General features: G+C 28.0%; 3 long non-coding RNA genes and 4 pseudogenes across 6 annotated transcripts; 1 reads left to right on the top strand and 6 right to left on the bottom strand.

Annotated features, from left to right (window-relative positions):
- Positions 1 to 1,835: 1,835 nt before the first annotated feature.
- LOC149516615 (uncharacterized) lies at positions 1,836 to 10,856 on the bottom strand. Of its 2 annotated transcripts, XR_016345869.1 has the most exons (3): positions 10,224 to 10,856; positions 9,476 to 10,014; positions 1,836 to 6,996 (listed from the first exon to the last, which is right to left on the bottom strand). It is a non-coding gene; the product is annotated as an uncharacterized LOC149516615 (long non-coding RNA). The 2 variants fall into 2 exon arrangements; XR_016345868.1 differs by having other exon boundaries at positions 9,476 to 10,856.
- A 621-nt stretch (positions 10,857 to 11,477) lies between these two features.
- LOC149516616 (uncharacterized) lies at positions 11,478 to 13,642 on the bottom strand. Its single transcript, XR_016345984.1, has 3 exons — positions 13,276 to 13,642; positions 12,768 to 13,144; positions 11,478 to 12,579 (listed from the first exon to the last, which is right to left on the bottom strand). It is a non-coding gene; the product is annotated as an uncharacterized LOC149516616 (long non-coding RNA).
- Positions 13,643 to 20,844: 7,202 nt separating this feature from the next.
- Positions 20,845 to 22,510, bottom strand: LOC111293109 (AAA-ATPase At3g28610 pseudogene; annotated as a pseudogene). The gene has a single exon (XR_016345870.1). The product of XR_016345870.1 is annotated as an AAA-ATPase At3g28610 pseudogene (transcript).
- Positions 22,511 to 26,919: 4,409 nt separating this feature from the next.
- Positions 26,920 to 28,146, top strand: LOC111302428 (vesicle-associated protein 2-2-like; annotated as a pseudogene).
- A 3,871-nt stretch (positions 28,147 to 32,017) lies between these two features.
- On the bottom strand, positions 32,018 to 33,144 carry LOC111293408 (AAA-ATPase At3g28580 pseudogene; annotated as a pseudogene).
- A 10,020-nt stretch (positions 33,145 to 43,164) lies between these two features.
- Positions 43,165 to 45,818, bottom strand: LOC111292484 (AAA-ATPase ASD, mitochondrial pseudogene; annotated as a pseudogene). The gene has a single exon (XR_016345985.1). The product of XR_016345985.1 is annotated as an AAA-ATPase ASD, mitochondrial pseudogene (transcript).
- A 6,254-nt stretch (positions 45,819 to 52,072) lies between these two features.
- On the bottom strand, positions 52,073 to 53,317 carry LOC149516617 (uncharacterized). The gene is made up of 2 exons (XR_016345986.1): positions 52,782 to 53,317; positions 52,073 to 52,636 (listed from the first exon to the last, which is right to left on the bottom strand). It is a non-coding gene; the product is annotated as an uncharacterized LOC149516617 (long non-coding RNA).
- Between the last annotated feature and the right edge of the window lie 3,042 nt (positions 53,318 to 56,359).

Consider the following 56,359-nt stretch of genomic DNA (forward strand, 5'->3'; position numbering starts at 1 on the left):
TATATATATATATATATATATATATATAATTTAAAATTTCATTTAGATAAATGGTGAGATTGATTACAATGAGATTAAAAACAATAATAAAAATTATTGTGATTACGATTGAAAAAAATAAATTGTTATAATTACAATTAAAAAAAATTTAATAAAAAATTTATGCTAACTTAATCTCATTGAAGTTAGTGTTTTAATTCAACTAATGATACAATAAACTTAATCACATCACACTAGAAATGCGGTGGAATTCATACGAAGATTAAAAAATTTATTTACAATCACATGGCCAAGTGAGCTGGTCAAACGTTGAGAACAATATTCTCTTTTTACCATTTTTTTTTTAAATTAGTTGATTATGTAAAATAGAACTAGCTAACTCCAAGGGGGTTGGCTGAAATTCATATTCTTTTATCTTAACAATGGGATAGACTACGAATTTAAAAGAATTTATACGTAATATTTTTTTAATTAAATAAATAAAAAGGTAAGAGTAAACTTAAGGATTGATTAAGAATTAAAAAAAAAAAAAAAAAAGAGAAATTTATCCTTATTTTGTCTCTATCTATCTCTTTTTAAAGTCTAGGTCATTGATGAGATGTCTCCTTGCATCCCATCAAAGACCATTGATAGAAGATTGTCCAATACTTTTGGAACTTTATTAATTCTAATTTCTTGGAAATTTCCATTTTTTTTTGTGGAAAATACATGTGGAGAAAACTAAAAACAGGTTAGCATAACACCGGAAACTATATGCCAAAAGATATGTCATATCAAACTATAGAAAAATGTGGGCACGTGGTACAAGGCTGGTGTTCCGGCTATTAAATTAAGTCCCTTAGGATTTTTTTTTTTTTGTTCTTGCTCTTGCCTTGCTTGTCCTTTGAATACTTTTTTTTTCTCCCTTTGATTACAAGTATTAATTCTCTTGGAAAATCATGCTTAAGTCCAATCTTTTCTAAACAACCCCAATGGAAAAATCCCATTGAATACAGTCCTTGTTCAAATTATTATAGGCCAGTTACAGCATTTTGCAATGCAAAGGTATTATCATGATCTTTTATATTTGAGTTTGCCAGATATATTAAATTCTCGTTACTGAAATTACGAATCAAACACTATCAATTATTCTCCATTCATCATAAAAAAAAAAAATAGAAATTATGAACACGAATATACACCAAACAAAGTGTTTTTTTTTTTTTTTTTACTTATATAAATATATATATATATATTAAATCTTTTGTATTTTCCAAACCTTGTTTTCTCCTGATCAACTATTTTAATTTTCTACCCTTATGATCCAAAGCATATAAACATAAACTATAAATACACGGAAGATTTGAACACAAGTTAAGAAAGGAAGCTGTCCAACGTAGGAATTGGATTGATCATCCAATTCGAATCTCTGTCCCCCCTTCAATTTAATGCCTCTTCATATGCACCAATAAAAAATAATGCTCTCCGGTGCTTATATTTGGTAATTAAGAAGAGATATATAGAACATATACAATAGAGGTAAATAGTAATCCTATATCAAGTTTGTGTATATTTTCCTTTCTTCAAAACTGTAATAGAACCAAAAGGTATACTAACTTATTACTTCTATTTTTATATAAAAGACGTCGCAAATTGAGGATATGATAGAAAATTATAAATGTTAGAATTTGAATATCAAATCTGTTTAATATTATTTTTTAAAAATAATTATATAAATCAATTGAATTAAATCTTAGATTTAACTTAGAGTATAATTGTATGAGATGCCCATATAAATATTTCTATGGGTATTGAGCATTTTCAATGATTAGTGCATGTATATTTTTTCTGAAAAATAAGCTCAAAAAATATATTATTATTGATATGCAACAACATTAATCATATATAACAAAGTAGTTGCATACCTTGAATAAGTTTGGAAGCAGATGCAAGGAGAAAATCTAGCAAAGAAGTTGCAAGGTTTCTTGTCGCTGAAGGATGACACTGCGCCAAGATTAAGAGATAATAAGGGCTAGCCAGTGTCAACCCTCCTGCGACAAGAGACCTCCAGCTCCTCTTTTATCTCTCTTGTTTTGCTCTTCTCCCTCTCTTGCATTCTTTGCCCTCTCCCACCACAGCTATATATACAGCAAAAGACTTGACTAATTAATTTGTTTCATTCTAGAATATTAATTTTCTAATAATTCACTGCATTAGTCAGTGATTTAAGGCAAAAGCAAAACATGTTTTCAATGAAGAATCTACGAAAGAGGGTGAAGGTCCCATACTCAAATATTCAACCAAGTTGAGCACTTATTCATCCCACATGGGAAACTGGCTAGTAATTTACTTCCATGTATAAATAATTAAATATTTCTTAGTTGAAATTTATCACTCAGCTAGAAATTTCGTCAATGTTTCATTTCATTAAAGCAAACAAGAAAATGAAAAATGAAAAAGAGTTGGCTTTATCTATCTTGTTTCCCCATTAATTCTTTGAAAATGAAATCTTGCTCAATTTTCATTATATTTGAATGATCGCCTGTAAACCAATTAAGCACTGAATTTGGGTAGGTGGAGTTGGTAAAAACCATGTTGCTTGCAGAAAAAAGCAATTAAAATTACGTAGACCTGACAATTTAAAATACGATATGAATATAATACGAAAATAAGACAAGAAGATAACACAAGTTAGAATTTTAATAATAACTATATAAAGTCTAACAAAACAGAAAAATTTGTATTTCAAGTTTTCGTATACACATGAATTGTCATATGCAATTTTCGTATAATAAATGATACAAATACACAAATTTAAATATTTTATATAATAAAAATATACAAATCACCAAATCTACTAACATGCATACATGTTAATATATGTTATATATCAGCCATGAAGGTTGGAACTTAATTTGCTCAAAAATTTTCATGTTTTAATAGAGGCGCCAATGCTATATCATTCAGAGATCATTTTATAGAGATGATGGTTGTGTTTTCATATATAAATAAATATATATATATAATTTACGTCTAAATTGGAGTAAATTGGGTTCAAAAGATTGGGGCATCACAGAGTTTGTCTTTTTAAAAGGTGTTATAATTTTTTTTTTTTTACAATTCACCAATAGAACTCATCCATAGAAGAACCCCATTTTCATAAGGGTATCTTCCTGTCTCCTTAATGAAAAAGCTGAATTTCCAAAAATTTGATTCTTTTCTCATCAAGGATTCTTCAATTATAGTTTTCCCACCTTTGGATATGGATGATTGAACCTTGATGAAATTTCAACACCTTATTAGTTAAATTTAAAACTCCATTTTGTAGGAAGGATGAAAATAATAATAATAATAATAATAATAATAATAATAATAATAATAATAATAATAATAATAATCTGATGATTGAGCTACAAATAGCATGTATTGCTGTGAATCACGATCACTGTTCAATTAAAAAACTTTGTAGATAGAGAAATAGGAACTATAGTATACAGTTTGCATCTACTATTAGATCAATTTAACAAGAGATTTGGCAAAACAATTAGTTAGAATCCCAAAATTTTAGTCAAGTACAAGAAAACACATAAAAGATTAGAAATTAAAACTTTTAATTCAAAGGTTTCATTTAAGAAGTTTATGGGAAACCATAGAGCCTACACCTCTAACTAGCTAGCTTCATATTGCCATAGGAATGCAGAAATCAGAATTTGTTGAAAAAAGGAAATTTGTGTTATGCATACTAACAGAAAGATGAAATATCAACCAAAAGAATCCATAAAATAAAATAAAAAATGAATGAATTAAACTATAATATTCAAGTCTCAACTGATCTCAAATATGACTCAACTCAAGAAACTGCAAACTCAATACTGCAGAAATTAAGTTTGTTGGAGATCAAAGATCAACTCTCGGCAGATAAAGCAAGCAAGAAAGAAAGCCTGATAACATTAGAGATTACCTAGAATCCTGACGCAGGGAGATGATGCGTATCTCAAAACAGTGCCTGTACTCTCCATATTCCATCCAGATTCCAGAGTGAAGAAATAAAGTAATGAGATACACACCATCTCCCTTGCGACAGGATTCCAATGCAACCCATTCAAACCAGCTAAATTTGGTATCCACTACTTTTTTCACAATCTGAGATATATGGTCTTGACATTTCTGAGAAATGAAGAACCTTTATATAGCTAGACAGACAAATTTGTGCACACGTGCATGTGAACGAAAGACTGGGTTACTTACTCTTAAATTGTCCTTTTATTCAACTTTTATAAAGAAAGTTTGAAAAATTCTTAGTCCATATAACACGATCAAAGTCGTTCTGCGCTGTAGGGACCATGAAAATAATGTATGGTTAAAAGACTAGGGCTGAAGCTGCTCTAATCAAAGTCAACGCACCAATGAAAAGTAAACTGATGCGGTCATGGAGGGGAAAACCAGTTGCAGCATAATTTGGTTTCAGGAAATATTGATTAGTTTCAGCTGATCGCGTCAATCAATGAGAATGAAGTGAAACCGAGAGAATTGTGGTTTCAAATTTGCTTTAGCTCTTAAATGTTACAATGAAAGCAATGTTTACAATATCTCCAATTAGCAAAGTATGAACGAATGAATACGAAATTTAACTCAATTGATTCCTATAACAATTTTTAAATTATGACACTCAATAGTTTTGAGATTCAAATTCCAATACCAGCAATCATTTTTTCTATTATCAAGTTACAACGTTTTCTGTAAATATATATATATAAGCTAGTGTCTAATTTGTTAGTTTTGGCTCACAGCAGTACTATACCTACCAATCTCCTCTTGTATGTGCCATTTTGACAGTGAACAAGTTCCATTCTTACATATATATTTTTTTGAAAAGTAAAATATTTATTAATAAGAATAAGGTACCTTAGAACCAGGCTACAAAATTAGAAGGTCTATGCACTCCCGTCTTAACGAGGGAATCCACGAAATGATTAGCTTTTCGAAAGTTTCATTCTTATATGATCAATCAATTTGACTGACGAATCATCATATTCTTAGTTAAAACTTCATTGACAAAAATTACTTGGATGACTAGCCTACCTTGGGTTCAGATATCGGTAAGCCAAAGACTTAAAATAAAATTTTTTCATCTTTCACCTCTTGGTCCAGCGATTAAAAAGGTTTTACAAAAACATAAAAGTCGAATCAAAATTTTTTTTCTTTTTTTCCCTTGTAAAAGTTATGCTCTCCCTAAACTAAAATAAAAAAAAAAAAAAAGATTTTCTCCTGTCTCTGTCATCCTAATTATAATTCTATTTGTGTTCAAATTGTATATTCATTCATCAACGTGATAAAAGAGCAAGAGATGAACAAATCAATTAAAACAGCTTGCATCAGCATAATGACAAACATATACCAAAATATAATATTGCATCTACTCCAATATGTACAGCTCTCATCGACAAAAAAAACATGTGCCGCAGAAAATGAAAGTCAAAGTCTATTAGTCACCTTAAGTTATTAAATGTTCACACTTGAAAAAGAAACTAAAGACTGAACAGAAGATGGGAAAATGAAAATTTCTTAGAGGAACTTAGATTAATTTGGTTGGATTGTGATATTAATAATAATAATAATAATAATAATAATAATGGTGAGATTAGATGGTATAATACGCAAATGCAATCATGATAATGAAATTAGTCATTTTTACACTAAAGCAGTTGATTGCCTTTGTAGGGTAACTACACCATGGGATGATATCTAAATACACTCAAGTGTGGTTGGCCTCTCAAAAAAGCCAGCGCGGTATAATTCAAACTGGCCCTTAGTCATTTAGGTTTGCATATATATATATAAAGATCAATTTATACAATGAAAAACTAAGAATATTTTACATATTTCTTTAATCATTAATTTCAATAAATTTAAAGTATAAAAGAGATAAATAAAAATAAAGAAAAAATAATTTAATTTTATCTCTAGGATATATTAAAATCAATGATTAAAAATATTTTTTAAAATTTTTAATTTTACATTATATAAGTAGATTCCTCCTCATTTATAGATATATATATATATATATATATACCAGCTTCAGAAGCACATTCAGAAAGGAAGGGTTCATACATTTTTGTTCATATCTCTTTTATTTGCCAATCTTTAGAATGAATGCCAGTTATAAAAGCCTAGTCATTTCAGGGGTTCTATATTAGCTACCACTTTATCAGCTTGTTGAAGCCCGCAAAACAAGGCTAATTACAATTAAGGTAATCAAAAGGGAATTAATTAAGATAAGGTACTATTTGCTTGATGGCACTGAATTTATTCTTTAATTCGGCAATACCTATGGGTATGAATAAAAAATTATATCATATATGTTTTCCATGTCATTATATCATTGCAATTCCTAGGATATATGCTTTACTGGCATTGTCTCTAACCAAGAAGAAACCTTAAGAATTAATTTATTTTTTAATTTGGCCTCCTGTTACCCTGTCACATTGACAAAAGCTTTTCTTGCTATTAAGAACATAATGATTCAGGTCATTTTCTCATAAAGCAAAAGAAAAAGTCTCTTAACAATTTTTTATAATTTTTTCAATCAATCATTGTAAAAGAATGCATTTCTTAGTGCTATATTCTATTATGCTCTACTGGCTTTGTCTCTAACCATGAAGCTGGCAAATTTAAAAATGGCAGTGGGAGATTCTTAAATTCTTACCAGATACCATGATACGAACAGCATTTAAAAAAAACAAAATTATAATTCCCTGTGAGCACCTGTGCCGCTCGCCACCCAACTACCATGCATCATCACCCAAAAAAATAAAGAGAGCGGCTAACTTACCTCTGTCTCAACTATTGGAAGCCATTGATGCAGATGAAGAAAGTTGAGGGTTCAATCAAGACCAGAAAGCCTGCTGCTTGATTCAGCTATAGACATTACTGTAAGTGTCACCTCTCCCCCAACATCATTTTTCTTTCCTCCAATATCGGCTCAATTTTCCAACATATTTTAGAGAAGAACATATTCTGGCCAAAATGAAAAACATTAATTATCATATATGCAAAAGGAATTGAGAGTAGCTGATACTTTGCTTCTTCCCACAAGTATTGAAAAGACATAATCTTGTAACGTGTAAGAGAACAGTTTCAGCCGCATCTTATGATATATGGTACATTTGATATTCAATAACCGCAAACCTTTTATTTTTTTTTTTTTTTGAAATTTGGTAGTCACTTTAAATTTTAATTTTTTTTATTTATAAAATTTAAAATTAAAATTTTATTTTAAAAAATCAAATTTTTTATTATTTGGATCAACAAACATTAGTGATTTATCTATGTACTATTGTCAATGAATTCAGAGAACACAGCTAGAGGTTAGAGTCTAAGAGAAATTGTTTATGATCAAAAGATACTACAATCTTATCCAATCATGTTCGCCATCACATGCTATATGGCTTCTAAAATTGACCTGAATAGTTAACTTTCCACCGGGTAGTGAAAATCATGCATATAAAATAATGAATAATTAAACATATATAGGTTTTAGCCCTTCAATAATCCATCTCTCCATCATCCCTGTCATGAATAGCTCCACACCTATATGAGTAGACAAGCATGTACATTTCTAGACCAAGTGCATATATATATATATATATGTATATGCATAGAGAGAGAGAGAGAGAGAGAGAGAGAGAGAGAATTTCTTTCTCAAAACAGGTGCTTGAGTTTGCCTCGCTTTAATCGTTATAAGTTTTATCTGTAGTTAAGAACTTTTGGGATATAGGATTCTCTCATTGAAGGACCTAAGTGGAATGTGGGGTAGTGGACAGGCGACAACAAAAGGTTTTGGTAAATATAACCATCTAAGGAGGGTCCTTGACTAATCAACATTGGCTTGGGCCGATGGTGTTTGGGGCTGCTTTCCGTACAATGCCAAGCACAATAAGGTGAAGCCATCTGTACTCCCTTCAGGTTCCAGGTCCTTTTTACCCATTATATCTGTCCTTTTGCTTGGTGTTCCTTGAACGTAGCCACCTTTTGCCTGAACTATATGCATATCTAAGTGATGCATTTGAGGACGGCCCACAGGAAATAATAATGTAAAATGCGGCTAGAAGTATGGCGTGTCTATGTACCTTTCAGCTGAAGACTAGTTACTCATCATTTGATTTCATCTAAAAAATATACAACTTTACTTGAGTAGGAAAAAGATAGACTTCTATAGGAGTCTCTTATAGTACTGTTCTGATTTCAGCTTGAAATGAACAAGGCCTTGATGTTACTATAGTATAATATTATAACTGTTAAACGTTATATCTGATCATTTTTATTAACAATTATCACTTGATGGGATCCTATAATAATTAATATATATATGATAACTAGACTGCCCATGGACTTGTCAAACATGTGTCAAAGAATCAAAGAAGAAAATACAGTTAAAACGGTTCATGGGAAGAGGCTCTAAAAAACTGAAGAAGCAAAGAAGATGTTCAGAGAATAATGAACCACTTTGGCTTGTTAAAGCCAACTGATCATGTTGAAATGAACAAGTGAAAATCAGATGATTAAAAGAAATGTTTTGAAGCGAATCTAATAAACCCTTTTAAGCCATATTTGATACATAAGATGATGGTTATGATAAAATAATTATTTTCTTATATCATATATCATTTGCATCTAAATAAATAAATAAGATTGTAAAGAGGATTTTCTTAGCATAATATGATTCAATCTTCCCAAAATGATTATTTTTAATTCATATAGTTGAATTTACATGTTGTATTATATTTTTAAAAATTATATTAATAATTTAAATTATTTACATTTTAAGAAAGGATAATTTTGATTAATAAATAAAATTATCTTAATCCAATCTTTACACACATTAAATGTAAGATAAGATGATATTATTTAATCTAATTATATTCATAATATAATCCTATTATATCCGATCATAATCTTGTGCACAAAATACATTTAGTTGTTTATATTTTAGAGAGCTAATAAGGAGGAGAACTAATAAGGAGGGGAAGGAGCATAGGAAGAGAACGTTTACATTGCTCATATATGTTTTTGATACATTGTTAATATTTTAATCAGTGATTTGGAGAGCGTATTTCAATAGAAGAATTATGATTGGGTTGTTTCATGATCTCTCCCTTTAAGTGACAATTTTTTTGGAATTTCTTTTCCAAATTTCAGAAAAAGATGGTACTTTTTCTTTAATCCACTTCTCCCATCTCTTATTCCAAACCCAAATTTAACAGATTATACTCACAAAGCAGTTAGTTGTTCTCTAGGAAAAGAAAAATGGAGCACTATCTGATGTAAATCACAGTCACAAACCATTTTATACCAAACTGCTTCATTCAAGCTATAACTTGCAAACAGAGAGACACACATGAAATGTAAATCAAAAACCTGGTACCAAAGAGAAAGCAAAAGAGAGAACTGGATAAAATTAGTAGAGTATTTCCATATGATCAAGGTACTTCCATACCTTTGATAAAATTTGGGGCGGAATCTGATGTTGCTGCTTTGCTGATATCTTATTCTTGCCATGTCATTGTAGAAAATCTGTATATGTATATACTGATCATATATATACATATAAGCCTCAACATAAAAGAAAATCAATAAAATCAACATAAATATATATATATATATGTTAGTAAGAACAAACAATATTAAAAATCAAGATTCTTCTATAACTTGTTGTCTCAGATCGATCAAACTGATCAAAACTAAGCAATCAGCCTCCACCCATAGCAACTTAATGCCTTAATTGTTCCGGGTTAGGGTTTCAAGAAAAAAATATAGAGAAGAGAGAGAGATCAACACACTGTCATTGCGATCAAGGGCTAAGGTGATCCAGGGGCTAGTTAAATAAAGTAAGAGATCGTTCAGATTAAAACTTGGGTTGGACTGGGTTTAGCGGATTGGTGTAACTTGGTATGCCTAGAAAATCGGTATATAGAAAAGGATCGCTTTTGCATTCAGACTTCAAACAAACAACCCTTTGGTCTCTACTCGCCAACTCTGAAAAAAAAAAAAAAGCAAAAACAGTTATGAAGATGATCTTGACTGAGGATATGGGAGGGAAGTTTGTCAGAGGAAGATGGCGCCTATAATCTTCTTCTTCTTACAAGCACTATTACCATAGGTATAGGCGCTATCTCTCCTGCGACAAACTCCACTATAACCTCACTGCTTTCTGAGGCTTTTCAATGATCCATATTCATCCTTACCGCTGATCTCCCTTGGAATTTTATGCCTGCAAGAAATAAGATTGGAGGTGGTTTGTGGGTAGAGATCATATATAGATATATAAAGAGATAAGAGAAAGAGTTGGATTTGGATTTGAAGGGGAGGGCTATGGAACTACGCATGAAATTTCAAAGCTAAAAACATGATTGACAAAGGTAAAATCAAGAAATAGAGATCAATAGCACTTAACAAAAATCTCTGACAAATAAAAAGCTGACAACAAGCTTTTTGAGATGCTTTTTCAAATTGCATTGAGGTTTACAGCTATGGGTCCATATAATGTTTTGTTTTTTATTGTTTACTGTACATAAGGTTTTTTTTTTTTTTTAACCTTCAAGAGAGAAAAGCAAGTCAATTAAAGGAAAAGAAAACTAAATTGGAAATTGAGAAGATGAATCTGGCCCTTTTCTCTTTACAGTATATGTTAATGTACAGCATTATCTTTGCTCCTTTCACAATCACATGTGTCACATGGTTCAAAGGCATACGTGCCTTTGATTGAACATTTTTCTTATACATGTTTGAATGACTAAAAGATTATATTGAGACAATCATATACATCAATCCACATATATATATATATAGCAAGTTTGGTCTCTTTGTGGGAAGAACTACATCAATCAATGAGGTATTATTTGTATTAATTCAAAGATCTTATGATTTTATCTCACAAAAAGATGATTCATAAATATAGATTTAAGTATTTATTTATTTATTATAGCAAATCTTGAAAATATCCTAATGTGAGATTGGGTGACACAAACTCCATTCACATTCTCGTCAAACCCAACACAAAACACATACAAAATTAAGATCACATTAAATATTGAGATTCTAGAGGTAGCTCATAATGTATAGTACTTAGCTCAAGTCGACTATAACCGTTTTAATATTATTTGTAAAAATTTATATCCAATTTGTGAGTTATTATTCGTTTTGATTTAAAAATCTCATGATTTTATTACATAAAAAATGCTTTACAAATATAAATTTAAATATATACTTATATATCATCATAAATTTTCAAAACATCGTAACATAAGAGTAAGATATCACACCTTACAAAAAAAGTATGCAATACTAAAGCTTCATTTGAATATGACCACACCTGTAATGAGACACGAGCAAAAGGCACCCAAATAATTTAAAATTTATTAATTTTATAAATATTAAATAATTTTTAATCTAACATTTTTTATATTTATTTTTTATTTTTAAAATATATAATTCACCGTCACATTATTTTTATATTTAAATACATATCTCATCATCAATTTTAATCTCATTACAATAAAAATCAACTTTACTTTCATCACTGTTTTTAATTTCAAGAAAACTGTTTTGACTACCCATCTAAATTAACCGAATTTATAAACCACTATAATAAGAAATGTTATACGGAGATAAAGAGGAATAACTATTGGTGGTTTCAAATAAATTTGGACCACAAGTAGAGGGAGGTTCAATTATAAGAACAGATAAGGTACCTAGGTTTCTCTGTTTTTTGTCCTTTTCATTTGTTTTCCTTTTTCTCTTCCCACCACTTGAGAATCAATCCTTTTCCGCTAGAAAGATACCAGGCTAAGATTCATGATCACAAGAAAAACTGGCATGCCGTTGGCTCACGTAAATACCAATGATCGATTGACTAGTTGATGACTCTTTATAGTATATGTAACAGGACCACAGAGTGAGTATATAACAGTAAAAAAAAAAAAAGAGTGGCATCAACCCCCTCAACAACATTTAATTGGTGGGGCAACCCAATGGGCTAACAGCACGAAAGGTACTAGATAAAAAGTCATCAAAAAACAATTCCGGGAAATGAAAAAGGAAATTGAAACTAAGCTTGTAGTAACCAAGACATGATAATTTCTCAGCTTCGAGGAGTACGAAACAATAGCTAGACATATATAGATGTGTGTGTGTTTTTTTAGATTGTGATTTTTGTGGATAGAATTTTCTTGCCAGCTAATGTACTGAATTCAGGCCCTTTAGCAAAGAAAATCAACTTATTAACATGATAATTTAGCACTATGACATGTCAATTTAGGTTGGATACATTTATAAAGTTGATGTCGGCTGAACAAAAACACTGTATCGGTCCCTACTCTCATAGCAGGTTTTTTTATCATGTTCCTGGCCATTAACCCTATAAGATGGTGACAGCTTTTTCTCGTCTATGCAATTTGGATGGAAAATAATTGGAGAAGAAACTTTAATGCAATATGATGATGCTCTCTCGACCCCACAGGGTGATGTCATTCCAGATGCAATATGTTCTCATGTTCTGAGTTTGGTTTGTACTACTGTACGGACTTTATATATCATCTTTACCTGAAAAAACCCAGGAAATTTTTTAACTGTTTCTTCTTCAAAATCCCAGTTTTTGACTATTGGAAACAATTTCAAAGAGTAGCTTTAACTGAAATTTAGCCAAGAGGCTTAGGATGCTTGTCAAAGATAGAGCAATTTGGTGAGAAGTATTGCTGTAAAAATTAGAAATGAAAGCTAGCTTTGCATACCTGTGAAGAACTATGGATAAGCAAAGAAATTGCAGTGTATATCTTTCACAAGGCGACGGCACTTTGCTGGGTTCTGAGGATGGGATAGTTGGTATCTGGCATCCTACCCCTTATAGTCTTGAAAATACGTTGAATTATGGTCTTGAGAGAGTTTGGACAATCAGGTTCAGGTATGATGAAGGTGTTGGTATTTTAGAATATTGGTGTTGACTCTGATGCAATCAATGCAGCTTGATTCGTCGAAATATTGATGTTACAGTGAAAAACCTCCACTGGGCTGACGATTTGGTGGGAATTTGCCATTTGTACAATATCTTTCTACTGCAAATTTATAGCAATATCATCAAAAGAGCTGGTTTAACTGAGATAAATATAGCCTGCAGGATTAGGAAAACATATAAACAAGAAAGACAAAGGAGATGAATGATCCATACAGATCGCAATTTGTGTAAGAAAAATTTTATATATATATATATATATATTGCAAAGAAATGGAAGATTTGCATACCTGTTAGGCACTAAAGGAAAACATGAAGAAGATGAGCAAAGAAGTTGCAGGGTATCTTGTCACAAGGCGACGGCACTAATTTTCTGGGTTGCTTTGCCTTGCCATGCCATGGGAAACTAGCTATAAGCAAGGAAGCAACCAAATAAAAAAGCCAGTGCCATCGCTCCTGCGACAAGACTCCCCCAACCTCTTCTTTTTTGGATTTCTTGCTTGTGCTTTTCTCTGCATATTCTCAATGGTTTTTCCATGCTTCATATCTGTTCTTATAGGCCTGAACTGGAGACTTAAATTCCCATTTCAATGCATGGAAATTGCATTTGGGAGAGAGGATTGCTCTAATGTGCTGGCAAATGAAAGAAAAGTCTTCCAAGACTTAGTTAATTAATCACTAAAATGCGTTCAAAATTGTTGAAAGTCTCATTTAAACGTACTAAGCTCACCAAACTTATAAAATTTCCCCTTTTTTATTTTAGAAAATGAGAAAACAACACTACCTTTAACTCTCTATTTATTTAATTATAATTTTTATCATTTCACATTTCTTTAAAAAATAAATAAATATATGTTTCACTCTTGACCACCTAATTTATTCTTTCCCGTTTCATATTTCAAATTGTTTAATATGATATGTTTAAATATATTTCTCATAAATGAAGACAAATTCAAAGTGATAATCTCTTAATTAAACAAAGTTTTTGAAAATTCATGAGAAAACACTGACCTTTTCAATATCCAACTTATAAATAAAAAAAAAATGTTTACATATGGAATGAGATTTAAATTTAAAATATATTGAATTTCATTTTTTAAATATAATAAAATAAATCGATTAAATTAAATTTTAAATTGAAGATATTTTCTTTCATTCATATGCACGGAAAGCTTTTTTTTTCCCCAACTCATGTGCTAAGTATTATAAGCATGCTAGTGGCTTTGGACCAAACGTTACTATTCCTTCCACCACGTGCATTATACCACTAGTAACGACATTTTTAATTTGCGATTGTCAGTAGTGTATTCAACGTCGCAAAAGGATTAAAAATTTGTCGGGAAAACCTACATTGGTGTAATGTTTCAATCTATTTGTAAAATTAATTCGTCGATTCTATGTAATTCTAAATTTATAATATTACATATTTTAAAAATTTCAGACACATCATTGATCTTTACAAAAAGTAGAAAAGAAAACTTGAGATTGGAGAAAAATATTATTTGCTAGTAATTAATTCTTGGTTGAAAAAAATGTGATTAAGTGGGCCTTTTTACATGATGAAAAATTATGCTTTTTGCTCATGCATGCTGGATAATGAATAAGCACCGAACTTTTAGCTGAATTTTAAAATTTAAATTGTATAAATTAATTTAATTAAACTTCAAATTTATCATATAATATTTTTATTATTTTATTAACAACATTTTTTTTTATTTTATTGTCAGTACTATATCATGATCATATTCTTCACAACTTTCACGAATTTCATACCCAAAGACAAGGTTGGGTTTTGCTTTTTCTTTTATTTTATTTTCTAGATTAGCAGCCAGCTTCTGCAGGCTTTTCAACAAATTAAGATATGTTGCTAGAATTGGTGAAGATAATACCTTCAACTTCCAGGAAGGTGAAGAGGACTCCAAATGTATCTAGAAGTAAAAGAATTTTGTGACAAGAAAATATATATGATTAGAAATGAAAAATATAACTAACATCAAATATCTTAACAATAAAGATATTTATAAATCGAATCGATACTTTAAAATTTTAATTTTTAATTCGATCTATTAATTTATATTTTATTTGTATACACGAGTTTATGATAATTTATATTTCATATCTAAGATTCGATTTATAAATATTTTTATTATATTTAATTACTATTTAAAGGTTTTAGATATAAGATCTTGAACTTCTAAAATAATGATTTTAGATCCCAACCTTTCACAAATACAAAGAGAAAAAAATTATCATGATAAATATGGATTGAAATTTTGGATCCTCCAAATTGTACAGTGAAGAAGATGGAAAAAAAGTACACGAAAATTTAGGAGCATTTAAAGGCTGTGGGGTTTATGTAAATAGTGTCTTTCACCGTATATTTTTGTTGATGGATCAAAAAGAAGCCGCAATAATAGACTTTTCAAAGCTTTATAAAAATATACTACGTGCATGAAATATCAATTTAAAGAGGTACCAAAGTTTTCAAAGGCAGAAAACGTTTGGGAAGAAGCCAAAATTTTAGTGCTTAATCGGCCCCTTCCCTCCACTACTACTTCCCATGTTTGTCAGAATAAAGTCTGGCATACAGTTTCAGGTATATTAAAATACATATGGACTTGAATCGTTTTGTTGTTTAGTTGTTGATTTTAGCCCCCATTCCCAAGGAAAAGAAGGTCTAGTTTGTTTGTATAGTGTAAATCCTTTGAATTATGTATATTTAAAGGTCAAATTAATTGTTTAAATTTAAAAATATTTTGAACTTTTGAGAGAATTTGAATAAAAGATTAAAATTTATTAAATATGTTTAAATATAATTTTTAGATTCCTTAAATTACGAAGTGAATCTTGAACAAAAAAATTAATTTTTGAGCTGGGCCCAACCTAATTTGAATAAAAAATATATAATTAAAATATTATAATTATATAAATATATATATATGTAAATTTTTATTTTTGTATTTTATTTATAAAAAAGAATTTTTTAATTTTTTATTATATAAATTTAATTTAATGAATGAGTTTAGAATTTATTTTTTTATTTTAAATCAGGTTTGAAAAAATTTTAAAATCTAAAATATCATATCGAATCAAATTTGAATAAATATATAAGTTATTAATATCAAACATAAATCATATGTAATTCATGAACACCTCTAATTACAATTAGGTGAAGATTTTATAATAAAAATTACTACTTAAAAAAAAATAAAAATTTATAAAGATAATTTGGAGATAACAAAGTTATACATCCCTTAATATATCCCTTTAAAACTCCATTTTCTTTTCGTTTTATTTTTTTCAATTAGTTAGGATTATGAAAATAATTATAGCTATAAATTTCGTAGCACTTGTTGATTTAATGATTAAAATTCATGATTGTTTTTAATTTTGTATTTAAATCATTAGATTAATTAATTTTTTTGGTTAAAGGATTAAAAAAAGTCTTTAAACAAAAATTTAGTACTCATCTAAATCTTTATTATTTATTGTAAATAATTAAGACCTCGAACATTTATTTTCATCAATTGAGTCTTTATTAGATGAAAATTAATTAATTATTAATACTCATTTTCATCTAATCAATTGCTCAATTGAGGTAAAAATAAAAATTTAAGAGTTTAATTATGTGAAATAAATATTTAATAATTCAATTGAATTGAAATTTAAAATTTAATTGAAATTTAAAATTTAATTGATTATAATAAAATATCCTGAATTTAAATAATTATGAAATTTTTGTTAAAATTTTTTTAAATCATTTTACCATTTTTTATCTTTATGCATTTTCACCCTCTTATCAAATAAACCAAAAGGAACTAATAAAACTAGGTTTCAACTAAATAATATGATCCATAAATGGCCCAGTTCATCTCAACTTATCATATTGAATGTAAACCTGACAATCTAAAATATGATACAATGATATAATACAAATACGATAAGAATATAAAATAAAAAAAATGATATAACTTAAAATTTTTAATAATGATTATATCTAGGTTTAATAAAAATATATATATTTTATATTTTTATATCGTCATAAATTATGACACGTAATTTTTACATAAAATATAATATAAATATATAAATTTTAATATTTTACACAATATAAATATACAAATCGTCAAATTTAATTAAATGTAATATGAGAAAGAGTAAAATTTGACGATAAAGACGTGCTCCTTAATGGAAGGTCCCCTTTCCTCTCCAAATGCCAAACAACATAAATTAGTGTGAAGATTGAAGAGACTGTCATGCCCCATCTTTTGATACAATCAAGAGTAGGAGGATGAGAGAAAAAGTGAACTTTTTTGGAGGGATTTGATTACTTCTCGAATTAAAAGCTAAAAGCAAATAAAATAAATGCAATTAAATAAATAAAGCATATGTCATGTGCAAGAATGAATTTTATTAAACTTAGAAACTTGAATAAAATGGATCATTTAAAAAAAAAAAGAAAATAAATAAAATATTGCAAGACGATAAAATATATTGGACGAAAAACTCCAAAATCTTTTGACGCTTAACCCCAAAAAAAAAAAAAAAAAAAAAAAACTTTCTTTCCCTCCAACTTGTTTTGCAGACAAAGTACTTGACCAATAATGATACATATAATTAATTTACTGTTAGGTTTTATATTATTCAACATTTTTAATGTAAATTGAATTTTTTTTTAATAAAACAAATAAAAGAAGAAGAAGACAATCTAAGTTAAATTTGGTGTGTTAATAGGTGGATGGAGTGGGACTAATTATAGGTTCCTTCCTGTAAAGTGCCAAAAATATTAATTTTCCAACTTCCACTTCAAGCTCTATATTCTCCGACACTAAGACAAAAGTAAGTAACAGTTCCATGTTATTTGGTTAGGTGATTTTTTTTTTTATAAAAAAATATTGTAATTTGAAGATAAAAAAATATTATGTTAAAATTTAAAATTATTAAATATTATATTTTAAAAATAATAAATTAATTAAATTAAATTTAAAAAAAAATTTCTTCAATTTTAAAATACCATTTATTAGTGAATGTGTAATGATAGAAGGATTTAGGTTTAGTATAGTGGACTTCAGTATATAAAAAAAAATATATAGTGGACTTAAGAGTCAATGGACTTTTTTGTTATTATTGAAAATGTCAGGTTTCTAGAGACACCATGGAATTTTCAGCCCAAACTATTGGAAAATAGATTAATGTTGCATCATATCAATAAATTTTTGTAAAGGCTATTTTTGGCTCGACCTATGCCTAAATTTGACAACTTCTTTGTTTGCTTTGGCTAAAACTAAGTGTTTTTTATTTGAAAAAATTTTGAAAACTGTTCTAATATATGTCAGTGTAATTTTTTAATTTTATAAATAAAATAAAAAATAAATATATTTTTTATTTTTATTTAATTATTTATTTTAAATATTCTTTAAAGACTATATATTTTAAAAAGTGTGTCACCTTATTAATTTTGTGAAATTTAAAATTTTTATTGATAATGAAAGAAACAATTTTTTTTTATACAAATAAGAATTATGCATAAATTATTGAGACAAATATTCATATATTGGCAAAAACATGTTTTATTTAGTTTTTCATTATAAAAATGTTTAACATCTAAATAATTAATTAATTACCAAAATATGTTTGGTTCAAGTGATAAAGGGAATTTACTTCTTTTGCTGTTGTTGGGGGCTTATGAGAAGATAATTTATAATGAATTTATTAGATTCATTGTAGATAAGCATATTTGGATCAACTCAAAAAAATATATTGAATAAAACCTAAAAATCCTTTGCTATTAAATAAAAAAAATCAATTAATTTTAAGTACTTTACCAAATAGGTACTTTTTTATTGAACTCTTTCACCTAAATTGTAGATTTAATCTCTTTTCCTTTTTGTTGTAATTTAAAAAGTAAAAAAAAAAATTAAGTGGAAAATGTGTAAACTAGACATGATGGTTTTTTATTATTATTATTGTAATTTGAAAAGTTAAAATAAAAAAAGAAAAGAAAAGAAATTTTAAGTGGAAAATGTGTAGACTAAACATGATGGTTACTTATAAGTTACAACCTAGCAATTTCCTAAATAGATTTTGGCCAAGTCCCCAAATAGAAAAAAAAAAAAAAAAAAAAAAAACACATGGTTTATTTCAGTTTTCTTCTGCTCTAGATTTTTGGGAAGCTTGGCATGAAATTTCAATGATTATGACAGAAAGGGAATTCCATGTCAATTTATTAAATTAACCCTAAATCAATCAATATTTTAAGTGAAAAATGGAGCCAATTCATAGAACTTCTAGAAATACAACAAAACAATTTGGCCTCGTTCAACACCAACATTTCTCTTTAATTCATATCTTTTCCAATTTGACAAGACATCATGAGTATTGGTTGATTTTCAAACTTTTTTTTTTTGCCCATTGTTGATTTTCTAAGTTGTAAGCCGCCTAATTAATCCATCATTTTTTTGTTGTTGTCGATGTTTTATTGGTACCATATCGATATGCATGTATAAAATTCATACATTTAAGTTTATATTTTGTTTCACCTTTTTTGGTCAATCCATCAATTCATATCAACCTGTATCGATCATTTTGATTTGTACTTATCATATTTGTTAGTAGAAGATTTTATTTTTGTATTTTTTTAAATTTTTTCACTTGTTTTTAATTAATAAAAACAATATAGGCTCATTAAATTACATTATTTAATAATAACTTGCTATATTTTTTTAATATTTTTATATTTATTTCGTTTGAGATTTAACAATTTTAGATATTGAATAGTTATAATAGACATAAAACTATGTATAATCGAAGTATATTCGTAATATATTTTATAAATAAAATATTAATTATTCAATTCTTTTTGGAACATTTTTTTTAGCACACGACTTTCAAAGAAGAAAGATCGAGGAAAGGGAACTAGATTTTGAGGTAATGGCTGATTCATGGGGCTGACGAGAGCATACATGATTTGTAACCATTGTCTAAAGTCAGAATTAGCCGCCATCTACTTGTCTCCAATAAAATAATCATAATAGCAAGGAAAACAATCTTTTTCATGTAGAATTTGTCAGATAGTTTTGTTTAGGATTTTCTGAAGCATCCTAATATATATAAATGGTAAGTGAGATTTATGAAATTATTGTGTCTTACTGGGCATGTTAGAATGGGTTAGGCCCTTATTTTAATCTTGGATTGGATAGAGACATAAGCATTAATGGTTAATGCCCAGATAACTTAGGCCCAAAACATGGGATCCAAATAAAATTTTGGCCCAATTGAACTTGAAATGTCGAGTCAAAAGTAGAACTTCAAGAATCAGGATTTTTTTTTTTAAAAGAATTTGGAATTTAATTTTATATTAATCGAAGTGGCATCCAGATTCAAATTTAGTAGCATTTTTTTCTATCCTCGTACTGTGGCCAATCATGTTGTTTTAATAAAACTCAATAAACTTGAATTAAGAGACTAATAGGATTTTTCTATAACATGAAAATAATATAAGAAAAAATATTACGATTTAAAATTGATAAAAATAAAAAATATGTTTCGTATTTGATATGTTTATATAAATTATAATACAATAATTTTTATATTTTATAAGTGATTGATACAAATGGGACGCAAATCAAACCATCTCTTTTGCATAGAACTTTAATTCTATCTGTAAAGCTTTTAGAATCATATTTAACTTGCCTTTTCACCGGCACGAATTCCACTGTTTGTTAAATTACAAAAGATCAACATATTGGAAAAGTTCATATTTGTTTTCACTTGAAGCTTGGATATGTTTATGGTGATTTTTAGGCCTACCCAGAATGAAATATATGCAAGAACAAGAGAAGATGGTTAAAATTTTCAAGTAGTGGGAAAATTCAGTACCATCGGTAATCTACTAAAATATTCATAGCTGCAGTGCAGTTCAAAAGCAAAAGCTACACTGAAAGATTACATTGTAATCAAGGTTGGAATCATCAACTAAGACTGGAACAGCCATCTTTTCTTAATCAAACTAGTACAAAATTTCTTGGTTCTTCCTTCTTTTTGGACTTCGAGTTTTTTTTGCATTTCAGCTTTCAACTTTGCATCTTCTGTGGCATGCTCAAGAGCTTGAATCAGGCTGTCAAAACAAGGATCTGGGTCTTTCTTCTCATGCTTTGGCATTAAATTCTCTGCTACATCAGCTGGAGTCATGTCTGTTTCCTTCAACAAAGCGCCAATCTTTCCAAACAAGTCATGTGAATCGAGATCCAAATAATTCCTGGCCAGAGTCTTGAATGCTTCAAAACTGCAATATGAAAGTTCAATGTGCAAATCCATTCGCCCTCGGCGAATTAGAGCTGGATCAAGTTTGTTAACATGATTAGTAGTGAACAAAAAGATCCTGCCAGTTCCACTAGCTGACCAAGCACCATCAATAAAATTCAAAAGTCCAGAAAGCGTAACTTTACTGGTCTTTTCATTTTCAGATTCCTTCTTCTTTTTATGATTCGGACCAAGCCCCAAATTTTCACTGCTTTTTGCTCTTTCCTTATCTCTCTGACCAGTTACATCCAGGGAGCAATCAAAATCTTCAATCACAATTATCGACTTAGTTGATGTTTCAGTCAATAGCTTCCTAAGCTCAGTGTTGTTTTTAACAGTTGTCAACTCAAGATCATAGATATCATAATTCAAAAGATTAGCCATGGCAGCAATCATAGTGGACTTACCAGTTCCAGGTGGACCAAAACGGAGATAACCTCGTTTCCATGGCTTCCCAAGCTTGGTGTAATAATCTTTTCCTTTACTAAATGTCAACAGGTCATTGATGATTTCTTCCTTCTTCTTAGGATCCATTGCTAATGTCTGAAATGTAGCCGGGTTCTCAAATGCTATGTCACTCCACAAATTCTTCTTATAAGAACTCCATTGCTCACTAGGATTGTTGGTATAAAGCCTTCTCTGCTTATTCCTGGCCTTAATGGCCTTGCCTTCTTCCAGAACATAATCCAGGTATGGCCCTGTTATTAAATCACGGTGACGTCTATGGAAGATGAGCTTGTAATACTTGTCCTCAGAACTAGCAGAACAGGAAGGGTCTAAAACCCACCAGACCTTGACCCCATCAAATTCATCAGAGACCTTACTGCCATCTCTTGTCAAGACAAGAGCTTTGCTATTTTTTATCAGGCTAACTTTAAGCTGTGCAGCTTTGGTGGTTGATCTGGCCCCAACATATGTTTCAATTGCACTGTAGGCTTGGTTGCTCCAGTAACCTGAGTACTCAGGAAATGTAATCTGGATATATGGAGAGAAAAAACTAACCAACTTATCACAAAAGTTTTGCACTAAAGAAAACTGTTGAAGGGTGGCCAAAACAAAACTGTTCAAGAGTGACTCTGAGTTGGTAAGGAAAAAACTGTTGTAGTGTAGCTAAAGCAAACATCAAGCCAACAATGCTTGATCCTATTTGAGCCCATGACTCTCCGATCATCATCTTTCTTTTCTCCTATCAGGGACACTATGGGGCCGGAAACACTTGACTCTTTGGCTAAGTTGTGTTATATATATATAGTTAAAAAAAAAAAAATCAACTTGAATTTGTGTTTGTGTCCTTAGGCCATAGGGAAAATTCACAGGAACTTCATCTGCTTTTCCCAACTTTTGTTCACTCCAATTTCTATTCTGGGCTTTTTGAAAGCTATCAAATGCTTTTATCTTTTATACAGAAAATGGGACGGTTTAGCTTTTGGGGATTGAGTAGAGTTGGTATCGAGGCGGGGCCGGTCCGATTTTTGCTTTCCCCACCTCCGACCCTAAGCCTTAGTGCTTTTACCTGATACTCGACTCATCCCCGTTCGGAGGTTTTAGTGGAAAAACCCGACCCCAACCCGTTACAAATATTATTTACCCGAATAAAATCCGACCCGACCCAACACGAATTCAGTTTATTATCAATTTAAATTTTCACATGAAATAGCATTTGTAACAGACAAACACATTTAGACCATGGAGCATAATTTAATGTGGATTTACAGTCAAATTCTAACTATAAAAATAGTCAAATTTAAATTTTCAAATGCTATAACAAACAAACACATTTAGACCATGAAGCATAATTTAATATGAATTTATAGTCAAATTCTAACTATAAAAATAGGCTGCAATTAAAGATACAATTATATATTCATCCAATTACAAGAGGCATCAAGTAAACACCTACAAGACCTCACAACAGCTTTCAGTTCAAACATAACAGCTTCCAACTCAATCACAATAGCTTTCAGCTAAAAAAATGTTGTCACTAAGACACTTCTGGAAATATTAATATCTGATAAAAGTTTTTCTATCCAATCTTCTAAAAAACACCTTCTCTGCAATAAACTAACTATTTTGAGAATATTATTATTAAAAATGTTATATTATTCTTAAAAAATATAGAAATAAATGAAGCTCATCTTAAACATTATCAAAAGGAGAATGCACACCATTTATTGTCCACTAAATAACAAAAATGCATGATCAATTTTTAGATTACCAATAAATAATGAGAAAAAGGCTAAAACAGTAAAGCTGGATGTGATACACTATACAATATTCACCTAGTTCATTGGCATGACCAATAGCAATAGAAGTGTCATGTACCTTTTGTCCAGATCACAATAAATCATTTCATAATCACTAAGCTCCATATCATCATTCTCCTCTAACCACACTAATCCTATAAAATAAAACAATAAGATGAATAAATAAATCTCATAAAATAATATATTTAAAAACAATAACATAAAAAATGAATTAGTCAAAAAGGATAATATTATTTACCAAACTAGTTATCTTTTCCTCAATCTCACTCTCATCAATATTTTCATATAAAGACTTTTCTTCTAATGAAATTGACCTTACAAATGAAATAATAAAATATTAACAAATAATATATAACAACAAAATATAATAACTAACAATATGTTAAAATAAAAAATAAAATTGCATAATATGCATTACTGTACCTTCTTTTTCAGCCCATAACCAATTTTGACAACATGTTAAAGCTTTCATAGTTGATGGATGAAGTCTATTGCATTATACACTCACCAACCTTTCTCCAGTATTAAAAGTAGACTCTGAAGCAATAGTAAAAATTGGTATGGCATAAATATCTCTAACAATAAGTTGTAAGATCGAAAATTGAGGTCCAGTTAGTTTCCACCAATTAAATATATCAAAATTTCCTTTTTTTGGTATGACTTTTTCATCCAAGTAATGATCTAACTCTGATTTTATTTTTTATTTCTTTTTTTTTTCTTGAAACAAAATCAACATAATCTCCCAAATTTCTCAATTCAGTAGCACCAACACAATCTAAAGATGAAAAGCTTGAAATAGAAGGTCCTTCTTCCTTTTTCAAAGCCAATTTCTCCCCATACTTCTTAAGCAAATCTCGATATATTTGCACAATCTTTCAATTTCAAATTCAGCATTTTCTCCATAAATCTTTTCAAAGTAATACTCCAACAACTCTGTTTTGTACCTTGGATCTAAAATTATGGCAACACCCATTATACCATGCACATAATTTCAATATTTTTCAAATTTGCCTAACATGCTCACAGCCATACATGAAATAATTATATTGGAATGCATAATCCATTCATTCAATACCAATATGATTTTGTAAATATTAGGAAAATAAAGATTTACAGTAGCATATTTTGTGCCAAAAAACCCTTCAATGATATCATAAAACAATTTCAACTTCTCACAAACCTCAGTTGCAATGATTCAATCATTTTCAGTGGGTAAATATTTATATAAAGGATCATCATGTAATTGTACACAACGAGAAAAAATATCTTTATAAAACAAAGCTGTTCGAAACATCAAGTAAGTAGAGTTCCATTGTGTTTTGACATCAACACACAATTTTTTTAAAGTTGGAATACGCAATTGACATACTGCCTCTTCAAATTTTTCCCACCTATTTGGTGTAGCACCCCAAAAAAGGACACTATCACGAATTCTTTCAATTTCATCTCCAATCATACTCAATCCATCTTTCACAATCAAATGCAAAATGTGTGCACAACAACGCATATGAAAAAAAGCCCCATTAAGCAAAAGTGTATCACAACCAATTCTATCAATTAACAACTCAATAACACCATCATTCACACTACAATTATCCATTGTAATAGATGAAAATTTTCTATCAATATTTCAATCTAAGAAACATTTCATCAAACTTGAAGCAATTACCTCTTTCGTATGTGGAGTTGGCACATATTCAAACCTAATTAAACAATCAATTATTTACACTAATTTAATAATTAATTCAACAATAATAATTACTTAATAAAAAATAAATACTATCAAAATAAAACAATTTAATAAAATATACATGATGATACATTTTTGTAAGTTTCATTGATTATCAATGTGATGAGCAGCGACAGCCATATATCCTCTTTTTTGGTGATTAGCAGTCCACATATCAGTGGTAATAGCAATTTTCCCTTCATTAGCTTCTAATTTGGATATTGTTTTTGCCTTTTCTTCTTTGAAAATCTTTAAAATATCATTCTTTATAGTATTTCGAGAAGGCATAGCAAACAAAGGTTGGAGACTGTAAGAATACTTTCTAAATTGTACATGATCAACCATTGATAAGGGATATTCGTGCATGATTATCATGTTGGCAAGCTCCCTCCTTGTGACATTTTAATCAAAGGAAAAGTTTTTTAGTGTTACTTTTCCATCTACCTTCTTTTGATTTGCTAACAGCACTGGTTGACGAATATCCATTTGCAATCACTTGCTGCACCTTTTTGAATGATCACGCAAATGACTTGTTCCATTCTTAAAAGCACCACCAAGTTTTTTCTTACAATAATTGCATATTGCCTTCCATTCATTATTGATCTTCTCTTTTTAAAAATGTTTCCATACTTCTGATTTTAGCTTACTTGAGTTATACCCATTATCATCAACTTCAGCACCATCGTTAGTCACACTTAGTAGTGGAGTTTTATTTTCATCAGATGTTGGAATGAGAGTTTGTTGAATTTGTTATTGATGTGAGGTAGAAGTAAGAGGTGTTAGGAAACATGAATTATCTCCCAAATTAGACATTTTACCTTCATTCATAAAAAAGAAAAATTAGAGTTAATTCTACTGAAACAATTGAAAAACAAACTTAGAATCTAAGTAACAAAAAAATTAGAAAAGTTCATTCCATAAATAAAAAGTAAAAGATAATCCTACCATGTACAACTTAGCATGCACCTTTAGGTTGTTCACTTAGCATGCAACTTTAGCCAAATAAAGAGGCTAATTAACATATAAAACAAGTTAAAATATCTTCATTTGTCTTCACTAATGTAAGAGAATCAGATTTCTACAAGCAGGATATTTTCAAAGAGCATAAATGTTTTAGGATTGTATATTGATATATGTGCATATAATGAATGAATTTCAAAGTTTAAGTGGCCTTATAATGGCTCGTAACTAATGATGTAAGAAAATTAAGATAGTTTTAGTAGATATGAGGTCACCTGATCAAGGGACCCTACACATTTCAATGATTTTGCTATCTAGGATAGGGCAAGAATTGGGATAAGCTGATAAGGGTAAATTTTCTGGCCTTTCAGGTGCTTTATATTTAGGACATGTTCCTTTGAAATAGCTGGTATCTATTGCATCTGATAATTCATGATTAATTTTTTAAGAGTACAAATTTATTGAGGAAACAAAAATTACATACTTGACAAAACTGATAGCCTTAATCCTTAGGACAGTCTCATATTGTGCTACCTAGCTAGACAAGTGAATCAAAGCTAGTGATGCAACTTAGAAATAAAATATAGTACTGAATTTCTCATATTATGGTCTCTATCATTTTTTTTACTCTCTTGTGCTATGCTATATATTCTTATCTTTTTTTTTTCCATTTAGTTACCATGCAAGCTCAGCGTGAAGCCCCTCCTGATATGATATATAAAGATAAGTTCTTAATTCAAAGCACAGTTATCTTAGTAAAAGCAACCAATGAAGACATTATGTCTGCCGCAATAAGTGATTTTTTTGTTTTTCTTGTGCTTAATTGATAATAATAGTAAGTGACTTTTGCTCATTGTTTTGCTTGACAGTTTGTCAAAGACAGTGGAAGATATATTAAAGAGAACAAGCTTAAATCAATTGCAAAAGATCCAGTATTCAATGAATCAAGGAATAGATTATGATGTTTCAATTGCAAAAGAGCCAATATTCAATAAAGTTGGGATTATTGCACCACTGCAAATGGTTAGATCTACTTTGTCTATTTTTTTAGCCCTTAAAGTCAAGTTATACATATATGTACTTGTATGTGTGATTGTATTATCTTTTAAAAGAAAATACATATTTTTTTTAATCTAAAAGTGAACTTGAAGAGATTTTTTGTTTGAATATGAGATTTAAACATATACTTTAAGTCCATTGACGAATTTTGTACCTAATACCTCTAAGAAAATTAATAAATTATCAATGTTCTCTTCACTGCATCAGGTTGCCAAGGTTGAGGAGTCAAAGATGATAAAACCTATAAAGGATATGAAATGAAAGCCAAGGAAGATATGTTCTATGCGGAGGATTTAAAGCCAATGAAGGATGCAGAGCTAAGCTGAAAAATGATGTTAATATTAAGGACTTAAAATTAATAAAAGACATTGAGCTGAAGAATGATGTTAATGTTAAGGACTTAAAATTAGCAAAGACAGTGAGCTAAAGCTAAAGAATAATAATTTCAATAGCAAGGAGTCAAATGTAGAATCAAAGTCAGTGAAAGATATTCTTGATACTAAGAAATTGAAGTCAATGAAGAAAAATGAGTTCAATGCATTGAATGATGGTGAGGTGAAAACATTGAAGACTACAGAGGAGATAAAGTTCGCTAAAGATGTGGAGAAAATGAAATCAAAACTAAATTACCTTGAATCTAAGCTAGCCGATGTAAGTTTATTTATATGACAAAGAATGATGCTTAATATTGACAGTTAAAAAATAAGGTTGAATTATATTTTGCCATCCTTAATTCACATCTGTTGTCATGTCATACTATAAAGTTTCAGTAACACCATAGGTAATTTCCTTTTCAAGCTAAAGCTACTATTTCAAAATTGACAGAGAAGAAGAGGTTAAGCACTTAAAAAATGAAGATCTCACAAGAAGGACTAGTAAGTTTTCTATCTATGCATTCTTTTTATAGGTCATTGTTATATGTTCCATATCACGTGTTCAGTCATGGACAATCCACATCAAGCGCCCTAAGACACTTGATAACAGAAGCAAGCTTAACAACCACACTTGCTTGCAACACTTGCAGATAATTCTTAATAAATTCCCCTAGTTTCGACTTAAGAATTTTAATTTTTTTCGAGTAACCTAAGACAGGTATCATGTTTTTACGCACACTACAACCATTCATTAAAGGGTATTCATTTAATATCATCAACAGTTAATCCAAGTCTTTGTAAAAACTCAACACGCTCGACATAACCTTAATAGTAGAGGGTAATTCTAAATTCTCTAATTCATCAAAGATTATTCCTAAGGTTTTAAATGAAAATGAAGAGATTGATTTACCAATAAAAAAAATTTGATACTTGTAAATAAAATCTATAAAGGAGATGACTTTGGCTTACCTCAAAACTGCTGTCTGCTGGTAGCTTGGTACTAATGGAGATTATTTAAAGGAAGGCTCAGCTGTTGCAATTTTTGTCTCTCAGAAGAGGAAACGATCGCTCTTAGGTACAAATGGTTGGTCGACCCGTCGTCTTTCTGTCCTGTTGACTTTCCTCTTTCTGGCTTGATGGCTTTTTTTATAGAAACAGAAGAAATATTTGAAGGAAGAAAGCTAAATAGATGAAAGTTAAATGGATGAAAACAGGTGGGATGGCTGGAATTGGATAGGTGGATGAGAAATTTTGAAGAGATTGGAAGAGATGAGAAAGATAGGATGACTGGATGGATGAAAAATAAGAACACTGAAAGAAATCAAAACTCAAAAACCCTAAAAAAATTACATATATATTAAGGGTATTTTAGTAAATATCTCGGGTCGAGTCGGGTCGAGTTTCATATAAACTCGACCCAACCCGAAACCCGTTTTTTAAAAAAAAACCCGACTCTAAATGATCAAATCGGGTCGAAAATCGATAGTTTCGGGTTAATTTGCCGACCCTAGGATTGAGTCTTGAAGTTTTCATTGCTTTGAAAGGTAAAGCAAGTAACCCCCTTACCCCATGAAGTTCACATTTAGTTTGTTTAATAAAGGAACATAAAAATATTGTTTAAGATCACTGGTTAAGCTTAATAAACGAATAAAAATCAAATATATTTACAAATAGTTCACCGAAAAATTTATTCATTTACACCTCTAATTGCAAAACATGGAATTTGTATGGCAATAGTGTAAGTCTTACCTAGGAAAAAAAAAGAAAAATTCAAAAATTGTTCCTTGTGAACAAATTTTATGTTCTTTTTTATGTCCATAATGTTTAAAGTTTAAAGTTATGGTATTTGATCTAAAACTCTATGTTAAAGTTGCATTTATATAAATTAGGTGATACTTGAGCAATGACGTAAGTAAAATTTTTTATTTTATCATTTTTATTTATCAAGATTTTTTGTAAATTTTATCTAATTAAAAAAAAAGATAAAAAGTAAAAACGCTAAATAGTATGATATGTGGATATTTAAAGGTATCCTATTATCACAAAATATATCTAATAAAAAATATAAAACAAAAAATAAATAAAAATTAAAAAGAACAAAAAAATTTTAAAAGAAACTTATAAAGGGTACCACATAAAGATCCCATTAAGTTTAAAATATTAATCTCTTAAATTAAAGCATCAAATAATAACTTTATTAATATAATATATATATAAATATATAAAATTAAATTAATTATAAAATATATACTTATATATATATAACCTAAAATAAATCGGGACAAAGCATCTTATACATACTTCTACTCTTATCTCGTATTTTATTAAAACTTGATCGCTTCTAACTCAATTCTGATTTAAAAAATCGCTTTCATTAGATTTGGATGGTTTGAAACCCATCAAATACGAAATGTTTTGAGATATCCATCAATTGGCATCTTTTTGCTGTAAACTTTTTTAAATTAAAAAAATATAAAAACTAAATGAAGATATCTTCATTGGTCTCATTTTTTAACAAAATTAATTTAATAAAAAAGGCATTGAAAAAAAGGAAAAAAGAGTTTTATTCGGGTAATATGTGGACATCCTAATTAAGTTCAAAATATTATTTTTTAAAATTAAAATATTAACTAATAACTTCATTAGTTAAAAAATAGAAAAAAAAAAGGAAATTAAAAGAAAGAGATTATCGATGTGTCATGTCAACATTAAAATTGAATTTACAATTTTAGTACATTAAATTAAGGTATAAAATAATGATTTTATTAATAATATCCATATATATAAATATAAAATTAAATAGATAATATATATATATATATATATATATATACACATATCATAGGATGGCTTGAGACAAAACAAATTAAATATACTTTTGACCCTTAAAAAAATTGACCCAACTTAACTTAATATTAATTTTTTACAAAAAGGCCACTATCAAATTGAAATGGATAGAAAGCTATTCGATACTAATTGTTTTATCATTCTTATTGATAGGTTCATTTTGCTGTAAAATTGATTTAATTTAAAAAATACAAAAAATAAAAGTAAAAAATTAAGAAAGAAAATAAACAAATGGAAGTGTTATGTGGACATTTCTATTGACATTAATTTTTTATAAAATTTATTAAATAAAAATAAATGAAAAAAAATCATCTACTATCACATCTAGTCAGATCGAAACCCATCAAATACAAATAATTTTGCCATCCTTATTCATCGATTAATTTTGGTACAAAATTTATGTAATTTCAAAAAAAAATTCAAATTGAGATGTCACGTAAATAACTTCATTTACTTTTTTTAACAAATTTATCTAAATTTTAAATGTTAAAAAATTTGGTAAAAAAGAAAAAAAAATATAAAGTGTCATATCAACACTTTAAATGAAAATCAAATAAAAATCAAAATAAAAAAATTATATAACGGATAGATGGATGATTACGTCTTAATTATATATAAATAAAGTATTTTATTAAATTAAAATATTAAATAATAATTTTATTAATATAAAAATATATAAAATAAAATAAATAATTTAAAATATAATTATACGTACTTGAGATAAGATCAAAGATTCTAAACTCACTTCCAACATGGCTTTGATTTTTAAAAAAGAAAAATCTCAACTTGATCCCAAATGTTTTAAAAATCAGCATATATTAAATTGGACTTAACAGAAGTCCATGGATTATAAGTTGTTTTGTCATTCTTATATGTATGTATTTTTTTTCTTACAAAATTAATCTAATTTAAAAAGATAAAATTTTAATACAAAAAAGTTAATTTTTTAAAATACAAAAAAATGGCAAAAAAAAGAATAAAAAAAAAGCCAAGAAGAAATGGCATGTGAATTTATTAAATTAAGCTATCAAATAATAATTTTATTAATATAATACATATATATAATATAAAATTAAATTAATAATAAACATATATTTATATATACTTGGACGAAACGAAACATCTTGAATTCATATTTGACTTAACCCTAATTTTGTGAAAAAAAAAAAACTTGATATGATATTAAATTAAAAAATATATACTTATTAGGTCTGAATAGATTGAAACTAATCGAATACGAATTATTTCATCATACATATCTTCATTGATTTTTTTTTTTAAATTTATTTATCAATATCGTAAATATATATCGTAAATATAATATTGCAAAGTTTAATAACTGTAATTAAAACATCAAATTATGATAAGTAATAGTATTTATCAATTAACTTCAAAATATTAGATAATATCACTCATTTTAACCTTAATTTCAACCTTTATCTACCTGCTACATAGTCATGATAATTAATTGAACCAAAGTTTTTTGAAACGAGGCTCAAGCTAATCATACCATAAAGATTAGCTTAATGAAGCTAATTCAAAGTCTCAAGTATCATCTTCTTCACTGCCTTCCTCTTTATTTGATGGATCTTTCTCTTCTCCATCTTCCTATAATGATTCCTCTTTTTTTGTGTCATTCTCAGCCTTCTTTTTTGCTTCTTCCTTGGTAGTCCTTAGGGCCTGAATCAGGTTCTCCAAGCAAGTTTCAGCTTCCCCTTTGATGGTTTTTGGCATTAAACTCTCAGCAACATCAGCAAGGGTCATGTTAGTTTGCTCCAACAAATTCTGACTTTTGCTAAACAAATCATGCGATTCAAAACCAAGATAATTCTTAGCCAGCACCTTGAACCGTTCAAAATTACAATAAGATAGCTCAATTTGCTTATCCATCCTTCCTTTCCTGATAAGAGCTTCATCAAGCTTCTCCACATAATTAGTAGTAAATATGATTATTCTCTCCCCACAACTTGCAGACCAAATGCCATCGATAAAATTCAATAGGCCTGAGAGAGTAACCTTGCTGCTTTTGTCATCATCTTCATCCTCTTCGTTCTTAACAGTTGTCTTCATTTCCATGGCATCCTTTTTCTTTCTGTTTTTCTTTCGTTGGCCAGCAATATCCGAGGAACAATCAATATCCTCAATGACAATGATAGACTTGCTTGAAGTTTCAATCAATAGCTTCCTCAGATCAGTGTTATCAGTCACTGCTGTCAACTAAAGATCATAGATATCATGGTTGAGAAAATTGGCAATGGCAGCAATCATAGTCGATTTACCTGTGCCAGGTGGCCCATAAAGAAGATACCCACGCTTCCAGGCTTTACCGATCCTTGCATAGTAGTCTTTTGACTGACTAAAAGTAATAAGGTCATCCATTATCTCCTTTTTCTTGATTGGATCCATCGCCAAAGTTTCAAAAGAAGCTGGATGCTCAAAAACCACATGGCTCCACATAGTCCTTTTCCTATCACTGTAACCCTGTCCTGAAGCATTAGTGTAAAGCTTCCTGTTCCTGGCCATTAACCCTATAAGATGGTGACAGCTTTTTCTCGTCTATGCAATTTGGATGGAAAATAATTGGAGAGGAAACTTTAATGCAATATGATGATGATATCTCGACCCCACAGGTTGATGTCATTCCAGATGCAATATGTTCTCATGTTCTGAGTTTGGTTTGTACTACTGTACGGACTTTATTTATCATCTTTACCTGAAAACCAAAGGAAATTTTTTAACTGTTTCTTCTTCAAAATCCCAGTTTTTGACTATTGGAAACAATTTCAAAGAGTAGCTTTAACTGAAATTTAGCCAAGAGGCTTAGGATGCTTGTCAAACATAGAGCAATTTGGTGAGAAGTATTGTTGTAAAAATTAGAAATGAAAGCTAGCTTTGCATACCTGTGAAGAACTATGGATAAGCAAAGAAATTGCAGGGTATATCTTTCACAAGGCGACGGCACTTTGCTGGGTTCTGAGGATGGGACAGTTGGTATCTGGCATCCTACCCCTTATACTCTTGAAAATACGTTGAATTATGGTCTTGAGAGAGTTTGGACAATCAGGTTCAGGTATGATGAAGGTGTTGGTATTTTAGAATATTGGTGTTGACTCTGATGCAATCAATGCAGCTTGATTCGTCGAAATATTGATGTTACTGTGAAAAACCTCCACTGGGCTGACGATTTGGTGGGAATTTGCCATTTGTACAATATCTTTCTACTGCAAATTTATAGCAATATCATTGAAAGAGTTGGTTTAACTGAGATAAATATAGCCTGCAGGATTAGGAAAACATATAAACAAGAAAGACAAAGGAGATGAATGATCCATACAGATCGCAATTTGTGTAAGAAAAATTATATATATATATATATATTGCAAAGAAATGGAAGATTTGCTTACCTGTTAGACACTAAAGGAAAACATGAAGAAGAAGATAAGCAAAGAAGTTGCAGGGTATCTTGTCACAAGGCGACGGCACTAATTTTCTGGGTTGCTTTGCCTTGCCATGCCATGGGAAACTAGCTAAAAGTAAGGAAGCAACCAAATAAAAAAGCCAGTGCCATCGCTCCTGCGACAAGACTCCCCCAACTTCTTCTTTTTTGGATTTCTTGCTTGTGCTTTTCTCTGCATATTCTCAATGGTTTTTCCATGCTTCATATCTGTTCTTATAGGCCTGAACTGGAGACTTAAATTCCCATTTCAATGCATGGAAATTGCATTTGGGAGAGAGGATTGCTCTAATGTGCTGGCAAATGAAAGAAAAGTCTTCCAAGACTTAGTTAATTAATCACTAAAATGCGTTCAAAATTGTTGAAAGTCTCATTTAAACGTACTAAGCTCACCAAACTTATAAAATTTCCCCTTTTTTATTTTAGAAAATGAGAAAACAACAATACCTTTAACTCTCTATTTATTTAATTATAATTTTTATCATTTCACATTTCTTTAAAAAATAAATAAATATATGTTTCACTCTTGACCACCTAATTTATTCTTTCCCGTTTCATATTTCAAATTGTTTAATATGATATGTTTAAATATATTTCTCATAATTGAAGACAAATTCAAAGTGATAATCTCTTAATTAAACAAAGTTTTTGAAAATTCATGAGAAAACACTGACCTTTTCAATATCCAACTTATAAATAAAAAAAAATGTTTACATATGGAATGGGATTTAAATTTAAAATATATTGAATTTCATTTTTTAAATATAATTAAATAAATCGATTAAATTAAATTTTAAATTGAAGATATTTTCTTTCATTCATATGCACGGAAAGCTTTTTTTTCCCCCAACTCACGTGCTAAGTATTATAAGCATGCTAGTGGCTTTGGACCAAACGTTACTATTCCTTCCACCACGTGCATTATACCACTAGTAACGACATTTTTAATTTGCGATTGTCAGTAGTGTATTCAACGTCGCAAAAGGATTAAAAACTTGTCGGGAAAACCTACATTGGTGTGATGTTTCAATCTATTTGTAAAATTAATTCGTCGATTCTATGTAATTCTAAATTTATAATATTACATATTTTAAAAATTTCAGACACATCATTGATCTTTACAAAAAGTAGAAAAGAAAACTTGAGATTGGAGAAAAATATTATTTGCTAGTAATTAATTCTTGGTTGAAAAAAATGTGATTAAGTGGGCCTTTTTACATGATGAAAAATTATGCTTTTTGCTCATGCATGCTGGATAATGAATAAGCACCGAACTTTTAGCTGAATTTTAAAATTTAAATTGTATAAATTAATTTAATTAAACTTCAAATTTATCATACAATATTTTTATTATTTTATTAACAACATTTTTTTCTTTCATTTTATTGTAGTACTATATCATGATCATATTCTTCACAACTTTCACGAATTTCATACCCAAAGACCAGGTTGGGTTTTGCTTTTTCTTTTATTTTATTTTCTAGATTAGCAGCCAGCTTCTGCAGGCTTTTCAACAAATTAAGATATGTTGCTAGAATTGGTGAAGATAATACCTTCAACTTCCAGGAAGGTGAAGAGGACTCCAAATGTATCTAGAAGTAAAAGAATTTTGTGACAAGAAAATATATATGATTAGAAATGAAAAATATAACTAACATCAAATATCTTAACAATAGAGATATCGATACTTTAAAAATTTAATTTCTAATTCGATCTATTAATTTATATTTTACATGTATATATAAATTCATGACCATTTATATTTTATATTTAAGATTTGATCTATAAATATTTTTATTATACTCAATTACTATTTAAAAGTTTTAAATATAAGATCTTGAACTTCTAGAGTAAAGATTTTAGATCCCAACCTTTCACAAGTACAAAATAAAAAAAAAAATTATCATGATAAATAGGATGTCGAACGATAAATATGGATTGAAATTTTGGATCCTCCAAATTGTACAGTGAAGAAGATGGAAAAAAAGTACTCGAAAATTTAGGAGCATTTAAAGGCTGTGGGGTTTATGTAAATAGTGCCTTTCACCGTATATTTTTGTTGATGGATCAAAAAGAAGCCGCAATAATAGACTTTTCAAAGCTTTATAAAAATGTACTACGTGCATGAAATATCAATTTAAAGAGGTACCAAAGTTTTCAAAGGCAGAAATTTGGGAAGAAGCCAAAATTTTAGTGCTTAATCGGCCCCTTCCCTCCACTACTACTTCCCATGTTCGTCAGAATAAAGTCTGGCATACAGTTTCAGGTATATTAAAATACATATGGACTTGAATCGTTTTGTTGTTTAGTTGTTGATTTTAGCCCCCATTCCCAAGGAAAAGAAGGTCTAGTTTGTTTATATAGTACAAATCCTTAGTTAGAATTATGTATATTTAAAGGTCAAATTAATTGTTTAAATTTAAAAATATTTTTGAACTTTTGAGAGAATTTGAATAAAAGATTAAAATTTATTAAATATGTTTAAATATAATTTTTAGATTCATTAAATTACGAAGTGAATCTTGAACAAAAAAATTAATTTTTGAGCTAGGCCCAACCTAATTTGAATAAAATATATATAATTATATAAATATATATGTAAATTTTTATTTTTGTATTTTATTTCTAAATTTTTTTAATTTTTTATTATATAAATTTAATTTAATGAATGAGTTTAGAATTTATTTTTTTATTTTAAATCAGGTTTGAAAAAATTTTAAAATTAAAAATATCATATCGAATCAAATTTGAATAAATATATAAGTTATTAATATCAAACATAAATCATATGCGATTCATGAACACCTCTAATTACAATTAGGTGAAGATTTTATAATAAAAATTACTACGTAAAAAAAAATTAAAATTTATAAAGATAATTTGGAGATAACAAAGTTATACATCCCTTAATATATCCCTTTAAAACTCCATTTTCTTTTCGTTTTATCTTTTTCAATTAGTTAGGATTATGAAAATAATTATAGCTATAAATTTCGTAGCACTTGTTGATTTAATGATTAAAATTCATGATTGTTTTTAATTTTGTATTTAAATCATTAGATTAATTAATTTTTTTGGTTAAAGGATTAAAAAAATCTTTAAACAAAAATTTAGTACTCATCTAAATCTTTATTATTTATTGTAATTAATTAAGACCTCAAACATTTATTTTCATCAATTGAGTCTTTATTAGATGAAAATTAATTAATTATTAATACTCATTTTCATCTAATCAATGGCTCAATTGAGGTAAAAATAAAAATTTAAGAGTTTAATTATGTGAAATAAATATTTAATAATTCAATTGAATTGAAATTTAAAATTTAATTGATTATAATAAAATATCCTGAATTTAAATAATTATGAAATTTTTGTTAAAATTTTTTTTAATCATTTTACCATTTTTTATCTTTATGCATTTTCACCCTCCTATCAAACAAACCAAAAGGAACTAATAAAACTAGGATTCAACTAAATAATATGATCCATAAATGGCCCAATTCATCTCAACTTATCATATTGAATGTAAACCTGACAATCTAAAATATATGATACAATGATATAACATAAATACGATAAAAATATAAAATAAAAAAATGATATAACTTAAAATTTTTAATAATGATTATATCTAGGTTTAACAAAAATATATATATTTTATATTTTCGTATCGTCATAAATTATGACACGTAATTTTTACATAAAATATAATATAAATATATAAATTTTAATATTTTACACAATATAAATATACAAATCGTCTAATTTAATTAAATGTAATATGAAAAAGAGTAAAATTTAACGATAAAGACGTGCTCCTTAATGGAAGGTCCCCTTTCCTCTCCAAATACCAAACAACATAAATTAGTGTGAAGATTGAAGAGACTGTCATGCCCTATCTTTTGATACAATCAAGAGTAGGAGGATGAGAGAAAAAGTGAACTTTTTTGGAGGGATTTGATTACTTCTCGAATTAAAAGCTAAAAGCAAATAAAATAAATGCAATTAAATAAATAAAGCATATGTCATGTGCATGAATGAATTTTATTAAACTTAGAAACTTGAACAAAATGGATCATTTAAAAAAAAAGAAAATAAATAAAATATTGCAAGACGATAAAATGTATTGGACGAAAAACTCCAAAATCTTTTGACGCTTAACCCCAAAAAAAAAAAAAAAAAAACTTTCTTTCCCTCCAACTTGTTTTGCAGACAAAGTACTTGACCAATAATGATACATATAATTAATTTACTGTTAGGTTTTATATTATTCAACATTTTTAATGTAAATTGAATTTTTTTTTAATAAACAAATAAAAGAAGAAGAAGACAATCTAAGTTAAATTTGGTGTGTTAGTAGGTGGATGGAGTGGGACTAATTATAGGTTCCTTCCTGTAAAGTGCCAACAATATTAATTTTCCAACTTCCACTTCAAGCTCTATATTCTCCGACACTAAGACAAAAGTAAGTAACAGTTCCATGTTATTTGGTTAGGTGATTTTTTTTTTATAAAAAAATATTGTAATTTGAAGATAAAAAAATATTATGTTAAAATTTAAAATTATTAAATATTATATTTTAAAAATAATAAATTAATTAAATTAAATTTAAAAAAAATTTTCTTCAATTTTAAAATACCATTTATTAGTGAATGTGTAATGATAGAAGGATTTAGGTTTAGTATAGTGGACTTCAGTATATAAAAAAAAATATATAGTGGACTTAAGAGTCAATGGACTTTTTTGTTATTATTGAAAATGTCAGGTTTCTAGAGACACCATGGAATTTTCAGCCCAAACTATTGGAAAATAGATTAATGTTGCATCATATCAATAAATTTTTGTAAAGGCTATTTTTGGCTCGACCTAGGCCTAAATTTGACAACTTCTTTATTTGCTTTGGCTAAAACTAAGTGTTTTTTATTTGAATAAATTTTTGAAAATTGTTCTAATATATGTCAATGTAATTTTTTAATTTTATAAATAAAATTAAAAATTAATATATTTTTTATTTTTATTTAATTATTTATTTTAAATATTCTTTAAAGACTATATATTTTAAAAAGTGTGTGTCACCTTATTAATTTTGTGAAATTTAAAATTTTTATTGATAACGAATGAAACAACTTTTTTCTGATACAAATAAGAATTATGCATAAATTATTGAGACAAATATTCATATATTGGCAAAAACATGTTTTATTTAGTTTTTCATTATAAAAATGTTTAACATCTAAATAATTAATTAATTACCAATATATGTTTGGCTTAAGCAGTAAAAAGAATTTACTTCTTTTTCTGTTGTTGGACTCAAATCTGTTCCGAGGTTATGAGAATATAATTTATTATGAATTTATTAGATTCATTATCGATAAGCATATTTGAATCAACTCAAAAAAATATATTGAATAAAACCTAAAAATCCTTTGCTATTAAATAAAAAAATCAATTAATTTTAAGTACTTTACCAAATAGGTACTTTTTTATTGAACTCTTTCACCTAAATTATAGATTTAATCTCTTTTCTTTTTTGTTGTAATTTAAAAAGTAAAAAAAAAATTAAGTGGAAAATGTTTAAACCAGACATGATGGTTTTTATTATTATTATTATTATTGTAATTTGAAAAGTAAAAAAAAAAAAAAAAAAAGAAATTTTAAGTGGAAAATGTGTAGACTAAACATGATGGTTACTTACAAGTTACAACCTAGCAATTTCCTAAATAGATTTTGGCCAAGTCCCCAAATAGAAAAAAAAAAAAAAAACACATGGTATATTTCAGTTTTCTTCTGCTCTAGATTTTTGGGAAGCTTGGCATGAAATTTCAATGATTATGACAGAAAGGGAATTCCATGTCAATTTATTAAATTAACCCTAAATCAATCAATATTTTAAGTGGAAAATGGAGCCAATTCATAGAACTTCTAGAAATACAACAAAACAATTTGGCCTCGTTCAACACCAACATTTCTCTTTAATTCATATCTTTTCCAATTTGACAAGACATCATGAATATTGGTTGATTTTCAAACTTTTTTTTTTGCCCATTGTTGATTTTCTAAGTTGTAAGCCGCCTAATTAATCCATCATTTTTTTGTTGTTGTCGATGTTTTATTGGTACCATATCGATATGTATGTATAAAATTCATACATTTAGGTTTATATTTTGTTTCACTTTTTTTAGTCAATCCATCAATTCATATCAGTCTGTATCGATCATTTTGATTTGTACTTATCATATTGGTTAGTAGAAGATTTTATTTTTATATTTTTAAAAATTTTTTCACTTGTTTTTAATTAATAAAAACAATATAGGCTCATTAAATTACATTATTTAATAATAACTCGATATATTTTTTTAATATTTTTATATTTATTTGGTTTGAAATTTAAAAATTTTAGATATTAAATATTTATAATAATTAAAAACTATGTATAATCGAATTATATTCGTAATATATTTTAAAAATAAAATATTAATTATTCAATTCTTTTTGAAATTTTTTTTTAATACATGACTTTCAAAGAAGAAAGATCGAGGAAAGGGAACTAGATTTTGAGGTAATGGCTGATTCATGGGGCTGACCAGAGCATACATGATTTGTAACCATTGTCTAAAGTCAGAATTAGCCGCCATCTACTTGTCTCCAATAAAATAATCATAATAGCAAGGAAAACAATCTTTTTCATGTAGAATTTGTCAGATAGTTTCGTTTAGGATTTTCTGGAGCATCCTACAAAAAATATATATGTATATATATATATATATTATATATATATATATATATAAATGGTAAGTGAGATTTATGAAATTATTGTGTCTTAATGGGCATGTTAGAATGGGTTAGGCCCATATTTTAATCTTGGATTGGATAGAGACATAAGCATTAATGGTTACTGCACAGAAAACTTAGGCCTAAAATATGAGATCCAAGTAAAATTTTAGGCCCAATTGAACTTGAAATGTCGAGTCAAAAATAGAAATTAAAGAATCAGGATTTTTTTTTAAAGAATTTGGAATTTAATTTTATATTAATTGAAGTGGCATCCAAGATTCAAATTTAGTAGCATTTTTTTCTATCCTCGTACTGTGGCCAATCATGTTGTTTAATAAAACTCAATAAACTTGAATTAAGAGACTAATAGGATTTTTCTATAACATGAAAATAATGTAAAAAAGAATGTTATGATTTAAAATTGATAAAAACAAAAAATGTGTTTCGTATTTGATATGTTTATATAACTTATAATTTTTATATTTTATAAGTGTTTGATATAAATGGGACGCAAATCAAACTATCTCTTTTGCATAGAACTTTAATTCTATCCGTAAAGCTTTTAGAATCATATTTAACTTCCCTTTCACCGGCACAATTTCACTGTTTGTGAAATTATAAAATATTTTTAAATTACTTCAATATGTTGATAATAATTTAAGAATATTTTCATACTTTAAGATTATTCAATGAGAATATTTGTCATACTTTTAAGAGATTTTATCATCGGATTCATTTAATTTTACTTCTAGATATGAATATCTACAAACTAGATTTATAATTAGAAATATCCTTCAATCTATTGGTAAGACTTTCTACTAAAAATTATTTTTTAATACGTTGACAGCATTTTTAAAAAATATTTTTTAAAATAAAATTTATTAAGTCTTACAATAGTTTAATAAGATTTAATTTAAGATTTAAATTCTCCAATAGTTTTATAAGATTGAAAAAAAAAAATTTTTGAAAACCTTTTTTTTATTTCAAAAATATTAATTAAAATAAAAAAACTATCATACAAATAATATCATGTAATAATAATATATCATACAATTATATATAGTCGTACAAAAATAATATAATTATATAAATTATCATGCAATTAATTAATAATCATGCAAAATGAAAATAAAAAGCATCACAAATAATATTACCAAATTTCTTTTTTTTTTCCTTTATTCTTTTTAAATTTAACTACTACTACTACTAATAATAATAATAATAATAATAATAACAACAACAACACATAAAAAAATAAAAAATAAAAATAAAATCAAAACAAAAATAAAAAAAATAAAAAAAACTTATAATCGAGTGAATTTGGAGTGCTAATCTTCATACAGATCGTTGGACTCACACGGGTCATAAGGTTTTCAAAACAACATTCGTTTGACTTAATATAAAAGGTAAAATTTTTTGTTTTTTCTCAAACTTTTCCCCCTCTCTCTAGCTGATTTTTTCTAGCTACTCTCTAAAAAAAAAAAAATGAAGAACCTGGTGACCAGGCTTGTTAAGTTGCACTAGAATCTGGAAAGTTTCACCGAAAAACTGGGTTTTATGCAGAAATCCCATCAAAAAATTTAAAATTTGTCAAAAAATTTTACTGTAAAGTTCAAAGTTCTTCCTATATCCAGAATTTTCCAAAAAATTCTAGAAAAATTAAACAAAATTCCCACAAACACCAAATCACAACTTCTTTGTCTCCTGATTCCGTACTAACCGAATTAAACCCTTACAATTTTCCAAATTCCCAAAATTCTTCAATAAAAGAAGAAAAAAAAAACCTACTGTCAAACAGTATTCTCTCAAACTATGTAACCTTTTTTTTTTCCTTTTTTTCTTTTATGTTTGGTTGATTTCTTATAGGGATTGAATTCCTTACAATTTTGGAAAATGAATCAATTCAACCGACTTAATTTCCCCCCCAAAAATCATGAAATCACTGAATCACAAGTTTCTTTTCGATAAAAATCCCACACATTTATGTTTCTGATTTTTTCTCTTTTTTTTTAACCTTTGACTAAGAATAAAATAATAAAAACTAAAATAAAAAATAAAAAAATAAAACTAAAATTAAATTAAAACTAAAATCGAAATTAAAATTTTCGAACCCGAAATTTGTCAATGGAGGCCATTTTATGGTCAAAGGTCCGATTTTGATTCCAAAGAAACTCCCGACAAAATTGGATATCTATACAAAGTACAAGCCTATAACATAGAACCATCATTGATTAATTTCTGAATAAAAAGTTTTACAAGTTATCATCACAATGTGGCAAAAGCCTATCAAGTTTAAGGTGTAAGTTGTAGCAGAAAATTTTGTGCTACAGACACAGAAGAAACCATCTTTACTCGGATTCACATATCACATAGCTCGACTTGCAGAGATGAGAACATCCAGGAGGAAAATAGGTAAACAACAAATGAAGATCAAAGACTCTAACAGCACTCATTGTCAAGTACTTATAAAGGTACAGTAGCCTGAGAAAACTAGCATCTGTTGGTGCCTTCTGACTAGATAAGATAATAAACAGATGCAGCAGTTAGCTTCCAGTGACACCAGTTACCGAAAAAACTTGAATTTTTTAGTATAAAGGAAACAAAAAAGGAAATGGTAAAAAAAATTAGTAGTGCTTTTATACGTAGCATGAAGGTGACGAGGGATGTTAAGTACGTCGGTTAACACTAATATCTTCCAATATAGCACCGAAAGCAGGTACATATATGTGAAACTTAATGATTTTATAAACTAAATTTGATCTGATAACAACTAGATATAACAGGTACGTCATCATGTGTGGCTATTGAGAGAGAAAAGATTTTGTTGTATTACCTTCTGAATACTTTAATCAAAGCACGATTCCAGAAATTTTGTTTTCTTGCACAAGCATAATTATTAGTTGACTTTGCATTTTATTAGGCCCATAGAAAGAAAGAAAGAAAGAAAGAAGGAAGAGTCATTACAATTTTCTGAAGTGAACACTTCCCTGGATCACAAATTAGCAATACGTGGTATGTCTTTTCCAAGTGCTTCAAAGTTGCATGAGATCAAGACTTGAAAGAATTTGAAATTAGACATAAAAGGAACTTGACGCTAATTCAGATCGAATATGGGGTTAAACAAGGTTGAAATCGAAACTGACTCTGAAACTTCACTTTAGATGGTTAAGTTTGGGGCACCTGAATGTCATCCCATCTCAATTCAATCACAGACATTAGAAGTACCCAAGGTCACTTTTTGGACTAAATATAGACTCAAACTGCATGGTTAATCAAGGCACAGAAGAATCAAATTCAATCTGTACCCACTGCTAACCAGCTTTCTTGATGCCAAGGTTACAGGAATGGTGGATAGATGTGATGAATTACAGCAAAGACATAATATACAAATAGGAAGGAAATTGGTAGGAACCAACTTAATCATTCAGACTAGTAACTACCATTTCTCTACATTATGATATGGTGGAAAATAGGAGCTTAGGAATGAGCAACCTAATGGTTCTTATTATTTCACTGAGGAAATTCAGAACTTAAAAGATGGCCAAATATGTTGCTATTAATCCTACCATTCAAGCAGTTAATGGATGGCTCCATTCTCCTTCACATCTTTTGCTGATATTGTATCTTGCTTGAGATCCCCTTTAACAGATTGTTCCTTTTCTTTCTCTTCTTTCTCCTCAGCTTTCTCTCTTGCTTCCTCCTTTGCAGCTTTAAGGGCTTCAATCAAACTCTTCAAACAAGTCTCTTTCTCGTCATCATAATCTGACTTCAGCATCAAATTCTCAGCAACATCAGCAGGAGTCATATCTGTTTCCTCCAACAGTCTGCTAATTTCTCGGAAAAGTGGATGAGAATCAATGTCCAAACAATTCTTTGCTAGCACCTTGAATGCTTCAAAGCGACAGTAGGACATTTCAATGTGCTTGTCCATTCTTCCTCTCCTTATTAAAGCTGGATCAAGCTTCTCAACATGGTTGGTAGTGAAAACAATGATTCTTTCACCCCCACAAGCAGACCAAAGACCATCAATAAAATTCAAAAGCCCTGATAAAGTTACCTCGCTCTCCTTTTTCCCCTCTTCTTTCGCCTTATTACTAATTGGATCCATCGCTTCTTCATTCTCATCTTTTTTCTTCATTCTTTCTCTTTGGCCTGTAAGATCAAGAGAACAATCAATATCCTCTATTACTATGATAGACTTGTTTGATGTCTCAATCAAAAGCCTTCTGAGCTCTACATTATTCTTAACTGTAGTAAGCTCAAGATCATAAACATCATACTTCAAGAAATTAGCCATGGCAGCAATCATGGTAGATTTTCCAGTTCCTGGCGGACCATAAAGTAGATAACCACGCTTCCAAGCTTTTCCGATCTTTGCATAGTACTCTTTCCCCTTACTAAACTTGATAAGATCCTTCTTGATTTCCTGTTTCTTTTTTTCATCCATTGCCAAAGTATCAAATGTTGCAGGATGCTCAAAAACTACATGTGTCCATCTAGTACTTCTGTAACCATGCCAACTCTGACCTGCACTATCGGAGTAGAGCTTCCGCTGCCTGTTATCTGCTGCAATAGCTTTCCCTTGTTTCAACACATGAATAAGATAAGTCCCAGTGATGAATTCTCGGTCGCGTTTATGGCACTTCAGAATGTAAAACCTCTTATCATCCAAAGCCGGATAAAATGAAAACTGTTGTGTTTTTGAAGTACTTCTACTTGCAGCCCACCAAACCTTGACGCCATTAAACTCATCAGTGATTTCCTCATCATAATCCATGCTAAGGACTAAAGACTGACTATCTTCAACAACATCAGCCTTGAGTCGCTTAGCATAGGCAGAGGACCTGCCACTGAGATAGTTCTGAATTGCTGAAAAGGCTTCACTTCTCTTCATCCTTTCACCACTGAATTCATCAAACGTTACATGAATGTAAGGATACATAAAATTCGACAACTTTTCGATATAGTCCTGAAGTTGAGGAGGGAAGTACTGTCGGAACATGGCATACATGAACATAATGGTTGCTATGGTTGAGCCTAGATTAGACCACATTTCTCCTTTCATCATCATTTTTGCTCTCTCTCTCTCTCTCTCTCTCTCTCTCTCTCTCTCTCTCTCTCTCTCTCTCTATAAGAATTATTGAAATTTTGTAATGTACAAGTGTCAGCTGTTAAATATATATATATATATATTTTGGTAAGAGAGCTGTTAAATATATATATATACATAGGGAAGAGAAGATTGTTTATAACTTGGTGATAAAGTTTACAATTGTTTATAACTTGGTGATAAAGTTTACAACTTTCCCACTATGACTAGCTTCCAACGTCATAGAAGAAACAACAAGGAATCTAATGCAGTCAAGGTCTTTGTCCGTACCTCTTTTTCTTTAATTTTGTAAGCGAGGGAAAAGCTTCTGGTCGGGTGCTGAATAATGATAGTAGGGATAATCGGATCAGTTTTTTTTTTTTTTTGTCGAATTTGAATTAATTTTATGATTTAATTTTATAAGTTTAACAATTAAATATGATGTAATTCGTAAATGTTTAAATTTATAATCGAGTTAATTTAATTCGAAATTAATAAAATATTATTTTTAATATAAATATAAAATTAAATAAATATATAAATATGTATAATTAAATAAATAATAAAAATAATATATATTAAATCAAGTCGAGACAAATTTTCATATAAAATTGGATCTTAATTCTTTTTTAATAATACATAATCCGATTCAATCAAAAACTCGATTTAAAAACAAAATTGAATGCTGTAAAATCATATCAGATCAGAATCTGATAGATACGTGTTGGATTGCCAACGCTAAATGATCGCCAACTTCCCCCTGGGCAAAGGTACCAGTATTAATTCCACCGCCAAAACAAAACAATAAGCCTGGCTGTTTTGCGTCTGATTCTTGGAAATCAGTTTGGAAAAGTATAATGATTCTTGAAGATTGAATCTCAATTTTATATGAAACTATTTTTCGAAAGATAGATGACTTATTTAGATTAAATTCGTACAATAATATCTAATCACAATGTTGTTCGTAAAAAATATATAGTTTGTTCATTTAGGTTATAGTCTGTAAGTGAAAACGGTAAAGAGTCGGTTCGAATCTTCTTTCCATGGTAAAAGAATCCAAGTTGGGATACATGACTTGTAAGAACTCTAACACGTCGGGCAGCTTAAGGATTGGCTCCACGTGATGCAATGAGAATAGATTTAAAATTTTAAAATATGATACGATGATACGATATAAATATTATATAAATATAAAATAAAAAAATATAATTTAAAATTTTAATAAAATTAATTTGAATTTAATAAAATAAAAATATATATTTTATATTTTTATATCGATATAAATTATTATAAGTAATTTTTACATAAAATATAATATAAATGCATACAATTTACTATTTTATGTAATACACATAGATAAATAATCCAATTTAAGTGGAAATGACGTCACAATGTGTGAGGTAAATTTTCCAGAGGTACCAGTAACCTTCGTTATTCAGCAGTTAGCATATTCTTTGAAAAGGGAAAAAAAAAAGAGCTAGAAATATTGCAAAACAATACCAATTCAAATGCAAAAGGGGGAGGAAATACAGTAGTCTAGATGAAATGAACCATTGTCACATGGTTTAAGCCTACTTGATCATAACAAATGTTTGTAGCAAGAAGCTCAAGATTATTATAAGCTCAAACCTTGGATTCTCTGTTTGTTTTATCACTCCTATGGCAAAAAGCAGACACTGTTTAAAGCATTTTATTATTATTATTATTGAAAAGAGCATCACGTTATAGCTTTGATTGGATTAATTGACCTCAACACTAGCGATGGCATCGGATCAGGTTTTACTCGTCCCGAATCTGATTTGATTTTATGTTTTATCAAATTCGATTTCAATTCGATTTGAATTTTTTTAATATTCGAATCCAATTTAATTCGATAATATGTAAATCGTATCCGATTCGATCCGAAATTAATAAAATATTATTTTTTAAAATATAAAATATTATTTTTTAAAAATAAATATTTAAAAATATCATTATATAAATATATATAATTAATTAATTAATTAAAAAATAATTTTTTAATAATATCGGATCGAATAAAATCGAATTTTAGACGTATTCGAACTCGATCCAACCTCGATTGTTACTTAATTTTATTCGATCCACCTTCGACTCAAAACTTAAAATTCAAAAAATAAAATCCGATCCTATAAAATCGGATCGAAACCCGTCGAAAACGGATTTGATTGTCGTCCCTGCTAAATACCTTTACAATTTGATTGGCCTTTTTGAGCAAGACCTTAAACAGTGTTTTGTACTTTTACTTGACTCAAATAGAAGAAAGATTTACTTGGTTGAACACAGATGTATCGGCCAGATAGTGACATTTTCAGCTGTGGAATGTTGTGCAGTGACACGTAAGGAAAAAAATAATAGACCCATCTTTAAGGTTATTTTCAGTTCCAAGTAAGCATGATTAGACAGTGGCATTCGAGACTAAGAGGCAATGGTATACGAAAAATCTCTTAATAAAATATTAAAATTTTAATTTCAATAATTAATGTTTAATCTCTATCAATCTCAAATCATTTATATATAATTATGAACTTCATAGATATAGATAATAATCAGTTTATATATTTTTATAAAATTTTAAATTAAAACATTTATTTTTAAATATATATAATTTTTATTAATTTATTTAAATTTAATTTAAATCAATTAAAATTAAAATTAAAGTTTATATGAAATTCATCTGTTTACAATTTTAAAATTTTAATTCTAAACGTATTAAAAGTGATTGTTAAAATTTTCTTGATAAACATTTTATAAAATTTAATTTACATAATTTTTTATAATTAATATAAAAAATTATTATAAATTATGATTTAATTAAATTTAAAAATTATTTAAAAGCATTTATTAACAAAATTTATTTGATAAATCTTTATTTAATTTTATATTTAATATTTCAATTATTTTGAATTTTGGCTATTCATAATTTCAAGTTAGATTTTAGAGTTTGAAACAGCAACCAATTAAATTAAATCAAGTTTTATCATTTATTTCTATTCATAATGTATTTAATTGTTCACTTATGTGATTGAATAAATTTGACTCAATAATTTGTACATGTTTTTCTTTGTTTAAAAAATTGGATTCAGATTATCCTAAATCCAAATAAAAAAAAGGTATACTTAATTGCTTATAATTGTAATTTCTTTTTAAAAATACTTTTAAAATTAATTAATTAATTCAATCATAAAGATAATAAAAGTAAGAAATTGAAGATGAAGTAAAAAAAAAATTAAATAAAAAACTTTTAAATTGTTACAAAAGATAAATAAGAGATATTAGATTTTGATTAGGTTACTATTTCAATACAAATTTTAATTTTATTCAATCATTTCAAGTTTTAAACAACTACTAAATTGTTATTTTTTAAAATCAATTGAAATTGAGTCAAGTTAGTTTATTTTTATAATTATGTGTATTTTATTATTTTTAATTAAATTAAATTTTAAAATGAGTAAAAAATTTATTTATACTCAATTTGAGTTTAGAATTATTTCAAGTTTAAATTGATTAAATTATGTTATTTTAGCTATACTTTTATGGTACAAGTAATAAATTTCAAAATAAAATGAGAACACAATACAATGAAAGTTTAAATGCAAAAGTGATGGAGATATTAGTGATAATTTTAGAAAAAAATCCTGATACCCAAATTTTGTAGAGATTAAAGGATTTTTTTAAGGATTTTGAAATTCATATTGTAAAAATGTTAATCTAGATCAACGAGTTTATAATCAATTATTTTTTAATCAAGTTAATGTGATATAAGTTGAAGAAAATAATTCAAACATTTCATTTAAAAGAGATCATATCATAATTCAAACTCATTCATAAAGATAACGCAAAGTTAAACATTACTTTGGTTGTTATGACTCTTTATAATATTTTTTTTTCTTTTCAAATAGAGAAGTTGATTGATATCAAAATATTAAAAAAGTCATTTTGAATAACAGCAATAAGAATGAAGAAATAATTAAAAATATATCATCTTCTTGTTTAGTAAAAGAAATTTTTTATAGAGAATGTAAAATATTCTTTACTCTTTCCAAATAGAAAAGTGATTGGTATCAAAATATATATATATATATATATATATATATATAAAAGTTATTTTGAATAATGATAATAAGAATGAAGTAACAATTAAAAAAATACCATGTTTTCTTTAATAGAAAATTTTTTTTATGAAGTGCGAAGGTAATTATTATGAGTGTAATATTTTTTTAAAATTATTGTTTGTTTAATTTTTATAAATTTTAGTTTGTAAATATGTTCTCACTACTTTTATCATATATATATATAACAAAATTTTTTCCCAAAATTGTATGCTTAAAAATAAATTTTGATAGAGCACTAGATTTAATGGAAGGAAATAAAGGCATAAGGGTGGTGGCCATAAATTTTTCAGGAAAAATACTAGGTGCTATGTGTGTGGAGATTCACACATAACCTGCGAAGTATTGTCCATTTTGATCCGAAGGTCTCATGATTTTATCTCATAAAAGATACATCACAAATTTGAATTTAGATCTCTACATATATATAATACTATATTCACACATTCTTTCAATGTGATATTAGAAACATTACAATATCCTCCCGTTAAAGCTTGACATTCTCGTCAAGTCCAATACAAAACACACAAATTCACTGAATCACACCAAATATTGGATAAGCCTAATACAAAGCATACATAGATCACAAGATCAGACTAAACATTGGGATTTTAGAGGTGGCTCTCACTATATAGCACTTAGCTCCCACAAGATTCTAAAGGTGGCTCTTACGATATAACATTTAGCTTCCATTCGACTTGTGACCACTATAATACCATTTATGAATATTCGCACCCAACCTATAAGGTATTATCCATCTAATGATTTTATCTCATAAAAAGTACCTAACAAATTTAGGTTTAAACCTTTATATATATATCATAGCAGATCCTCAAAGTATTTTCATGTAGGATTGAGGGTGTTACAATCCATTAACTTTTAAAGCTTGACATTCCTGTCAAACCAAGTCTAATTATAGGATTAAAATCACACCAGACGTTGAAATTTTAGATATGACTCTCCACTATATAGCACTTAATGAATCCCATGATGTAGTACTTAGTTTCCACCGATTGGTGATCACTCTGATACCATTTGTGGATACCCACCCCTAACTTGTGAGGTATTATTTATTTTAACCTGAAAGTCTCATAATTTTATCACACAAAAAATACCTTACAAGTTTTTTATTTAGATCTTTACATATATATCATGTCATATCTATAAATTCTTCTAATGTGGGATTAAGAAGGTTATAATGTGCAAAAAAATAGATGGTTGCAGAGATCTTACTGCAATTAAAACAATAGCTTTTATCTGAAGCATTGAAATAGGGAATAAAAATAGGTTTCCATAAGGTTGAGATAGAAAGTGATGCATAATGATTTATTAAGTAGCATACTCTTAAAGGGAAGAACTTGTCCTCTGCAGGTCATATAATTGATGAGGTGCAATTGTGGTTGAATAATGTTTTTAGGTGGAAATGCAGGTTTATAAGGTGCGAAGCAAACATGATTTCCCACTTTTTGGCAAAGAAGGGGATAATGAATTTTCTTATGGGATGATAGCTGTATTAGATATTATTAATGAAATTGCTACAAATTACAGAAGTTATATATAAGTAATGAAGTTCTTACTTTCAAAAATAAATAAATAAAATAAATATATAAGATAAAATTTATTACTTTCATTTATGATAGAACTCTTCAAAATTCTTAATCATTTATATAATATTGTACATCACTAACGGGTATGAAAATACATACACTAATAATTCAATCAAATTATCAATAATGCTTATCATAATATGTACTATTTTACTATGAACTATAAACATCCCATTTTATCCGAGATTTTTTGTCAATTGAGATTAATCCAAGCTCAATTGTAGGGATTTTTATTCATTTTATTTTAGATTTTTATTTCATATTTTTTATTTTTATTTTTATGGTCTATCTATTGTATTCTTTTTTCTTTTCTCCATTATTTGATTAATTAATTAACAAAGAAAAAAAAACTGAAAGATCGAGATTAGGCTTGGTGATTATGATGATTGTTATCTAGATGCTAATTAGAATTGAATTGAAACTCTATCAGTATGGTTTTATAAATTATTGTGATTGACAACAATGGATGAAAAAAAAAAGAATTAGAGTAGGAAACACATTAGGAAAATAGAAAAGAAAGATCAGCAAATCCTGACAAATCTCGATAAATCTTTTTATCAAATTTCCATACCCCTTACCTATTGTCACCAACCTAGCCAACATAGACACTCCCAAACCTAACAGCCACTAGTCAAGATCACTACCAATTAAGCTAGGCTCCACCAAAACCAATAATCCACTATATACCTAGCAAAAAATGCAGAAAGAAAGCAACCATTGGCACCTAAAAATTGAGCAAGCCTAGGCAAGCAACAATATTGCCAGACCTACACAAATCCATGCCTTCGATACAACCCAATTCGACCACCACTTGAAACACCATGGCCATCAACTCATCTCTCCCTGCATTCAATTTTTCAACCCCACCTCTCCATAGTTTAACCATGTCCAGCCAACAAGTGCAACATCTCCACCGTCATTGCACGTCACCATCAGTCCAATATTGCCATTACCTTTGACTCCCACATCAATACCAATCCATAGTCACCGACATCCAGTACAGCCACCCACTGTTAAAGTTCAACCACTCGAGCCATCTTCATTTTCGATCGCCACTGGACACCTAAACTCATATTCATACAAATAATCCAAAAAAAAGAAACAGGTGAAAGACTTTCTCCTTAATATTCCTAATTGAGGTCGATCTAACTTGTTTTGGGGCTTCAAAATTGGTGAGACGGTAACTAAGGAAAACGTGAACAACATACCTAGAGGCAGTGGCTTTAGACCAGCAGAGAGGAAGGAAGATCGTGATTTTGATTCGGATCTACACCAATTCTAGGTTTTTCTAGATTTTAGCTAGAACACGTGAAAAAGAAAGCCAAGGCTAGTTTGGTGAAAAGTTCTAAAGCAAATTGGTATTTGGATGATGGCCGAGGAGTAACGGTCAACGGATGTCAGCAACGACGACCAGCGATGGCACCAGAATCTAGAAACCTTTGGGACTTCTGCAGCTATGTACTTTTAAAAACAAAAGTTTTTTTAGAAAAAAGGGCAAAAACTGAAAATCGAATAGTGATAGCAGATCTTTGCGCTTTTATATTTGTGTGAAACGTTATTTTATTTGCTAAAAATTTAGTTGACCTGCTTGTTTTTTAACCCGACCCGTGTTCCATTGCCACCCGAGCCGCTAGCCCATATCTTCAAGTGGAGCTTGGGTCACAAGTCGAACAGTCTCTTTTATGTGAAGCCAAGCTACGATCTTGAGCCGAGCCGTGATTTATTTTAGTATTTCTCTTGTTATTTTGCCTATTATTTATATATTACTTTTTGAGTGAATATTAAAAAATGAAAAAATAAAAAAATAAAAACAAAAAACTACTTTATGAAAAAGTTAAAATTATTAATTTTTCTTAAAAATTAAAAATTAAAAAAATATATTTTTGAGGAAATATTGAAAGTATCAATTTTTCTTAAAAATAAAATTTCAAAAAACATTTTAGGAAAAATTGAAAGTATCAATTTTCCCTGAAAATAAAATTTTCAAATGCTTTAAGGAAATGTTGAAAGTATCAATTTTCATTAAAAATAAAATTTTTAAAAATATTTTAGGAAAAGTTGAAAGTATCATTTTTTTTTTTTAAATAAAGTTGTCAATATATATATATATATTCTTGGAAAAAAATTGAAAGTATCAATTTTTCTTAAGAATAAAACTTTCAAAAACATTTTAAGGAAAGTTAAAAGTATCAATTTTTCTTATATAAAAGCAATGAATGTTTTTTTAAAAAAGAGAGGAAAAGATTTATATCAAAACTTGAATCATTATTCCTCTTTTTTTTTTCTTTTTTTTATTTTAAATAATCTGACGATAGAGCCTCTACAAGTGAAACAGTAATCTTCTTGCATAGACTTGAGGTGAGAGAATTTTTTCAAATTTATGCTAAAAGTATTAGATTTAATTGAGAATAATTTTCAATAATTAATTACTTGGTAAATTTTTAAGGCTTATTGGATAACACAAAATTAAGCTGTTATCATCTTTTGATGGGCGTTGTAAGGGTACTATAACCTTTTTCACACGTAACAATACTCCCGAACCCTATTCTGGTTAGTAGACCTGAACCTATTCTTTTAGAAACCCTTAGACTTAGGTGTTCCTTAAAATGATAGATTCTTTAGGTGACTAATTACACCTAGATAAAAAAAGATTGGTGGTGACTTCTTCAAGTCAATGTCTAGCAATGGATCCCCGGATCTATATGTTATGACATTAACTATAAAATTTACAGAAAATCTTAGAAATATTGACTTAATATATGTTGTATATATTTATTTAATTTAATTTTAGTACTTAATTGGTATAAAAAGTTATGATTTAAGTTATTATTACATGTTGAGCTATGGATAGTAAATTAAAAGCATTTACTCATACTTTTCAAGTCATTTAAGCTTGAACTTTTTCTTTTCTTTTTCTACCTTGCAAATTACATCAGCTACATACATTGTGATTACTTTCTTTTTAGATATACATAAATAAATGATAATATAGTAGTAGATAATTAATAACATAATAATTAATCATTGAATACTTAAATGTAATCAATATAATATAGTAGCAATCATCGATAACTTTGTAATAAATTAATAATAACTTAATCGTAAATTAATGATAATTTAGTAATAAATAATTGATCATTTTTTAGTAAATCATTAATTATATAATAATATATATAATACTTTAATTGTAAATCAATTATAATATAGTTGTAAATGTATAATAACATAATAATAAATCAAGAAAAACTTAACAAAAATAAGTAATAACTTAGTAGTTAATTATTGATAACTTAGTAATAAATCAATGATAACTTAATAATAAATTAGTAATAATTTAATAGTAAATTAGTTTCATTTTAATATTAAATCATCTATAACATAATAATTACTTAGTGATAATGTAATAATAAATCATACATAATTTAATATAAATTAGTAATAATTTACTCAGGAATTATAGATAATTTAGTGGTAAATCGATAATAATTTTATAGTAAATAATAAAAAATTAAGTCGTAAATCAATAACAACCTAATAATAAATATATAAAAGTATAAAAGTAAATTATTGATAATTTAGTAGTAAATTAATAACTTAACAGTAAATCACTAATAATGTAATAGTAAATTACTGATAACTTAATTGTAAATCAATAATAATTTAGCAGTAAATTAGTTAATTATTGATAATTTTTTTAACGAATCATCGGTAAATTAGTAGTAAATTAATTATAACTTTATAATAAATTATCAATAACTTAGCGGTAAATCACCAATAATTTAATAGAAATCATTTTTGACTTAATGATAAATCATTTATAACTTAATAGCAAATTATTCATAAATTAGAATTAAATCATTGATAATTTAGTAGTAAATCTTTGATAACTTATTAACAAATAATTAATAACTTAATTGTTAAACATTTATAACTTATACTTGAAGTTGCCAAGGGTTAAACCTTGGTTATTAATAGAAACGAAGATAAAACTTTCATTTTGAGGGTTAGAATAAATCTACCATAAACTTATTCAATAAAAGGAATTAGTGAAACAAATTCTAAACTTGAATAAAATAATAATGTTATTTTATAAAAAAAAAAAAAAGACTTAAACTCCATTTTTTATAGTTTTTAATATGTAACAATATATTAGTAAATCAATGATAGGTTAATAAAAAACAAGTAATAATTTAGTTGTTAATCATTGATAACTTAATAACAAATCAATAATAATTTAATGGTAAATTAATTTCAGTTTAGTAGTAATTAATTGATAAACTTAGTAATAAATTATAAATAATTTAATAGTAAATCAATGATAATTTAGTAATTAATTATTAAAACTTAAAAGTAAATTAATATAACTTAGTAGTAATTAATCATCAATAACTTAATAATAAATTGTAGATAATTTAATATAAATTAGTGATAACTTGACAATGAATTATGGATAATTTAGTAATTAATCTGTGATAATTTTATAGTAAATAATTGAAAACTAAGTAATAAATCAATGATAACATAACATTAGATGCATAATAACATAATAATAAATCATTGATAAGTTAATATTAAATCATGATAATTTAGTAGTAAATTAGTTAAATATTGATAGCTTTGTAGTAAATGATTGATAAATTGATAGTAAATCAGTTATAACTTTATAACAAATTATGAATAACTTAGTAGTAAATTATTAATAATTTAATAATAAATCATGCATAATTAGTATTAAATAATTCAAAAATTAATAGTAAATCAATGATAATTTAGTATTAAATCATTG

This window comes from Durio zibethinus, chromosome 10 (assembly GCF_047325235.1).
Source record: "Durio zibethinus cultivar Kanyao isolate XHJ-2024 chromosome 10, ASM4732523v1, whole genome shotgun sequence".
Taxonomy (NCBI): domain Eukaryota; kingdom Viridiplantae; phylum Streptophyta; class Magnoliopsida; order Malvales; family Malvaceae; genus Durio; species Durio zibethinus.